This window comes from Triturus cristatus, chromosome 8 (genome assembly GCF_964204655.1).
Source record: "Triturus cristatus chromosome 8, aTriCri1.1, whole genome shotgun sequence".
In the NCBI taxonomy this organism is placed as follows: Eukaryota; Metazoa; Chordata; class Amphibia; order Caudata; family Salamandridae; genus Triturus; species Triturus cristatus.
This window is the reverse complement of record NC_140591.1, coordinates 471504782-471576870: the sequence shown is the minus strand read 5'-3', so window position 1 is coordinate 471576870 and position 72089 is coordinate 471504782. Positions and strand designations below refer to the sequence as shown.

The 72089-nt window shown below is 47.9% G+C and overlaps 1 protein-coding gene across 2 annotated transcripts; it reads left to right on the top strand.

The window, feature by feature from the left end:
* The first annotated feature begins 34504 nt into the window (after positions 1-34504).
* Positions 34505-60738, top strand: DLEU7 (deleted in lymphocytic leukemia 7). Of its 2 annotated transcripts, none has more exons than XM_085621942.1 (3): positions 34505-34612; positions 36284-37005; positions 57848-60738. In XM_085621942.1, exons 2-3 carry the CDS (start codon positions 36430-36432, stop codon positions 58052-58054), a joined length of 783 nt encoding a protein of 260 aa, XP_085478068.1. In that variant the 5' UTR covers positions 34505-34612; positions 36284-36429; the 3' UTR covers positions 58055-60738. The 2 variants fall into 2 exon arrangements, with proteins under 2 accessions (XP_085478068.1, XP_085478069.1); XM_085621943.1 differs by lacking the exon at positions 34505-34612 and adding an exon at positions 34855-34872.
* Positions 60739-72089: the final 11351 nt, after the last annotated feature.

The following is a 72089-nucleotide window of genomic DNA, read 5'->3' as shown; positions in this document are numbered from 1 at the left end:
TGAAGAAGTTGAGGCCATACTTGTTTGGCACTCACTTCAAGATTCAGACCGACCATAAGCCCCTCTTGTGGCTAAATCAGATGAAGGGTGAAAACCCCAAACTACTTAGGTGGTCCATTTCCCTACAGGGGATAGATTTTACAGTGGAGCATAGACCTGGCACTGATCATGGCAATGCAGATGGGCTCTCCAGGTATTTCCACTTAGAGCAAGAAGACTCACCCGGTCAAGGTTAGCTTATTGTCCCAAAGTTTGGGGGGGGTCATGTAGGAGAGTAGGGTCTGCAAACCTATGATCACCCCAGATTTTTGCTTTTTGCTTCATTGGTTTACGACTTCCCCTGGCTGTGGGCCTGCTAAGCAGACCCACAGCCTAGCTGTTCTCTCTCTAAATTGACACACATGTACCTTAGGTGCATTTACTAATTGGAACTGGGCCACCTTATCAGTCCCTGTATCAGCATACCTTAGGTATCCAGGGCATAGGTGTACCCAGGGCCTACCAGGGGCTGCAGCATGTATTATGCCACCCCTGGCTGGCCACCCAAATCTGACACAACTGGCTGCACGATGGCTGGGGCAAGGTGGTGTAATCACCCTTTGCTTTAGATATAGTATTCCTATATCTAACCCTAAAATGGACACATGTATTCCTATCAGTCACTCCTATGGCAGGCCTTATCAATCCTGAAGGCAGAGTGCTTGGAATTATGTGAGATGGTGCTCTGGCATGAGCTGAGCCCGTCTGCAGCTTGCGGAACCAAGTCCTAATAGCTGTTCCAGGATAACGCGTACCATATACTCTTAAGTGCATTATAATCCTCGCGGTTATTTGCTAACTTTGGTATCGCATTATCCAAACATGTCGAGGAAGGTGTCATACGAATTGGAATACTAACCCCTCGCCAATTCTGGCGACGGGGTTAGCATTCCACCCTTCTAGAGGGACACGACATGTATGTAACTGTGAACCCCGGTTGAAGTTAACTCGAGCCTCAGCATCACAAAATGGATGCTGCCACCACAGACACAAGTCTGACCTCCTGCTGCTGGGAGTCCTTCCAGCGAGGAGAGCTTGGACAAAGGGTTTCCTGTCAGGGGCGGTGCTAGCACCATCCCAGACAGGGTTTTGTGTATCCCAGGTAGGCAGGGCTGAGAGGAAGGTTACTGCAAGTGGCACCCCGGTGCTCTCACTGTGCATAGGCCGGCTCAAACCAGTTCCAGGGGCACCCCAGCCCCTGAGCTGGGGAGAGACCAGACAAAGGAGAGGGGTGTAACCACCCCCCTCCTGGTCCCACCCATAGGCAGGACCTAGTCACGGGCCAGCCCCTTTTCTTCGAATAAAGGTAGGAGCGGGCCCCCTTCCCAAATTGGATCATTCTGAATCTTGAACTACTTTCCACGAAAGGAACTCTTGACTATTTCTGAAGACTCTCCCTTGTGGCTAAGGAGTAGCCACCCTGCACCAGCAGGCACCACCTAAGCACTTGCGGTTTGCTGCACGTCCATCCTCCGGATCAAGACTGACCAGCTCGACGAGACCCGGATTCCCTGCCATCTCTGACCTCTACCTGCATCATCAGCCCAGCTGAGATTCGTGGGTGTGACGAGACCGGAGGGACCGGCCATCTTCTGAAACTGCACGACGCTTATCCAGCACGACCGCCGAGGGATCCTCGAGTGAGTGCTTTTGGGGTTTGAGAAGCCCTAACCCTGAGCAGCTCCAGCACCGAAGTCCAGCCTCCTCAGCACCCACGAGATCTGCGTGGGGGCCCTTCTGCTCTTTTCTGCTCACCGCGTTGTCCGGTCACTTGCCCGTTGGCTAGTGGCCCTCCTGACGACGCACCACGACGGTGTCACCGCTGGTCTGGTTGCTCCAGACTGGCCCTTGCTCCCCTCCAACAGAGGAGCACCCTGGACCCTCCTGGTCCACTCCAGACGCCATCTTGACTCCACCGCGTGGGCTTGCCTTTGCCAAGGCTTGTTGCCCCAATCCTGGTTCCAGCATCGCCGACAGCAGACACCTTCGTGGGACAGCTCGCCCCTCCAGTCTGGTCGCCGACAACGCCTCCTGGTCCGAGGGACAGCAGAGTCCAGCGTCGCTCACTCACCTGGACGAGGTGACTTCCTCCGGTGCCATCCTGGTGCCCACACAATCACTGGCTAGTGATTAAGAACTGAGTCCCCTCTGCTTTCAGGTCATCTCCATCATCGATCCAGGCTTGGATCCCTCCGAATATCTACACTGGGCGCCTACCAGCAACTTCTTTTTTCAGGCTCCATAGACTTCAACGAGGATTCCTGACGTCTTTTGAACCCTATGCAGCCGCAGCCCCTGGGCTAGGTAACTCGAGCATTCCGGTGCTCCAACGTAGGTTCACTATCTAAGTGTCCAGATCCTTTTTCGTTTTCAGTCTAGCTGGTCGGATTCGTCCGGAAACAGTAACTTTAGAAACGCTAGCATCCATAGACTTCTTCCCGCATCCCGCGTGAGAGTGCACACTCTGCACCCGATCTCCCTAGGCCTCCTGCTCCTAACCTTAGAGTTCAGTAGTGTAGTCCTAGCGATCCTGAAGCCTCTGGATCTGGTTACTTACCTGCTAGCATTTCGCATTCCACTTTTAGTGTATATGGTTTTTCGTGCTCCTCGGGCATTTGTGTAAATTGTGCAACTTGAAGTATTTTCTTATTTTTTTTTTTTTTTGAAACCTTTATTACAGAATGCAATAGATATACAAATATGGGCCTACAACCTTCAGGCCGGCCGCTAGCAAGCAGTGGGATCAGAAAACACAGTTATAAAACATAAGCGGCAAGTGATAAAGGTCCCAGAAGTCGAAGGATGCGTTTGCGGCCACACCGTCCAGACCCCCCAAATGGCGGTTCCATTTTTTAATGAAAAACTACAAACAAACCCACAAGGCAGCAAAAGTCTAAGCAGCATTATGTGCTCCCCTCGGGAGGACCCTACCGATCCACAGGAATAGGGGGGGGGACGGGCCGGGACAGAAACAAAGTGGGCACGATGACACCGAATCAAGGTAACAAGCAGACTAGGGAGACTGGGCTGCTACCAAGTCAGGCGTCAGTGGCGGGGTACAAATCCCGCCACGATAGGAGTTCCAGGGGCCCCACACTTTCACCCATTTCCCAGGCTTACCTCTCGCCACATACACTACCTTCTCCCGAAACATACACCAATCCATGTTGTCCTTCCATACCGAAACCGTTGGTGACCTCTGGGAGCCCCACAATTGTGCTATGTCACGCTTGGCCACCATATATCCCAGTGTCACCCACCACGTTTGCGGCACCGTGTAATCAGTTGGTTCCCACACATTCAACAGACATCTCCTAGCCTCGGGAAACAGCGTCACATGCGTGACCGCTTGCAACACCGCATGTACACCACGCCAGATTCGCGCCACCTCCGGGCATTCCCACAAAGTATGGAAGAATGTCCCTAACAAACCACACCCACGCTTACACATCCCATCCACGGCATATCCCATACGCATCAGACCCGGTCCTGTAACGTAGACCCTGTGGAGTATTTTGAGCTGGACGAAACGAAGGCGGGCCGGTATGGCCACCTCTTTCGGGGAGGCCACCGCAGATACCCAGTCCTCGTCATCCAGCTCCAATCCATCGGCAACCCATGCCTCACTCAGGACAGTCAGCAGTCCCGAGCGATCGTTAATGAGCTTTTTATAAATCAATGAGATAGTGACATCCGGTACATGCCCGTCTAGCACTCTATCTTCCAGAGGGGAGCACTCCGGGATGGACGCCACATCCGGGAATACAGAACACAGCGCGTGACGAACCTGTATATACCGGAAGTACTCCCTGTCCTGCAACTGGAATTCCGTCTGCAGCACATCAAACGTTTTAAATCCCCCCCTCGTCCAGAGATCGCCCACCCTGCTGATGCCAATCGTGTCCCACTTCTCAAAGCCTTTCGTAGTCCACAAGCAGCCCAATCGCTCAGATGCATACAATGGCGTCGCCCGGGTCAACCGATCCTTCCACCCCATCGCCAAGTTTGCCGCGTGCCACACCCGTACCGCGACCCGTGTAGGACCCGTCAAACGTGCGTCGAGCGATCTAGAGTAAAGCGCACGATTGTAGTCGCCACCCGGCAACAACAATTTGTCCATTTCAAAAGCCGGGTTAAGGGCGGGCCCATAAAGCCCGTGGTTTATCGCAGCCAGCTGGGAGGCCCAGTAATACCGCTTGATGTCTGGGAGGGCGACCCCCCCGTCATACCACGGGAGCGTCAGCTTCGCGAGGGCGATACGCGGCCTCCCATCCCAAAACAGTTGGCGCTGCAGACCCTCCACCTCCCGAAAGTAGCGCGCCGGGACGATGTCCATCGTGTTTTGTAGAGCGTATAAGAAACGTGGCAACGACATCATCTTAAACAGCGCCGCACGGCCGAGCGGCGAGAGCGGCAAGCGCCTTCAACGAGCCACATCCTCCTTCAGGCGCTGGAGGGGGGGGAGTAGGTTCTGTTTATATCGGGCCGCAGCGTCCAGGGTAATAAAGATACCCAGATATTTAAATCCCTGCGGAGCAACCTGGATAGGACAACCCCGCGGAAGGATAGGAGCCTCCCCTGAGAGGACATATACACAGGATTTAGCCCAGTTGATGACTAGGCCGGAGTTGCGGCCAAATGAACACAATACATCCACTAACACAATCAACGATTCACGCGGGGAAGCAAGGTACAAAAGAATATCGTCCGCGTAAAGGGAGACGCGATCTTCATACTCAGGAGTCCATCGGAGACCACGAATCGAAGGGTGCCACCGCAGCCACTCCGCCAGGGGCTCCAAGGCGAGCGCAAAGAGGAGCGGCGACAGCGGGCAGCCCTGCCGCGTGCCCCTGCCCAACTCAAAAGGAGCCGATACTCTACCATTCACCACCACTTGCGCCAGCGGTCCGGAATACAACAATTTCACCCAGCCAATGAATCCCGGGCCAAACCCAAACTTCGCCAGCGTCGCCCAGATATATGGCCACTCGAGCGTGTCGAACGCCACAGTGGCGTCCAAGGACGCCAAAATGGCTGGCTCACGTATGAACGGGACCCTCGCGAGCACCCCATGCAGACGCCGCAGGTTAAGCGCGGTGTTGCGATGAGGAATAAAGCCGGACTGGTCCTGATGGATCAGATCGCACACCACGCTGACCAGCCGATTACCCAGTACCTTGGCCAGAATTTTCGGCTCCGCATTCAACAGCGAAATGGGCCTGTAAGACGTGACCCGATCCCGCGGCCTCCCCTCCTTGTGAATAACCACAATAGTGGCAAGACGCTGGTCCAGCGGGCGGGAACCCGCCGAACGGGCCGCGAGGAACATATCACGGAGATGCGGAGCCAGTGTATCCGGCCGTAATTTGTACAATTCGATGGGAAGGCCATTAGGACCCATGGCCTTGCCAGAGGCGACCGAACGTATGGCGAGGGCAATCTCCTCAGATGTCAGAGCCGCGTCCATCAACAATTTATCCTCCTCCGAAAGGGAAGGCAGCGCAATATCTTTAAGCAGGTCGTGGGAATCCTCCTCAGAGTGGGAAGATACCGGGCAATACACCCCGCGGAAATACTCAGCGAAGCAATCAACAATTTCCTCCGGCTCAGTGACACACACACCATCCAGTCTCTCAACCGACGGGACAACTCGACTCGCTCTCTCCTTTTTATCCAGCCACGCAATCAGTTTACCAGCCTTATCACCCACATCATACAGTCGCCCCTGTTGCTCTCTACTCAGGCCCCTGGCCGCCTCTGTGACTAGGGCCTTGTAGTCCGCTTGTTTGAGTCTGAGAGCATGCAGTTTGTCATCCGTGACACCACAATCCAGATCACCCTCCAACTCAGTTATCTCAGATTCGATACGGGTCACCTCCTCCCGCTCGCGCCTCCTGGAATGGGAAATGAGGGATAGGGCCTCCCCCCGGATTACCGTCTTGAACGCCTCCCACAGAGAAACAGCAGACGACACAGATCCCACATTATCTTCAAAATATTGCTCAAGGGATTTAACCAAATCTGCGCGAATCGTGGGGTTACGCAGGTACCAGGGGTTGATCGGGACCACCCTCCCCTCCCCCCTCGGGACAATATCGAAGTGCAACAAGAGCGGGGAGTGGTCTGAAATACCCCGAGCTAGATGCCGCACCTCCCCAACCCTTCCCGCCTGTGCTGCTGGCATCAGAACATAGTCAAGCCTCGAAAGACTGCCATGAGCCCCGGAATGAAAGGTGTATTGTACCTGCGTAGGATGTTTCAGCCGCCAACAATCCACCAGTCCCAGGGTATCCAAGAGGCCAGACAACCAAGCTTGGGCGAGGGGGAGATCCCTGGGTGGGTGACGATCCTCAGTTCCGGAAATTACAGCGTTAAAATCCCCCCCAACCACTAGAGTCCCCTCCGGCAGTCCAAGAAGAAGGCGCCCCAAATCAGCGAAAGTAGTCGTCTGCAACCCCGGCGGGACATAAACAGAAACCAAAACAATCGCTTTACCCTCCAATCTACCCACTAGAGCCGTATACCGTCCCCTATCATCATGGAGCATCTCATCAACCTCCAACGGGAGCGAGGTTTTAACCATAATGCCCACACCCCTCAAACCAGAGGTGAAGCCCGAATGAGCTACAAGGCGATAGCCCCGCCTGTTCATGGCACGAAAGGAATTGCCAATAAGGTGTGTTTCCTGCAGAAATACAATATCAGGTGAAATCCGTTTTAATAACTGCTGGACCACCCCCCGTTTTATCCTGTCCCCCAGTCCATTAACATTCCAGGACAGAAGTCTCAGTCCCCTACCCCCCATCACAGCCAAAACCGATCAGTCTCCCCCCAGAGAGCACTTTAGATATAGCACAACAATTCTTCTGCCTTGTGGTACAAATAAACAATACCCAACCCCAACCCAACATCCCAAACAAAACACCCCCCTCCCTGCACCCCTGCATGAGCCCAGACAGCCCCCCCAACTTGCAGTGTGCCTGTCGCCCCTGTGTGAACTAAACTACAAAGACCCCCTAGAGGAGGAAAGAGAACCCCCTCGAGACACAGCACAACCTCCAATGGAGGGGGAACGAGACACAACAGTCAAGAAACCCTAAGCTTGGCCGAAAAGTGGCATCATCAGGAATGAGCCCCAGTGTCAATACCTCATACCCGGTCCGGTGGGCACTCTCCTCCCGCTGCCCCATCCCATCCCGATCATGTCCCCCAGACAAAGTGTCCAACCAGTCCCCGGCCTTCTCAGGACGGTCAAAAAAGTGAGTGCGACCCTCAGACTCCACACGCAGCCTGGCCGGGAAAAGCATGGCGTATTTTAAGTTCATATCTCGAAGCCGCCGCCTGACGCCCATGAAACTCAGTCTCTGCTTCTGGACCGCCTGCGTGAAATCAGGATAAAAGTTCACCTCCATGTTCTCCAGCTTAAGCGGCCCCCGCAGTCTGGAAGCTTGTAAAATCGCATCCCTGTCCCGAAAGTTGAAGATACGGGCAATAAGAGGCCGCGGGGGAGCTCCGACCTTCGGTTTGCCACCAGGAACTCTATGGGCCCTCTCCACCGCAAAGAATTTACTCAGTCCTCGAGGCTGGAGATGAGTAGAAATCAGATCCTCCACAAAGAGATCCGCCGCCGAATCCTCCAGTCCCTCAGGTACTCCGATAATGCGAACGTTATTCCTCCGGGCCCTGCTCTCGGAGTCCTCCAGTCGCCGATCCGTGAGCGCACTGGCCTGCCGGAGCCGGCGCACCTCCGTCTGGAGGGCCGGCACCTCATTCGTAAGGCCCGACGCGGTGTGGGCCAAAGAGTCAACCCGGTCATTTGTCTTGGATAGATCTGCTCTAACAAGGTTGACATCGATGAGGACCGCGTCGAGTTTGTGCGCCAAGGTGTCGAATTGTTGGCCCACCGAGGTCTTCATCTCAGCTATGGCGCCCATGACGTCCTGCAAAGTCAGATCCGTAGGCAAATCCGGGGCATCCGGGGGGCACTCGGAAGACTTATGCGACCCGCCGGGAGACCCCTTTGGGAGGGTGTAGCGATCCATAATGTTGACTTGAAGTGCGGCGCCACGCCGGGTCGATTTGGCCTTCAGCCGATCTCCATCCTGCTTCGTGGCCATCGTCTTGTATCTCGCACCCCCACGAGTCATGCAGTGGAGAGCGAGCAATCGAGGCCGAGGACCCCGGAGGTCACCTCAGGAAGGCGGAGCAGTTCCCCGCAGGCAGGCAGGATCCCCCAGCGAGGCAACCACCACACAAAGAAGCGATCTGTGATCCCACTCGCGATGACGGCAAGGGGACTCAAAAGCGAAAGTGAAAGTGTGGGGTACGCGACTCGCCAGGCTCGTCCCGCCGTTGTTATTCACTTCTCCACTGGATCACCCCCAAACTCGAGTCCGGGGTCAGGAGAGGAGCAGGCCGCAAACTTCAGTGGATGCTCATCACGGCACCCGGGGTCCGATTCAAAAACGGAAAACGGGTACCACCTCGGCTCAGGTTCACCGACACAGTCCCCTCAACCGATTCAGGATGAAGGCAGGATAAACGTAGGAGGTTGCGGAGGTCCTCGGGAGCCTCGCACCTACGCGGCCATCTTGGTTGCGCGCTAGGCTCCTCCCCCCTGAAGTATTTTCTTAAGAGTTTTGTATTGTGCTTAGCTCCCTGACTCATAAAGAGCCAGGGTAGTCTTGTTATAAATAAATATCCTTTATTTTCATAACAACTTGTGGGGTGTCCTTTCACTTGGTGTTCAAGGGGTAGATGTGATGGTAAAACAGCTGGCTTAACACGCCCTCTAGAGTTTAGCCTAAAGACTGCTCTTGTCCATGCTACTAGGATAGCTGGTCTATAAGGTTGACTTACAACCAATCATCACTAAGGGTCGTTTGGTATGATACACAGTGATCACTAGAATAGTGAGCACTATATATCAGGCCAACTTCTCACATTGGTGAGCAGCGGTTGGGATTTGAGCTTGCTGTTGTTTTACCACCCACGTATCCTAAGAATATCAGTTGAAAGATCACATAAGTACCCAGGTACATAACTTAACTTAGAATACTCTGAGTTCTACTGAACCAGCTGTTGTAGTGTAACAGGGCTTAGCACACCCTGACTACAACTCTTAGCAAGGGATCAGTAGGTAAACCCATAGTGTAGGTAGGTGCATCACTTACACCTCACTAGAAAGCATGTCTGACCGCGGAGAGTCTTCAGAGACTCCCCTAGTGGTCATTGACCCTCCACAGGTCGTGTCAAGATATGCAGCTCTTAGCTTCCAGGAGATGAGACAACTGTGTACCTCCAGGAAGCTAAAACAGGGTTCTAACCCTACCATCTCATTTCTGATAGGTCTCTTAGAGACTTATGATGCTAGAAGGGCTTCTAACACTGGCCCCTCTAATCCAGATGGGAACATGCCCCCCTTAGAGGGAACCCTTGGTGACCCTAACCTTGGCCTCCGTGGCGAGGAGGAAGAGGAAGAGGAGTAATCAGGGGACGAGGCAGACAAAGGTCCAGTAGTAGTCAGTAGGCTCACAAGGACCAACTTAAGCAGGCATGAGAATGGAACTGGGGGAGCCCCAGGCCCACTCTCAGGCAGGCTTAACCTTGGGAATGGACGAGTTAGGTCTCTCTCCAGAGGCTCTAACAGATCTGTTCGAACCCATGTCTCTCAGGCATCTTCTCAGGGAGGAATGACATCCCCTCAGAGAAGAGAGCATGAAGCTAAGATGAGGGAAGTCAATCTGAGGATTGAAAGGGAAGAACTTGCCCTTGCCAAAGAAAGACTTGCCTTTGCCAGAGAGCAGAAATTGAGTGGGGCAGACCCCACTGGTGGCAGCATTATCATTAGAGAGAAAGACAGGAGTTTAGACACTAGACACCTGAGTAAAATAGTGCCCCCCTTTAAACAAGGGGATGACATCCACAAATGGATGACTGCTTTGGAGAGGGCTGCACTGTCCAGTGCGTCCCCCCAAGTCAGTGGGCAGCTATACTGTGGCTCTCCTTTGAAGGTAAAGGTAGAGATAAGCTCCTCACTACTAGAGCTGAGGATGCTAACAACTACCAAGTCCTGAAGAATACACTGATTGATGGGTTTGGCTTAACAACTGAGCAGTACAGGTTGCTGTTCAGAGACACCCAGAAAATTCAGTCTCAGGATTGGGCTGACTTTGTCGATTGTGCCACTAAGGCTTTGGAAGGCTGGTTGCTGGGTAGCAAGGTTACTGATTACACAGGATTGTATAATCTTATCATGAGAGAACAGATTTTAAACAACTGTCAGAACCAATTGTTGCATCAGCACCTTGTTGACTCAGATCTGACCTCTCCCCAAGAATTGGGAAAGAAGGCAGACAGATGGGTCAGAACAAGGGTCAAGCAGAACCAGACTCAGAACCAGGGTGGTCAGAAGAAAGCAGACCAAAAGGGTAGTAACAAGAGTGAACAAAATGACCAGAAGTCTTCGACAGGTCCCCAACAAACCAAAGAGGGTGGGGGTCAGGCTTCACAGCAGAAAAAGAAGACTCAAGAAGGCCAGTCAAAAAGGTGGTGCCAATACTGTATAAGTAAGACTCACTGGTTTAGTGAGTGCACCAAGAAAGGAGGGCAAACTCCTGCCACTGCAGCCCCTAAGGCACCTGCACCCCCTAGTACAGTCAGCAGTGGTAGTGCACCTCCCAAGGGAATAGTTGGGTTAACCTTGGGAACTGAGGGGTATGACAACTTAGTTGGCACACTCACTCAGGCTGTCCTTGTCTGTACAGGGGATGTGGATATATCCCCTGATGCCAGTCCCAATACTTTGGGCAAATACAGGCAGACACCTTTAATTAATGGAAAAGTGGCTCAGGCCTACAGGGACACTTGTGCCAGTGTCACAATGGTGACACCTAACTTTGTGGACCCTGGACAGATCATGCTAGGTACAGATTACCTGGTGACCAATGCCAGCAATGTCACTACCCATCATAGTATGGCAATTGTTGATTTCTCCTGGGAGGGGTAAGTGGCCAAAAGAAAGTTGTGGTTAGTTCAGACCTCCCAGTAGAATGTTTGTTGGGCAATGATTTGGAAACATCACTATGGTCAGAAGTGGAGCAGAGGACTCACATGGAAATGTTAGGCTTGCCAGCACATGTCCTTGCTGCGACTAGGTCACAGGCCAAAAAATGCCCCACTGAACAGGTGCTGGATCCTGGAATAATGGACCAGACACCTTCCAAGAGAAGGAGCAGTAAGGGTAAGGCATCGCCTTCCCCCTTGCCGCAGGTTGTGGATCAAGTCTCTGAGGAGGCTGACCTTAAGGAACTGAGGGAAACTGAGCCTAAAGAGCTTGAACCTGAACAGGTTGAGTTTCTGGGCTCAGGGGGACCCTCCAGGGAAGACCTGGGGAAGGCACAGTTAGACTGCCCCTCACTTGAACCCCTCAGACAGCAGGCTGCTGCTGAGGCTGCAGGGAACGCCACAGGTGCCCACAGGGTATACTGGGATGATGGACTCCTGTACTCTGAATCAAGAGACCCCAAGCCTGGTGCAACCAGGAGGCTGGTCATTCCCTTGTCTCAGAGGGGTTTCCTTCTTACCTTGGCCCATGAGATTCCCCTTGCAGGACACTTAGGCCAGAATAAAACGTGGGACAGACTTGTCACACACTTTCACTGGCCTCACATGAATGAAGATACCAAGGAGTTTTGTCGCTCCTGTGTCACTTGCCAAGCCAGTGGTAAGTCAGGTGGCACAACAAAGGCCCCCCTTATACCACTACCTGTGGTGGGGGTGCCCTTTGAAAGAGTGGGGATTGACATTGTAGGTCCAATGGAACCCCAGACAGCATCAGGGCACAAGTTTATACTGGTGGTGGTGGACCATGCCACCAGGTATCCTGAAGCTATTCCCCTTAGGACCACTACAGCACCTGTTGTGGCAAGAGCCCTAGTTGGAGTGTTCTCCAGAGTGGGCTTCCCTAAGGAGGTTGTCTCTGACAGAGGTGCCAACTTCATGTCAGGATATCTGACTGCAATGTGGAAGGAATGTGGTGTCAACTACAAGTTCACCACACCCTATCACCCACAGTGCAATGGGCTTGTTGAGAGATTCAACAGGACCCTCAAAGGGATGATTCATGGACTACCTGAAAAGCTCAGGCGTAGATGGGATGTCCTGATACCCTGCCTCTTGTTTGCTTACAGAGAGGTCCCACAGAAGGGGGTTGGCTACAGCCCTTTTGAGCTTCTGTTTGGGCATCCTGTAAGAGGACCCCTTTGTTTGGTAAAGGAAGGATGGGAGAGACCTCTCAAAAAGCCTGCATCAAACATTGTGGACTATGTACTTGGTCTCCGCTCCAGGATGGCTGAGTACATGGAAAAGGCATCTAAAAACCTTGAGGCCAGCCAAGAATTACAAAAAGCTTGGCATGACCAAAAGGCTGTCCTGACTGTGTAGAAGCCTGGACAGAAGGTGTGGGTGCTGGAGCCAGTGGCCCCAGCAGCACTCAAAGACAAATGGTCTGGGCCCCACACAATCATTGAGCAAAAGGGAGAGGTCACCTACCTGGTGGACCTTGGAACTCCCAGGAGCCCCCTCAGGGTGCTCCATGCGAACAGGCTCAAGGCATATGTCGACAGGAAGGACATGGGCTTGCTCATGGACACAGATGAGGGACAGGAGGAGGAGAGTGACCCTCTCCCAGACCTGCTCACTCAGAACCCTGATGATGGGTCAGTAGATGGTGTTGTCTTTTGTGGCAGCCTCTCTGAACATCAGCAAAAGGATTGCAAACAAGTTCTTCAATCCTTTAGACATATGTTCTCTCTGACACCCAGTCAAACCAATTGGTGTACCCATGAGGTTGACACTGGAGACAGTCTGCCAGTCAAGAGTAAAATCTACAGACAGCCTGATCATGTCAGAGACTGCATCAAGACAGAAGTGCAGAAAATGTTGGAGCTGGGAGTCATTGAGCCCTCAGATAGCCCTTGGGCTAGTCCGGTAGTTCTAGTGCCAACGCCTCACACCCAGGGTGGTAAGAAAGAGATGAGGTTTTGCATAGACTACAGAGGCCTCAATGCAGTCACTAAGACTGATGCCCACCCAATACCAAGGGCAGATGAACTTATAGATAGATTGGCTTCTGTCGACTACTTAAGTACATTTGACCTGACAGCTGGGTATTGGAAAATCAGGTTAGCTGAGGAGGCCAAGCCCAAAACAGCATTTTCTACCCCTGGTGGGCATTATCAGTTTGTGGTAATGCCCTTTGGTTTGAAAAATGCACCTGCCACCTTCCAAAGGCTGGTGAATCAAGTTCTCACTGGGTTGGATGACTTCTGTGCAGCATATCTTGATGATATAGCTGTCTTTAGCTCCACCTGGGAGGATCACCTGGTCCACCCGAGGAAAGTGTTAGAGGCACTGCAGAAGGCAGGTCTCACTATCAAGGCCACTAAGTGCCAGATAGGGCAGACGCAGGTTGTATACCTGGGCCACCTTGTAGGTGGAGGCCAGGTTCAGCCATTGGAGAGCAAGATACAGGCCATCAAGGACTGGGCTCCTCCAACCACCCAGACTCAGGTTCGAGCTTTCTTGGGCCTGACTGGATATTACAGGAAATTTGTCAGAAATTATGGATCAATTGTGACTCCACTTAACGACCTGACAAGTAAAAAGATGCCAAAGAAAGTTCAGTGGACAGCAAGCTGTCAACAGGCATTCGATGACCTAAAACAGGCCATGTGCACAGCACCTATCCTAAAGAGTCCAGACTACTCCAAAACATTCATTGTCCAAACAGATGCTTCTGAGTTGGGTGTGGGAGCTGTTCTATCTCAGCTGAATTTTGATGGTCATGACCAGCCCATTGCTTTTATTAGCAGGAGGCTGACCCCCAGAGAGAAGAATTGGTCAGCTATTGAGAGGGATGCCTTTGCTGTGGTTTGGGCCCTGAAGAAGTTGAGGCCATACTTGTTTGGCACTCACTTCAAGATTCAGACCGACCATAAGCCCCTCTTGTGGCTAAATCAGATGAAGGGTGAAAACCCCAAACTACTTAGGTGGTCCATTTCCCTACAGGGGATGGATTTTACAGTGGAGCATAGACCTGGCACTGATCATGGCAATGCAGATGGGCTCTCCAGGTATTTCCACTTAGAGCAAGAAGACTCACCTGGTCAAGGTTAGCTTATTGTCTCAAAGTTTGGGGGGTCATGTAGGAGAGTAGGGTCTGCAAACCTATGATCACCCCAGATTTTTGCTTTTTGCTTCATTGGTTTACGACTTCCCCTGGCTGTGGGCCTGCTAATCAGACCCACAGCCTAGCTGTTCTCTCTCTAAATTGACACACATGTACCTTAGGTGCATTTACTAATTGGAACTGGGCCACCTTATCAGTCCCTGTATCAGCATACCTTAGGTATCCAGGGCATAGGTGTACCCAGGGCCTGCCAGGGGCTGCAGCATGTATTATGCCACCCCTGGCTGGCCACCCAAATCTGACACAACTGGCTGCACGATGGCTGGGGCAAGGTGGTGTAATCACCCTTTGCTTTAGATATAGTATTCCTATATCTAACCCTAAAATGGACACATGTATTCCTATCAGTCACTCCTATGGCAGGCCTTATCAATCCTGAAGGCAGAGTGCTTGGAATTATGTGAGATGGTGCTCTGGCATGAGCTGAGCCCGTCTGCAGCTTGCGGAACCAAGTCCTAATAGCTGTTCCAGGATAACGCGTACCATATACTCTTAAGTGCATTATATTCCTCGCGGTTATTTGCTAACTTTGGTATCGCATTATCCAAACATGTCGAGTAAGGTGTCATACGAATTGGAATACTAACCCCGCGCCAATTCTGGCGATGGGGTTAGCATTCCACCCTTCTAGAGGGACACGACATGTATGTAACTGTGAACCCCGGTTGAAGTTAACTCGAGCCTCAGCATCACAAAATGGGTGCTGCCACCACAGACACAAGTCTGACCTCCTGCTGCTGGGAGTCCTTCCAGCGAGGAGAGCTTGGACAAAGGGTTTCCTGTCAGGGGCGGTGCTAGCACCATCCCAGACAGGGTTTTGTGTATCCCAGGTAGGCAGGGCTGAGAGGAAGGTGACTGCAAGTGGCACCCCGGTGCTCACTGTGCATAGGCCGGCTCAAACCAGTTCCAGGGGCACCCCAGCCCCTGAGCTGGGGAGAGACCAGACAAAGGAGAGGGGTGTAACCACCCCCCTCCTGGTCCCACCCATAGGCAGGACCTAGTCACGGGCCAGCCCCTTTTCTTCGAATAAAGGTAGGAGCGGGCCCCCGTCCCAAATTGGATCATTCTGAATCTTGATCTACTTTCCACGAAAGGAACTCTTGACTATTTCTGAAGACTCTCCCTTGTGGCTAAGGAGTAGCCACCCTGCACCAGCAGGCACCACCTAAGCGCTTGCGGTTTGCTGCACGTCCATCCTCCGGATCAAGACTGACCAGCTCGATGAGACCCGGATTCCCTGCCATCTCTGACCTCTACCTGCATCATCAGCCCAGCTGAAATTCGTGGGTGTGACGAGACCGGAGGGACCGGCCATCTTCTGAAACTGCACGACGCTTATCCAGCACAACCGCCGAGGGATCCTCGAGTGAGTGCTTTTGGGGTTTGAGAAGCCCTAACCCTGAGCAGCTCCAGCACCGAAGTCCAGCCCCCCCAGCACCCACGAGATCTGCGTGGGGGCCCTTCTGCTCTTTGCAGCTCACCGCGTTGTCCGGTCACTTGCCCGTTGGCTAGTGGCCCTCCTGACGACGCACCATGACGGTTTCACCGCTGGTCTGGTTGCTCCAGACTGGCCCTTGCTCCCCTCCAACAGAGGAGCACCCCGGACCCTCCTGGTCCACTCCAGACGCCATCTTGACTCCACCGCGTGGGCTTGCCTTTGCCAAGGCTTGTTGCCCCAATCCTGGTTCCAGCATCGCCGACAGCAGACACCTTCCTGGGACAGCTCGCCCCTCCAGCCTGGTCACCAACAACGCCTCCTGGTCCGAGGGACAGCAGAGTCCAGCGTCGCCCACTCACCTGGACGAGGTGACTTCCTCCGGTGCCATCCTGGTGCCCACACAATCACTGGCTAGTGATTAAGAACTGAGTCCCCTCTGCTTTCAGGTCATCTCCATCATCGATCCAGGCTTGGATCCCTCCGAATATCTACACTGGTCGCCTGCCAGCAACTTCTTCTTTCAGGCTCCATAGACTTCAACGAGGATTCCCAACGTCTTTTGAACCCTATGCAGCCGCAGCCCCTGGGCTAGGTAACTCGAGCATTCCGGTGCTCCAACGTAGGTTTACTATCTAAGTGTCCAGATCCTTTTTCGTTTTCAGTCTAGCTGGTCGGATTCATCCGGAAACAGTAACTTTAGAAACGCTAGCATCCATAGACTTCTTCCCGCATCGCGCGTGAGAGTGCACACTCTGCACCCGATCTCCCTAGGCCTCCTGCTCCTAACCTTAGAGTTCAGTAGTGGAGTCCTAGCGATCCTGAAGCCTCTGGATCTGGTTCTTACCTGCTAGCATTTCGCATTCCACTTTTAGTGTATATGGTTTTTCGTGCCCCTCGGGCATTTGTGTAAATTGTGCAACTTGAAGTATTTTCTTAAGAGCTTTGTATTGTGCTTAGCTCCCTGACTCATAAAGAGCCAGGGTAGTCTTGTTATAAATAAATAGCCTTTATTTTCATAACAACTTGTGGGGTGTCCTTTCACTTGGTGTTCAAGGGGTAGATGTGATGGTAAAACAGCTGGCTTAACACGCCCTCTAGAGTTTAGCCTAAAGACTGCTCTTGTCCATGCTACTAGGATAGCTGGTCTATAAGGTTGACTTACAACCAATCATCAATAAGGGTCGTTTGGTATGATACACAGTGATCACTAGAATAGTGAGCACTATATATCAGGCCAACTTCTCACAGTCTGTATATCTTTTCCCTTTCAGAGCGGACAACAGGAGTTTTTACCTCTTCCTCCCCCCATGGGGCAAGTAGTTTTTGCAATTAGGGTAAGAATAGTGAGAATCCTCTCACTCTAACAATTTTCTGTAACTGTGTACACACATAGAGTGTCACATGTCACATGAATAGTCACTCACCTTTAAAGAACCAATGCATGTGTTGTTTCTAAATGTGTTTATACATGTTTTCTTGACCCAAGGCTATCGTTACAAGAATGTATAATTTTTACAGCACTTTTTTTAGGCTTGACATTTGGCAGCCGTTTTTGAAGTGGAGAATGGCCTTTGCCACACACGCACAGTGGTATCTTCTTGCCACCAGTTGGTAACAATGGAGCCCCCATGTTTATACTTAGGTCCTGATGAATGCCTTGGACCCACTTGGGCCGACACGGCAGAAACATGTTGACCACTCACATGACGGCTAGGGGACAATAAACTCCCCATTCACTGTCTACTGATTTTAGTATCATATAGTTATTAGCCACATTAAAATAGATTTATAATAACTCTAATGATTTTTACTCTCACTCACATTTTCACGGGCCCCCACTTAGTAGTTTAGAAGTGCATCCCTGTCATCAGGTGTATGCCCGCCCTCTATCAAACGAAGGTTTTAGAGGGCGAGGACTGGTCAATGATGAAGCATGACACCAGGTCCTGCACTGGGGGCACGTTTGCTGTCCCTGTGCATAGCCCAGTTCAAACCGGTTGCAGGGGCTACTTGCCCTTGCTCTGGCGTGAAACTGGACAAAGGAAATGGGTGTAACCACCCCTCTTTCCAGGCCCACCCATAGGTTAGATTACCCTGGACGAAACTTTGCAATGTACATCCTGGACCTATGACGTTCTATCCTGACTAGAAGAATGAAGAGATCTCCCTTGGGGTCAAGGAGTGACTCCCCTGCTTGGCAGGCACCAAAGAAGCAACTGACCGGTCTGCATCGCTGAAGCTCCCACCGGACGCCGAAGTCTTTGCATCACCAGAGGTAGATTTCCAGACTTTTCCGAAGCTACCCTGAGTCCACAGCCAAGCTGAGGCCCGTGGCTATCGTGGGTGACGTGGAACCATGACCCCTGGACACTGTGAACTTTTGCAGCAACACTATCTTCCAAATCCTCCTCGAAGTTGTGCTTTGGGCTCCAAGTAGCCCCAGCCTTGAGCACCTCCTGCACTGAAAATTGTTGGCCTCCAATCCACGAGTGACCCGTGGGCCAGCTTCAAGTGCGACTGCTTGAGGCTCCTTCGCGATCACTAGCCCGTTGGCTATCAGGTCCCCATGAAGGCAACTCCTTTTCTAATTGGACTTTCCTAGTTGCACCAGACATGCCCTGACTTACCCTTGCTGGGTGAGTCCCACAGATCTTGCTGGTCTGCACCGCAGTCCTTTCTCTAAATTCCAGTGACTTGCCATTGCCAAGACTTGTTGGGTCCATTCTGGTCGCCGACACCGCAGCACTCGACAGACTTCGGGGGACAGCTCAAATCCGGCTCGTGGACTTTGTCGACACCTCCTGGACCTCGTGGCTGAAGAGTCAAGACACCCATCAACTCACATGAAGCGCCCAACATCTGTGGGCATTGGTCCATCCTGCCCTAGGTCACTGACAAGTGACCCAGACTCTGTCCCCTCTGCTTTCAGATTCCTTCCATCCTAGATCCGGCCTTGGATCTCCACGGACACATCTCCTCTTCACGGCAGCAGCAGTTCTTTGCAGGCTCCCATTGAAATCGACTACGTGACCCGACACCAAAAGACACCTATGCACCCGGCTTCCCTGGGTGAGGTAACTCGAGTACTCCGGTGCTTTCGTGGGTGCTAGCCCTAGAACTTCTTAAGTCCAAAAGGGTTTGGTCCTGACTCGATTAGAAGTGTCCCTAATCGAGGTTGTGTTTACACACTGCATACAGTCCCCGTGGGTCCCCTGTGGCACTACCTTAGGTGGTTCCTTGGGGTCCCAGCGATTCTACAGGCTATAGGCCTAGTGTCTATCCCAGTCGTGGTTCTTATACCACTTTTTTGGTATATGGTTTGGTACGCCACTAGGGCCCAAACGTGTATTTGTGCTATTACTGATGATTGTTATCTTGTGACTTAAGCACTTCGAACTCCAGTCTCATAAAGAGATTAGAGGGGTGTGTGTTAACCTAAATACATATATTTTAAATATATACCTGGTGTGGTTGTCTTTCATTTGATCATTGAAGAGATAATAGACTGGTAAAACAAGCTGCTTTACATTCCTTCGAGGCTTAGCCTGAAGGCTGCTCTCCATAGCTACCACTAGGATAGCTTTCAAATAAGCTTGTCTTTAACTATTCACCATAAGGGGCTGTTTGGACTGATACAAGGTGCCCAATAGAACTAGTGGACGGCATATATCAGGCCACCTTCTCACACTTATCTCATGGATCTTTTTGCCTCCAGGCTAAATCGTCAACTGAAGTCATTCTTCATTTGGAGACCGGATCCTCTGGCTGATGACGGCTGATAGCCAGAAACCGGTCCTAGGATGCTTGATTCCGGTCCAGGGAAGACATGGCTTGGAAGTTCGGGCTGGACTGTTCCCATGAGGCACAGGGTCAAGACTGATTTGCATATGGCCATGTCTAAACTGGGGTGGCGTAGTGGGCAAAAGAACGATGGATTTAACCCAGATCTCTTGACTGGGTGAGAATGTCTGCATTGTCAGCATTCCGTCCATCATTTTTTTGTTGTAACGCATTTCGCCCTAAGTGGAATGGGTATTCCCAGACGTGGGACCCGTGCTCACTATGCCACTGGAGTCAAGCTATCCTGGCTGATGACGGCTGATAGCCAGAAACCGGTCCTAGGATGCTTGATTCCGGTCCAGGGAAGACATGGCTTGGCAGTTCGGGCTGGACTGTTCCCATGAGGCACAGGGTCAAGACTGATTTGCATATGGCCATGTCTAAACTGGGGTGGCGTAGTGGGCAAAAGACAGATGGATTTAACCCAGATCTCTTGACTGAGGGAGAATGTCTGCATTGTCAGCATTCCGTCCATCATTTGTTTGTTGTAACGCTTTTCGCCCTAAGTGGAATGGGTATTCCCAGACGTTGGACCCGTGCTCACTATGCCACTGGAGTCAAGCTATCCTGGCTGATGACGGCTGATAGCCAGAAACCGGTCCTAGGATGCTTGATTCCGGTCCAGGGAAGACATGGCTTGGCAGTTCGGGCTGGACTGTTCCCATGAGGCACAGGGTCAAGACTGATTTGCATATGGCCATGTCTAAACTGGGGTGGCGTAGTGGGCAAAAGAACGATGGATTTAACCCAGATCTCTTGACTGGGGGAGAATGTCTGCATTGTCAGCATTCTGTCCATCATTTGTTTGTTGTAACGCTTTTCGCCATAAGTGGAATGGGTATTCCCAGACGTGGGACCCGTGCTCACTATGCAACTGGAGTCAAGCTATCCTGGCTGATGACGGCTGATAGCCAGAAACCGGTCCTAGGATGCTTGATTCCGGTCCAGGGAAGACATGGCTTGGCAGTTCGGGCTGGACTGTTCCCATGAGGCACAGGGTCAAGACTGATTTGCATATGGCCATGTCTAAACTGGGGTGGCGTAGTGGGCAAAAGAACGATGGATTTAACCCAGATCTCTTGACTGGGGGAGAATGTCTGCATTGTTAGCATTTCGTCCATCATTTGTTTGTTGTAACGCTTTTCGCCCTAAGTGGAATAGGGATTCCCAGACGTGGGACCCGTGCTCACTATGCCACTGGAGTCAAGCTATCCTGGCTGATGACGGCTGATAGCCAGAAACCGGTCCTAGGATGCTTGATTCCGGTCCAGGGAAGACATGGCTTGGCAGTTCGGGCTGGACTGTTCCCATGAGGCACAGGGTCAAGACTGATTTGCATATGGCCATGTCTAAACTGGGGTGGCGTAGTGGGCAAAAGAACGATGGATTTAACCCAGACCTCTTGACTGGGGGAGAATGTCTGCATTGTCAGCATTCCGTCCATCATTTGTTTGTTGTAACGCTTTTCGCCCTAAGTGGAATGGGTATTCCCAGACGTGGGACCCGTGCTCACTATGCTACTGGAGTCAAGCTATCCTGGCTGATGACGGCTGATAGCCAGAAACCGGTCCTAGGATGCTTGATTCCGGTCCAGGGAAGACATGACTTGGCAGTTCGGGCTGGACTGTTCCCATGAGGCACAGGGTCAAGACTGATTTGCATATGGCCATGTCTAAACTGGGGTGGCGTAGTGGGCAAAAGAACGATGGATTTAACCCAGATCTCTTGACTGGGGGAGAATGTCTGCATTGTCAGCATTCCGTCCATCATTTGTTTGTTGTAACGCTTTTCGCCCTAAGTGGAATGGGTATTCCCAGACGTGGGACCCGTGCTCACTATGCCACTGGAGTCAAGCTATCCTGGCTGATGACGGCTGATAGCCAGAAACCGGTCCTAGGATGCTTGATTCCGGTCCAGGGAAGACATGGCTTGGCAGTTCGGGCTGGACTGTTCCCATGAGGCACAGGGTCAAGACTGATTTGCATATGGCCATGTCTAAACTGGGGTGGCGTAGTGGGCAAAAGAACGATGGATTTAACCCAGATCTCTTGACTGGGGGAGAATGTCTGCATTGTCAGCATTCCGTCCATCATTTGTTTGTTGTAAAACTTTGGAATGGCTGCATCAAAACATGTGTTTGGTGTCAAACGCTTTGGAATACTACTCCCCCCCGCCAATCCTGGCGGCGGGGGTAGCATTCCAGCCTTCTAGAGGGATAGACATGTTCACACTGGCTAAACCCGGTAGGACTTTCCTGAGCCCTGGCATCACAAAATGGATGCCTTTACCACAGACACGGGTCTAGCCTCCTGCTGCTGACCGAAACTCCGGCAGGGGAGGCCTGGACAAGGGAGGTGTGACCACCTCCCCAGATAGGCAGATGTGTATTGGGGCTGGGCGGGAGCACTCTCTGGTGCTTTGAAGTCCTGCACTGGGGGCACGTTTGCTGTCCCTGTGCATAGCCCAGTTCAAACCAGTTGCAGGGGCTACCTGCCCCTGCTCTTGCGCGAAACTGGACAAAGGAAATGGGTGTAACCACCCCTCTTTCCAGGCCCACCTATAGGAGGGGCCTTAGAGTTAGTCCATCCCCTAAACTTACTATAAGTATAGGAATCCAGTCCCTAGGACTTTAGATTACCCTGGACGAAACTCTGCAACGTACATCCTGGACCTTCGACGTTCTATCCTGACTAGAAGACTGAAGAGATCTCCTGCTTGTCAGGCACCAAAGAAGCAACTGACCGGTCTGCATCGCTGAAGCTCCCGCCGGATGCCGAAGTCTTTGCATCACCAGAGGTGGATTTCCAGACTTTCCCGAGGCTACCCTGAGTCCACAGCAAAGCTGAGGCCTGTGGCTATCTTGGGTGACGTGGAACTGTGACCCTTGGACACCTTGAATTTTTGCAGCAACTCTATCTTCCTGGTCCTCCTCAAAGTTGTGCTTTGGGCTCCAAGTAGCCCCAGCCTTGAGCACCGCCTGCACTGAAGATTGTTGGCCTCCACTCCATGAGTGACTCGTGGGCCAGCTTCAAGTGCGACCACTTGAGGCTCCTTTGCGATCACTAGCCCGTTGGCTAGCAGGTCCCCACGAAGGCAAATCCTTTTCTAATTGGACTTTCCTAGTTGCACCAGACATGCCCTGACTTACCCTTGCTGGGTGAGTCCCACAGATCTTGCTGGTCTGCACCGCAGTCCTTTCTCTAAATTCCAGTGACTTGCCATTGCCAAGGCTTGTTGGGTCCATTCTGGTCGCTGACACCGCAGCACTCGACAGACTTCGTGGGACAGCTCAAATCCGGCTCGTGGACTTTGTCGACACCTCCTGGACCTCGTGGCTGAAGAGTCAAGACACCCATCAACTCACATGAAGCGCCCAACATCTGTGGGCATTGGTCCATCCTGCCCTAGGTCACTGACAAGTGACCCAGACTCTGTCCCCTCTGCTTTCAGGTTCCTTCCATCCTAGATCCGGCCTTGGATCTCCACGGACACATCTCCTCTTCACGGCAGCAGCAGTTCTTTGCAGGCTCCCATTGAAATCGACTACGTGACCCGACACCAAAAGACACCTATGCACCCGGCTTCCCTGGGTGAGGTAACTCGAGTACTCCGGTGCTTTCATGGGTGCTAGCCCTAGAACTTCTTAAGTCCAAAAGGGTTTGGTCCTGACTCGATTAGAAGTGTCCCTAATCTTTAAATTTCCAACCGTGACATTGTCCATAGAAGAGAACGGGAACCCGCGGTTGTGTTTACACACTGCATACAGTCCCTGTGGGTCCCCGGTGGCACTACCTTGGGTGGTTCCTTGGGGTCCCAGCGATTCTACAGGCTATAGGCCTAGTGTCTATCCCAGTCGTGGTTCTTATACCACTTTTTTGGTAAATATTTTGGTACGCCCCTAGGGCCCAAACGTGTATTTGTGCTATTACTGATGATTGTTATCTTGTGACTTAAGCACTTCGAACTCCAGTCTCATAAAGAGATTAGAGGGGTGTGTGTTAACCTAAATACATATATTTTAAATATATACCTGGTGTGGTTGTCTTTCATTTGATCATTGAAGAGATAATAGACTGGTAAAACAAGCTGCTTTACATTCGTTCAAGACTTAGCCTGAAGGCTGCTCTCCATAGCTACCACTAGGATAGCTTTCAAATAAGGTTGTCTTTAACCATTCACCATAAGGGGTTGTTTGGACTGATCCAAGGAGCCCATTAGAACTAGTGGACAGCATATATCAGGCCACCTTCTCACACTTATCTCATGGATCTTTTTGCCTCCAGGCTAAATCGTCAACTGAAGTCATTCTTCATTTGGAGACCGGATCCTCTGGCAAAAGCCACAGATGCCTTCGCGCATGATTGGTCCAGGACACTCAATTATGCATTTCTCCCATTTGTTTTGATTCCCAGAGTGGTGAACCAGATTGTTCTGCAGAGAGCGTAGATCGTACTGATCACCCCAGTATGGAAGGCCCAACCTTGGTTTCCAGTCTTGTTGGAACTGACGTGCGATTTCCCTCTTCATCTTCCGTGTTCCCCGATGATGCTCCATGGCCCTCAGGCAGTAGTGCACCCTCTAGTTTTCTCAGGCAGCTGTCGCTGATGGCCTGGAGGCTTTCAGGCAACAGTGGTCGTTGCCAGGAATTTCGAAAGAAGCTTCAAGCTTCATCCAAGAGGCCTGGGCTCCCTCTACCAGGAAACAATACTGTTCAGTATGGAGAGCATGGTTGGGTTGGTGCTTGGAGGAGCACCTGGATCCCGTAGAGGCGGGTCTCTCCCAAATTGTGAATTTTCTTTCCAAAAAGGCCGCAGACGGTTTATCATATAGATCGGTTAACAATTTCCGATTGGCCATCTCTGCTGGGCATGCGCACGTAGATGGGGAACCGGTAGGTATGCATCCAGTGGTATGTAAACTCTTAAAAGAAATACGAGTGGCGAATCCACCTACGGCTAAGTATTCTTCTTTATGGGATGTGTCTAAAGTTCTAAATGTATTTGCTAATTGACCTAGCAATGAGTTACTCTCAAGGAAACAGCTGTCTCCTAAATTAGCTATGCTTCTCTGGTTCTCTGCATGCCGACGTGTCTCTGATGTTAGAGTTTTGGATTTAGATGGTAGGATATTTTCTCCGGAGGGAGTGTCGTTTGTAATTTCTGCTCGGACAAAAACTTTCTCCAGGTCCATTGATTACAATGCTTTTCCATGGAATTATAAATTGCGTGTAATAAAATGTCTCAAAGTATATGAGGAATGTACCCAACCTATCAGACTGGTCAGTTGTTCAAGATTGCTAATTGCTTTACAAAAACCTTTTAAGCCTGTTACCTCTGCTACTATTGCCAGGTGGCTCCGGTATGTAATGACAGAGGCAGGCATTGACACTGAATTGTTTGGAGTGCACTCCGTGAGAGGCGCTATGGCTTCAAAATCCTTTATGTTAGGTACCAGCATATATGATATAATGAGAGCAGCTAATTGGTCGTCTAGCTCTACATTCAAGCAATTTTATTATAAACCTGTGGGCATGTTGCTTCTGTGGTTCTAGATAAGCGGTAAACTAGCATAATCCGAAGCCTACGGTGCTGTGATAGAATAAAAGATTTGCTAGCATTCGCGCCAAGAATTTTCAATTCTATTAAGGACACAAAGGCCAGGATTATCCCACCCAAGGTACATTTATTGTTGATGACGGTCATGTTTTCCCAGCATGAGACAAGTGTTTATAACAGTTATTACGAGTATGAATTCTATTACAGGTGCAGAACAGAAAGGTGAGCAGACAATCGCTTTGGTCTTCTTGGAAGGTGTATTCTACGGTCTTCGTCATAGAAGCCTGAAGTTCAGTCTATGACGTTATTGGTTGCTGTTTTGATAAGTTTTGCTTAAACAATGGACAATTAATTTGTGGACAATGCTCATTGGGCAAAGAAAGAGGACGTGTTTGTGAGAAGAGCATCATTTATAGGGCTAGTTTCTAAGGTTGTGGATGCTGTACTAAGGCATTTTGGGAAATGTAGTTTTTCATTATATGGTAAAAACTTTCTTATTGGCTGCTGTTAATGTTCAGTAAAGAAAGAGAAAGCATAATCCTCGCCTCTGTGTCCTAATAGAATTGAAAATTCGTGGTGCGAATGCTTGCAATTTTTTTTTTCTTGTACACGCACGCTGACATACCGCCACAGAAAAACACTACAACATGTGCCGCCTACGACACCCTGTACACCTATTGGTTAACACAGTGAAAAGGCTACAACATGTGTAGTCCTCATCCTCGGTGATTTGCACACCATTTGGTTTGCGCATGTGCAGGCTCTCGACAGTTTACTCAGAGTGTTATTATCTTCACAAAGGTGCCGATGCGAGTTGTGGATCGGTGATTCACACACCTTGTGGTACAGTGTTCTTCTCTGCTCTATCATTAAAGTAGTAGTGTCCCACGACGTGTCCACGAGTGCAGTGCCAACGGTGATCTCACACCACTTATTATTTGCAATATATCATCACAATTTCCCACAGTATTTGTTTTTGTTAGTTTGCTTGACAATTTTTCTATCTCCAGGAACAGTAATTCTTTACAAAGGACAACATGGCTACGCAAAGTGATATTATCATGCCACCTTCATTTTTGTCTCAAACAGGAACACCAGATATATCTTGGGAGAATTGGGTGGAAATGTTAGAAGATTACATTATGGTCTTAGATGGGCAAAATGTTCCCCCTGCAAGGAAAAATGCTCTTCTATTGAGTGAGTTAGGTAGTGAAGGCCAGCGCATCTTCAAGTATTTGCTGGTGGCAGTAGGGGCCAATGGTCAACCTATGGATAATGTCTTTAAAGAAGCACTTAAGCATTTGGAAACAAGATTTGGTAAGGAATTTAACTTGTTGATGGCAAGATATACATTTTATACGCAACCCCAAGTGGAACATGATTCCATAGATGAATTTGTGGCAAGATTGAGAGTACTATGTGTCAAATGTTACTTTGGGACAATTACAAAGGAACTAATTTGAGACCAACTAATTGTTCAATGTAGGAAGAAAAAAATACAAGACAGGTTATGGGCCACAAAGCATCCTTCCCTTAAGGAGGCTGTAGACACAGCTAAAGTTATTGAAGAATCTCAAAGCTGTATGAAGGAATTTGGCAAAAGAGAGAGAATCAGTGGTGAGGTAGCTAGTGTAGAGAGTGGAATGTGTGATGATGAAGGTGAGGCAAATGTTGTATTGAAAAAAAGTGGTAAGGGAAGTGTAGCTACACCTTCAAGAGGCAAGGTGAAAGAATGTGCGTGATGTGGGAGCACATATCATTTAGCTGATTCTAAGTGTTGTTTTGCTGTTAATCAAAAGTGTGGGAAATTTGGACATAAGGGTCATTATGCACACATGTGCAGACAGGGGAGTAATGTGGACAAGGAGAGGAGAGAATTCAGAGTGAACGTCGTCCAGGTGGTAGAAGAACACAAAAATGGGGACATGATATTGGTGGTGGATGGGTATGCAGAAAGGAAAAACGAGACAGGAAGAACGAGAAGGCCTGCAGCAATATTTGAGGTGTGTGGATGTAGTATCGAGCTAATGATAGACTTGGGATCAATGTATACAATAATTCATGAAGAATTGTTTCAAATGCACTAGAAGTGTGTCTCACTACAACCCAGAGATATTAATCCTGGGGGTTACCAGGGCGAATCCATAGATACTTTAGGATACATTTGGACCCATACAGGATGGGGCAAAGTTTGTTGATGGCAAGTTAAATGTGTCAAGTGATGGTCCTCCCATACTAGGATGGATGTACCAATATGACCATAACATATAAATCAATCCAAAAGCACCCAATCGTTTCATGGTTGTGGAGGACATTAATTTGAAAGATATTCTGCATGGTGCACACAGAGTTTTTTATGAAAATCTTGAATGCTTGAAAGGATATGTGCCCAAGATTATTTTAAAGCAAAATGCCATTCCTATACAACACAAACTTAGGAGGGTGCTGCTTTCAGTGAGAGATGGAGTTAAAGAACTACTGAGCGAAATGCTGATGGGAGGAATAATAGAACCTGTGGTGGCCTCGCCTTGGTTTTCTCCGGTTGTAATTACTTAAAAAGCTAATAGCCGCCATAGATTCTGGGTTGATTTAAGGACTTTGAATCAAGATATTGTAACGGATACGCTCCCTCTCCCTAACATTAATGTACTGCTGTTACCTGTCAGAGGTGGTAAGTACTTTTCTAAACTAGATTTTAGAAGTGCTTATCATCAAATCAGGTTGCATAAAGATTCAAAGGTACTAACAGCATTCATTACCACAGAGGGTACGTTTCAATTCACTCGCATGCCATTTGGCTCAGCATCGGCAGCGGGTGTGTTTCAGCATATGATGGCAAGTATATTTGAAGGACTAGAGAATGCAGTCTGCTTTCAAAATGGCATTCTGATTGTGGGGAAAATGGTGGAACAACACAATACTATTCTGAGACAGGTGTTAAGAAGGTTAGAATAATCTGGTATGACTTTGAGCCAACATAAATGCACTTTGTTAACTCAGCAAATTGAGTATCTAGGCTACACTATATCTAGTGGTGGGATCAAGCCCAAGCGATGTTTGTTAAAGGCCATAAAATTAGCTCCTTGCCCTTATGATAAAGACCAGTAGAGATCATTTTTTGACCTCATAGATTATTACAATAAATTTGTGAAAAATTTGCAGACAAGACAGAAAGTTTGAAGAAACTTTTGCATAAAGGGAGCAAGTTTGATTGGGAGAAAGAACAACAGAGTTGGTTAGATTGTATCAAAAGAGAAATATGTAAAGCAGGGATTCTTACTATATTTGACATCCAAATAAAGTGTCAATTGTCACACTAGATGCCAGCATGGCTGGCATTGGTGTTTTATTATCTCAAAAGCATGATAAAATGAAAAAAACTGTGGCATTTGCCTCACACACCCTGACACAAGCAGAGAGGAACTACTCTGTAGTCAAGAGTGAGGCCCTAGCTGCAGCCTGAGGTGCAGAATATTTTTGAGTGTATTTGTGGGAATTTCATTTGTATTAAGTTTAAGTCATAAGTCATTAATGAAGATTTTGTCAGCCGGTGGAGCTGGTAAAGGGTCGGCAAGACTGGCCAGGTTATCAGCAAGGCTGCAAGCTGCAGAATTTGCACATGGATGGAAGAATTTGCAGGCTGATTGTCTATCAAGGATGTCATTGGATCCGGGAACAGTGGATGGTCCTGCTGTGAAACGTTTGGCTACAGAGGGAGCAGTAGCATCTGTACAAGATGTGGTACAGTGTGGTTTAGGCACTTTTACTAGGTTGGAATGCATGGAGAAAATGAAATTTGATGTAGTGTTAAGGGAGGTGCCAGCCCAATAAAATTAAACATTGGAAAAGGGACCTCAGGAATATTGACACGGACTGTCTAGCTACCGACTGTAAAAAAGCCCTGTCTCCCCCAAGTTGACATGACTGATGTTCATGACCTCACAGACTTCTACAACTCAACTATCTCTGATATCATGGACTCAATAGCACCTTTACAACTAAAAAACTCTGCATCCAAATTCTCCAAACCATGGTTCAAAGACAACCTAAACTCAGATTGTTGCATCTTAAGAGCAGCTGAACACCTATGGAGATCAAAACCATCTTCCTTTAACCTAAAAGCCCTTAGAACGGTCAGAAGCTCCTACAAGAAAAAAATTAAGACGACTAAGGCAGACTACTTCAGATTGCAGCTTAGACAAGCCTCGAATCGCCCCAAAAAACTTTTGGAAATTGTCAAACAGCAATCAGGGATAGCTTCCAATCACATTGACTCAGATTTGGCTATCTTCCTTATCGATAAAACTAAAGCCATCAGCCTTGACCTCGAAGCAAAGAGGGCCCGTCTTACTTCACTTGAGATGATGGTTCAGCTTGTCCTCTCTGCGATGTACAAGCTGCTCAGTATCAGCACTAAGAACAGGGCCACTTGAAACTCCTTCTCGCCCCTCAGTGAAGATGACATCTACAAAACCCTGCTTAGCATTAACCCCTCCAATCACTTTAGCGACCCTCTGCCACCAGTTATCTTCTAAGAAATCAAGGAGGCCCTCCTCCCCCTATGGACTAAAATTGTTAACACTTCTTTAACTTAAGGTAAGATCCCTGAATGTCTAAAAAGCAGCCCAGGTCTCACCTATTCTAAAAAAAACCTCATGCTGACAGATCTAATCTCAACAACTTTTGTCCCATCTCCAACATCCCTACTCTGGCTAAGCTATTAGAGAAATAATAATAATAATGATAATGCGTCCAATCGCAACTGTGCTCGCACATCTAGACCTTCAACTCCTGGATCAATATCAATCTGGATTCAGGAGTGGTCAAGGTATTGAATCTGCACTCCTCCACATCATTGATGATATCTTAATCATGCTATATCATAATGAATCCTGCCTCCTAATCCTTTGTGATCTCTCTTCTGCATTTGACACGGTTAATCACGTTAAAACTTCTAGCTATTCTGGAACATAGGATGGGCCTCTCCGGCTTTGTACTGCAATGGTTCTCTTCCTTCCTTCACAATATATCCCAAAGAGTTAAGTTGAACCATACCTTATCCCATCCGTCTGCAGTTTCCATGGGGGTCCCGCAAGGTTCGGCCCTTTCTACTATACTCTTTAATCTTTTCCTGGAACCACTAGCGAATCTTCTATCTTCCTTGAACACGCTCTTCCATATGTATGCAGACGACACGCAATTCTCCCTGAAAATCAATTCATCTGAAGACTTATTCTTGCTCAAGTCATCCTTGACGATTATCCAAAACTGGCTAACTGAACCATCTTCAGCTTAACACCTCTAAAACTGAATTCCTTCTCATCTCCCCCCTAAACACACTCTCACGATTGACACCTGGATGAAACACCTCACCACCTTCAACTGCTCCCCGGTTATCATCAACTCAGCAAAATCTCTTGGAATCACCCTGGACTCACACCTGAACATGAAGAAAAATATTAGTATGATGTGTAAGGGTACGAATCACCAAATAAGAACTCTTAGGAACCTAAAACCATTCCTCCCTCAAGAAGACTTCAAGCAGGTGGTACAAGCACTTGTCCTACCTAGGCTAGACTATGGAAGTGCAACGCTCAGTGGCCTGCCCAAATATGCCTTAGCCCCGCTTAGGGCCCCCCTGAAGGCCGCGGCCAGACTGATTAGCGACACTAAAAGAAATGAGCATATCTTCCCAGCCTTAAGATCTCTAAAGTGGCTACCCTACGAAGCTAGAATACAATTAAAGATTGCCGTTCTGACACACAAAGCCATTCACCACAAATCACCCGGATATCTGGCACAAAAACTTGAATTTTCCGGGGGTGGCAGATCTTCCAGAAGTGCTACCTCATTGCTACTCAAACCGCAGACATTTTGACTCATTGCTTACCTATTATGTAACATAGGGCCATATGTAGAAAGCTAAATAGCGATCGCAAACGCCGAAATTCGCAGAATTTCGGCGTTTGCGATCGCAATTTTGCTAAGTGGTATGTAGGAAGGCAAATCTGCGTGCAAAATAAGGAATCGCTAAATTTGCGATTCCTTATTTTGTAATTGCATTTAAGGAATCACAAATTTTGCGATTCCTTAAATGCAATGTAAGAAGCACCAAAAAAGTGCAATTTGGCCTTAAGGAATCGCAAATTACCACCAACTGCAGGTTGGTGGTAATTTGCGATTTCTTTCACAAATGCATATTTTTGCATTTTTCAAAGTGGCATGTGGTGCACACACATGTCCTTAGGGCATGTATGTGTGCCACATGTGCACCCATGCTCATTTCAGGGGTGCAACAGGGTGTCCTTTTGACACCCAGGCACACTTGAAATTGCATTCTCAATTTGCGATTCTCTAATTAAGAATCGCAAATTGAGAATGTCTTCCCATTCATTCATATGGGCCTCTAGGCCCATAGGAATGAATGGGGAGGTATTCCTTAATTGCGAATTGCAATTTGCAATTCGCAATTAAGGAATATGTAGGATTCGCAAAATTATTTGCTAATCCTACTTACATTCCGTTTTGCAATTCTCTAATTGCGATTCCCTAAAAGTTGCAATTAGAGAATCGCAAAACACGTTCTACCTACATATGGCCCATTGTGCCTTATAGTTTTGTATATAATTTTAAAAAAATTCTTAAAAAAGTTTAGCTCACATTTATGTACAATTGTACTAGCTTAACATGTTAGCCTCCCTTACCTCAACGTTCCCCTACTTTGTTTACCCTTCCCATTAATGTGAAGTGCTCTGATACCCTTCGGGGTCTTGTTCGCGCTATACAAAACTTTTTAAATAAATAAATATGATTCGAAAGGGAGCTGTGGGGGAGAGTACCATTTCAACTTCAGGTAGGCCGTTCTTTAAGGTGTTGGAGGAATTGTCTGGAGGTCGTCAGTACATAGTCAAGAGGGGTGATCACTTTGTACCACCTATATGGTTGAGATTTTGTTTATTCAAATTGGTACATGAGGGCAACTTAATTCAGGGTTTGACGAGTAGAAGACATAAAAGTGAATTTTAGTGGCCGGGTCTTGATGATCAAGTCAAGAGATGGGTAGAGAACTGTAACGTGCAAAGAAAGTGAAAAAAGATTGAGAGTTGGCAGTCAGAGTGTAGGAGGTCATATTGAAGATCCTAGTGTGCCAAAGCACACCATATGTTTGGATTTTATTGGCCCCATGTCAGAATTGCCTTTGGAGAGGAGGTTTGGTGTGGTGGAGGTGGATGTCAGTTCCAGGTGGCTAATTGTAAAATGTATGAAAGATGTAACCAGCAAGATCATCACAGCAATATTAAAGGAAATATTTAGAGAAGAGGCGGTTCCCTATGTATTGTTTTCAGACAACGGCACACAATTGACCTCCATTGAGATGGTGACGTTTTTAGAGCAATGTGGTATCAGACATTCTCGGGCATCTCTTTATAATCCGAAAGGCAATGGTGTTGCTGAGAGAGCCAACAGATTAGTTAAAGGTACTATTCAGCTATCACTGACCAACAGGGAACAGGGGTTGTGTCAGAAAACTCATGGCTGATATCGTATGGGCGTATTGTACCGCTGTTCACAGTGTCAAGCAGAGATGTCCTTTCCAGCAAATGTGAGGACGTTTCCCAGGAACAAAGTTGGTACCTGCCTGGTTAAAGGAGTGGGCTGCATCAGGAGGTAGGAGACAAGTGAAACTAAAGGATCTTACACTTCAAGTGGGCGATTGGGTCAAGATAAAATCTGTAAGAGTGAAGGGAGGGCTGTCCAAATTCAGAGGACCTTTTCGTGTTGTGGGAGTTGGGAAGTTTTTTGTGGTAGTGGAAGGAGGACAAAGGTGGAATTTGAGGAATGTGGGATTGTACCAGAGGGGTGGTGAGTGTGTGAGAACTGAGGAAGAAGAAGGATGTTCTGGTATCATGTTGATGCGAGATGAAGAGATCAATGGCAATCAGAGTGAAGTGGGTAACAATTTCGCACATGATGAGGTTAGGTGTTCAAGAGTCTCTGGTGAGGTTAGAGTTTGAAGGCCTCCTTCTTACTTGGAGGATTATGTGAGAACATGAGCTCTGAGTGAGACACTTGATTCCACTATATTTGGTCTGTTTATTTGTTTTCTGCATACATCCATCCTCTGTGCTTTTATCTTTTAATTTTGGTGTTAGGTTTTTTTAGAGTAAACTTTTGAAAGTGTCCATGTTTTATTAATTGTTAGGGAAGGGACGTGAATGTGTTATGATGTAACTTATTAAGGCTTCCAGAAAGGAAGGTTGAGAGTGCTCCAAGGAAGTCAGTTGCTCCTGGCTCCTTGGAGTGGATCCACGCCAGGTTCTGTGCTGCAATGAATCATCTTGAAACTACAACCTTGATGGTGCAGTGGTGTCTTCCTCACAACACAAACATTTGGAAATCAGGCCAGTTTTGAACTTGTGAAGACACACATTATGCAAAGTATGGAGGCTGCATGCATTTGTGTTTGCTGCAGGCAACGTTTGTGGCAATATCGGGTAAATCAATGGTAAAACCTGGCACACCTGGACATAAAACCAGCCCACAAACTGTTAAAAAACCAGGCCACACCCTAATCTGTCAGACCAGCCAATGGGCACTGCTTAATTGCCCTATAGGCCTGTCCGACCCTGCCCACTACTACAAAGACTCCATCGTCTCGGAAATCGTGGAAACACTCAAAACTATTTGATCATTTCAAACATTTGTTTCAAGCAAGATGTTCAATTTGTTCCTTTTGTGGTGCTTGATCCTTCGATTTCTTAAAATCAACTATTTCGTTGAAAAAACAAATAGCCTTTGTATAATAGACATGAGAATGATTGCAACAGCTTTAGTCAAAGTATTTCGAGCAGATAATGCACTTTCCCAGGAGAATAACATTCAAAACGTTTAATCTGTGGAAAAGAGAGCCCCTCACTCATGTAGGTAACCGTTTCAGAGACTCAGAGATAGTAAGCGCTAGATAAATGTTCCAATACCATATTGCATATTGCTGCGGGGAACGGGAGGTTATTTTTTGCAGTCAAGTCGGCTAAATCTGCGCACTGCAGACGAGGCAGTCAATTTTAATTTATTAATGTGCATTTATTGATTATGACCGATTGATAAGACGCCCGATACAAAAAACAATCTGCTGTAGAAGTGACACACTTTAATGACCCGTAGGACTTCAAACTTGCGACAGAACAGATTCATGAATTTCCAACTGCGGCCTGGCAGGAAGATCGGGATATTAAGACCTGTGACAAAGAGAATTCGTTGAGCCCCGCCCTTCGCTTCCAGCCGTATGATGCTTTTATATTTCCTAAACTGACTGGTGTGTAATAATTGACAGTTGCGCCTGCCTCCTCCCGCAACCTGTTTTTTAAGTTTACATCACAACTCCAGCCGGCTTAAAGGCAGTGGATCAAAATTTCATCTGTCAAATGTGCTGTTCCCGGAGCCAATGAGAGGGTTCCTTCCTGTGCTGCGCATCTGCTGGTACCCGAGGTAATGTATCCAACCAGGGAGTCTGAGCCACGGGAGGAAGTGGGGGGGGGGGGGGGGGGTCACTGGGGGGCGGTGCGCTGTCATTGTCTGCAAGCTGCATATACACATAGCCTAATGCCAGGCGTTTATCGTCTCCCACCGTTCTCAATAATAAGCCGGGGGAAAACGAGGCCAACAGAGCGGATGACGATATTGGACAAGATCACACAGTGCGTCAACTAGAGAAAGCGTATCGGCCAAGTCTGTTGAACTACTAACCCGTATGTCTAATTCAACCCTCTGCCCTTCCTGCTCTAATACCGCTATTGAAACACCGACAGCCCTCCATTCTTTCCACGTGTATATGTGTGTTTATTGCTAACATTTATAATGTTATATTGTTTAGTCATTTATGATTTGTAAGTAATATGTATAAGGGAGTCGCGAGTTTTTTTATTCAGCACTAAAGCCCTTTGGGGCTGGTCGTCTCGTCGCTTTGTGTGTTTTGCTGCGCTGGCAGGGCTGGTGTTGTTGACCCCTCACACGTGGAAGCGCACACTGCACAAAGATGAAACTATTCGCTGGCTGTTTTCATTCAACCGCTCCCTCCCGGAACCGCCTCCATTAGGAATGCGCACGAGCACATGGGTCCAACTAGGGAAACAAGCGCCGTCCGATCACAGATGTATCATGTTTGAAACTCTAGAATGTAAGCAGGGGGCTCGATACATACTCTCGCTCGACAATTTTGCATATGCGTTTGCACTGACCGCCCACCGGAAAAGCACACGCCACCGGTGCAAAATCACAGTTTTGAACCTGTCAGTAGGTGCAAATGTGGTTCCAAATTCGATGTTTAGTGTAAATGTATGCAAAGTGACCAATTGTATTTCCGATACAGACGTGAACAATACAGTGCTAACAATCCCTTCATCCACTTGAGAAAAAAACCCTGCACGTGACAGTTTTGCTGTAGAGGAAAAAGTTTTTTTTTTTTTTAAATCCATGAACTGTAACTGTTACAGAGTGAATTTGACTTTTCTAGAAACGTGTAGAAGAATATCTTATCATAAAACGTGATTAATTAAAAGATGAAATGTTGTTAGCCTTTGTAAGTACATTGGAGCTACTAAAAACCTAAACACTGACTCAACCAATTCACTCAGACTTGTGAAATAATTAAACAGTTTATGAAGCTGCTCTACAACATTCCATTTAAATATCCCACTTGATAAAATGCTTCAGGTATGTAGAGGGATTAATATCTGGGTTAGACACGGGGAGAGTGTTTAACTACCGGACCAATCATGCCCCCCCATCATGCATACCCCCTTTCTCTTTTAGCGGTACGGTATTTATTTTATTTTACTTTAGTATTTCTCATTATTTTACGGCACATCAATTTCCAAATACGTTTCCTACACATTCATTAACTTTACTTGCAGCCCTGAGCGTTAGCGTAAAACATCCTGAAACATTCCAACGTTCTAGGCCTGGCACGAGACTCAGGGGCGTTGCATCTCCACAGCTTCAGGTCATGTATGTGCTTAGGAGAACATTGTGCTACACCCAGGGCTGGGTGGGTTGAGGGTTCTTGGGTCCACTCGCCCACAGCCCACCAGGTGGCTTTCTGTGACCCATATGACACTATGCGGAAGAAGATTAACTTCTGTTTTTTTTTTATTTTGTCAGGAAAACGCCACAGGCTCGATTCTCACCCCGTCCAGAAGAGTGCTGACAGGAGAGTTTTGAGAACGGCGGCTGACCCCGAGTCCTATTTGCACACTTCACACAGCCACGCCAGGCCAGCTGGGGAGGGGCCGGCCACACACTCAGAAATGACCACGATGGACTGCTTCACACAAACCAGCCTGCAGCAGTGGAAGAAGAACCTGGCCTTAGACGCACATGACAACCACCACATGGCCAGACAGGGGCCTCTGCTCGCCTCTATCTCACACCAAACGGTGGCCCTTAAAACTCTCCGGCATCTGCAGCAGACGAAGGGCCTGTGCCCGGAAGGCTCCATGGCTCTGGATGGTGGAGGTACACCTCATACGGATCAAGGTGGCGGTAGCACGTCACGTGTGGCCTGTGGCACGGGCTGCAGGGATGCCAGGGCAGAGAGTGACCCAGAGAACCAGTGCAGCTCCAGGACAACCGAGAGGAGCGCAGAGGGGGGTCTGCGGCCTACCGCGCACTCCAGCCACCAGAGGGCGCTCGGTACCCGGCGCTCGGCTCAGCCGACTGCATCTCACCTGACCGGCTCCGGCCGTGTGACCCGGACCCTGGCAGAGAGGGCCTCGGACAACAGACTGTCCAGGGTGACGGACTTAACCTCCCAGCTTCTGTCAGTGGAGCACTGCTTGCTGACCCCACTGGCGGAGAACCAGCCCCTCTGCGTTCATCTGAAGGTAGGTGCCGTTGTAACCTTGTTTCTTGGTTTGTGAAGTTTGCCACTTAAGCACTACGCAGCCTGTAAGGCGCTAGCTTGCAACCAATGTGCGGGCATTGCAGCGCACCCTCTTTGAACTCCGTGCTTTCTTTGCAGCGCACTACATCCCAGAGCACAACACACTATGTCACAGTTTGGTGATAGGGTTATATTTTTGAAACTAGGGTAGGATTTCAGAATGCGTTAATCATTTAACACGTTTTTGAGATATTTCTTAATACTTCGCGATATTTTCGTGTGGGTTCTACTTAACAAACTATTGTCAAACACACTCATCACTATGGATTCTGTCTTTCTTTGGGCAGGCGTGTTTTAATTCATTTTTAGAACACTCGCAGGGATCTGGGTGTTGTCAACTGGAAACTAGTAAACACTCTTGGGACAGTATTGCCTCCTGCATGATTTACGGGCATGTTCTGCTGCCGCAGTGCACCTTTGCATACATTTCCGATATTCGACTAATATTTTGGCTGTGGTGTTACGCTCATCTAAGCGTGTATTCAGAGTACAGAGGTCTAGGCCTACCCTGATGTGAGGAACTGAATCTGTCCTACGACCATGAGGGATGCACAAGGGTGCCCTCATTATGGGCAGTGGACGACTCTCTCTGCCCTGGGCATCAGGCAAAAAGCGGTGGTGGCAGTACCATGTTTACAGAAAAGATCAGTAGGGTGGCCAGACTTTTTTGTCTGTGTCACAGGAAATGAGACCTTTTGTCCTATTTCGTTCTGGTATTATGTGTATGTATACTCAGAACCTCACACTGGAATCCGTTGTATATGTTGAGCGTGTATGCATGCGTAGTGTGTGTAACGCATGTGTAGTGTATGTGAGCGTGAGCATGAGTAATGGTGGCCAGTGGTATCCATTTTGGATGCCCCTGGCCTGGCATAGCACAAGATGGTGGGTGAGGACTGTTCGCCCAGACAGTGGGAGTGTGTTGCCTGCATTCCTGTAGCTGGAGAATCAGTCACTAAAGTGAGGAGGATGGAGGCTACCTTTAGAAATTTCATGAGGCCTTCTGTTAGCACAGAGCTTCTGATTAGTCTCCCTAAGCACTGTCATTTGGTGGATGGGAGAGGTGAGACAGGGGGACTACAGGTTCTCCCGTGTGAGATGATGACGTTTCTAGGTGAGAAGAAAAACAAGGGGGGGAGTAGAGAGGTTCCACTCAACGAGTGGTGGAGGTGGATACTTCCTCCCAACAAAGCGTACTTAAACAAAGGGATCCACCCGCATGTATAATATATCAAGAGACTCCCGTTCATACCATGTGTGTCCCACGGTCGTGGAGAATACACATCAGTTGTTAAAATACCCCTCACACACCAAAAGGGCCCTTGGTGTCATGCTTCATCATAGGGGTCTTCCCGCCCCTCTACGGGACGGGGCGTGCTACGACCAGCGTATACGTGGGAGCACTGTTCTTGGTAGGACTACTATGTGTAGTGCAGGGGTGTGCAAGGAAGGGTCAGGAGTGAGTGGAGAGTGATTTTAAAAAATACCTGGCTCACTGGACTAGGAAAAATTTTTTATTCTGCCATCTAAGCTGGTATTAGTAAAAATGTGGGGGATGGAGGGTGTATGCCTCAATGAGCTTAACCTCCTGGTGTCGACATGTTTCGAAGCTTACCCCAAGCTTCTTCGTCAGGACCTAAGAAGATCCCTTCCAACGATGCACTGTGATGTGGTGAAAAATAGTGGGTGAAAAAATAATAAACATCGGAGGTAAATAGCCTCCAAAAGTTGGTACCGCCCCAATGGGTCTTACATACTCCTTGTAACTTGCTGCAAAGAGGATAATTTCCTCATGAGCTCTTTTACCGGGTGGTTGGAGTGCCAAATAGGCTACGCCTCCTAGGATCAGTGTCCTGCTCAAAAAACCACCCGGTCGGCCAGTGGTATCCATTTTGGATGCCCCTGGCCTGGCATAGCACAAGATGGTGGGTGAGGACTGTTCGCCCAGACAGTGGGAGTGTGTTGCCTGCATTCCTGTAGCTGGAGAATCAGTCACTAAAGTGAGGAGGATGGAGGCTACCTTTAGAAATTTCATGAGGCCTTCTGTTAGCACAGAGCTTCCGATTAGTCTCCCTAAGCACTGTCATTTGGTGGATGGGAGAGGTGAGACAGGGGGACTGCAGGTTCTCCCGTGTGAGATGATGACGTTTCTAGGTGAGAACTGCTCTTTTGTCAGTCTCTGATTCCTCCTTCAGTTGAAGGTGCAGAGATCTTAGCCTCATCATGCCTCTGAAGTGGGTGCTTCTAGATGGAGGCAGTCCCAGTGCTACCCGCTATGAGAAGCATTAGTCCACTCAAAGGCTGTGTCTGGAGAGCAGTCTGAAATGGACACTTCAAAGAAGAAGCGACCCAAACGGATTCTGCAGTTTGAGACAGTGGATCCACACCCCCTGTCTGGAAGTTGCGTATAAAAGTGGGACCCAAACCACCCCACTATTTACCAGTTCCGAGTCATTTATGACCAATACAAGGAAGTGCCCCATAGAGTTCTCAAAGGACGGGTGTGCAACCACGGCTGGTATCTGTCTGACTGCCCGTCTCCCAGAGGTTAGGGGCTATCACCTGAAGTTTGCTCTTTCTGCTGGAGGCAGTGCGGATCTGCCCGAAGCACCTAGAAGTCTTCCTGCCTGCTGAGAGAGGGACGGAGAACATGTCAAAGAGACTCCTCCTGTCTCTCACCCCGGTACCTGGCGGGAGCTACAGCTTGCTTGATCATAGTAGCGCTGTATCGGATCTCCACCTGTCATGATCCTCGTAGGCTTGGAATGGGCCTGCAACTACTATGATCATCAAAAGCCCAAATGGGGACTGCAACTACTGTGACCATCTTAGGCGTGGGCTGCAACTACTGTGACCATCTTAGGCGTGGGCTGCAACTGTTGTGATCATCTTAGGCGTGGGCTGCAACTACTGTGATCATCTTAGGCGTGGGCTGCAACTACTGTGACCATCTTAGGCGTGGGCTGCAACTCTTGTGATCATCTTAGGCGTGGGCTGCAACTGTTGTGATCATCTTAGGCGTGGGCTGCAACTACTGTGACCATCTTAGGCGTGGGCTGCAACTGTTGTGATCATCTTAGGCGTGGGCTGCAACTACTGTGATCATCTTAGGCGTGGGCTGCAACTGTTGTGATCATCTTAGGCGTGGGCTGCAACTACTGTGATCATCTTAGGGGTGGGCTGCAACTGTTGTGATCATCTTAGGCGTGGGCTGCAACTGTTGTGATCATCTTAGGCGCAATCATGAACACAACTGCTATGACCACTGTCGGCCCAGTCTGGGCTGCGACTGTACTGGACCTAGGCAGGTCCACATAGCCGCAACCACCTGAGACTTCTGCGGCCGCATCTGCACATCTGCTCTCAAGACTCTGAGGCCAGGCATGCTCGCACACGGATGAGGCTCACATCCGGCTTCCTTCATCCCCAAGCAAAGTTGCTGCTCACCATGGTCTCCACATGAGATGCGCAGGAGGGTCGTTCAAACCATAAATACATAAATAGACAATGAGGACTGAATCATGCCTACCTAATACACCGAGGAGGTAAGACTTGAAACTGAGGGCCTCATGTGACTGTGAGCGATAAAAGGCTGCACTTGTGTTCAATTCACACACTTACCACATTTCCCAGAAAGGGGGTGGGGGACCCACGGTTAGAAGGCCACCCAAGAGGGATTAGTAAAGGGATCTGGTAGGGTGTTGCGCCTCGAAGAAAACGTGCACCCATGGACTGCTACTTGTATAGCAAACTGAATTGTGTAATATTTAGTGAAACTGTATATTTAAAAGTACTTTATTTTCTTAAAAGACAAGCACTGGGCTGTACAATGGAGTTATTGTGTTGGTGAATTGTTAAGTGCTGAGCTTTATCACCCCCCACAACCTCTCTGAGAAGATTGTGACTGCTCATCCCTGCTACTCTGAGAGTCAAGGGTGGAAGAGATTGTACTTGGTCCAGTGTGCAGAGTCATAGTAGGATGGTGTCAGATTTATCAGTAGCAAGCAACTTCAACCAACATGGCTGAGGCCCAGCAGCCCCTGGCTGCCTTGTAGGCCCTCAAACGGGGGTCTGACAATAAATGCTTTTTATGGTTTTATGTTTAATAGCTTATTGTCTCAATAAACATATCTTTGAACTGAACTGACAATTCCCAACATCATTTTGCACATATGTTGTTTCCCCATAAACAGGAAGCAACTCAATGAACATTTTGGCGTATTTTCTTCGCTCTGTAGACCTTCTTACAGGGGGACTGACTCCCTTAAAGAGAAGATAGTAGAAACTTCCCTACAAGTCACAATATTGCTTGAACTTTCTACTGAGGCAGACATTCTCTTTTTAGGTGTTTCAAATTGGTGTGGCAGATTTTGTGATGGGGAGTGTACTGTATTCAAACAGGTACACCGTGCACACCTGGATCATAGCTGAGGACATCTACTGTCATATCTGTAAACAATATAATTGATGACAGCGGTCAGTCTCACACCTGCATGTATAGAGCAAATGGTCTCACAAAACCAGACTAGTTCAAGTTGAGCCATGTGGTTCCATGTAGATGTAGTTTTGCAGATGATGCAATAAGCTGCATATTGCCAAAAAAGGAATTAAAAGTCAGATTACCATTCTCAACGATTTATCATGACACAATAATGATCCTTAAAAGGATGAATTGCCAAATTGACCATATCGACATGTGTCTGTAACCCACCGCCCACATACAGATATCAATAGAAAGCTGTACGCCATTGAGCAGTCTTGTTGACAGAAAAACAATATTTTGAAGCTTCAATCAAGCTCACGTCACAAAATATTAACCCCTACAACGTATAAAGCAACTTGAATGGAGTATTGGTCATTAAATACGTGCCATGCGTAATGAAAATGACCTGGAATAAAAGCACAGGAAGTGATAGATGGAACAATTGCACTAACCTGAGCTTCAAGCAGCATTTCATTCCATTGTTTTCTGGTTCGTCTGTACCATTACATATAAGGTCCCACCATATGCAAAGCAGTTTTGGGTCTATCCTGCACAGGATGCTTCTCAATGACTTCCCAAACCAGATCCTCTCTAAATAGGAATGCAAGCAATCCAAGACCGGTGCTGGCCTTGTTGGGCCACATCACCGAGGTGCAGTTTGAGTCCTATGGCACAGCGAGTTTGGGACCCACATCTTAGCATTCCTATCCTATTTAGGGAGACTAACAGGAAGCACAACACCTGATTGAAGGAATACTTGAATTCATCTCTGCCACTGATAATTACTATGGCCACATTTCAGTCCATCATTTTGCAGCTTGTTGGTGCCTTTGCAGACATGGACCAATCATATGAGAATCATTTGTGGTTCCAGCCCACTTTGGACTGTTTGGAGCAAGCTACCAGACAAGGTTTCTTCTGATTGGTTACGCGCACAAACCCAAACAATTTATGGCCTTGTTGGGTCTCATTAGTGAGGTGCAGCTTGAGTATTAATGCTCAGCGAGCTCAGGACCCTCGTGCAGGTATTGCTTGTGTTCCCATTCCTTTTAGTATACTGATAAACATCAGTGTATCTGAATTATGACATGCATCCTATCTGTGCTGCTGCCAAAGAAAACACCCAAAATTATCTAGTTATCCAAGACACTTTAATAGCATTACAGTGGCATGTGTGCGCCCCTAAAACTTCAAGCTTAGGCAGCTGGATAAATAAACAACATTATCACAGGTATGTGGAGGACAAGCACTTGTATGTGGAAACAAAACACTTCTGCCCACTCAAAATATGTATAGCTACTTCCCAACAGTTGGGCGGAGCCAAACCCCTCTCCTGGTGGTTCTCACATAATTGTCGGACCACAGCTGCGCTGTCAAGCCAGACCATGAAAAAGAATAAACATGACATTTTATTATTAGCAAGACAAGAAGATAAATGCTTTGGATTATCCCAACAATTTACCTGTCCAACACCCTAAAGTTTGGAAGGAGGAGTTCGCAATTTCCTGCCAAAGAATATAAAACTAAGATTAGACAAATTTGAAACGGCGAAATTCAAATTTTTTTACACTCACCATTCCTGTAAGGAAATTCAAACTTTCAATCATTTGTGTTATTTTATTATCATTTGTATAGTAACATCTACCATTAGTTTGGCGCCATTGCTTTAAGTTTGGAAGGAGTTCGCAATTTCCTGCCAAAAATTATAAAACTAAGATTAGACAAATTAGAAACAGAGAATTTCACATTTTTTACACTCCCCATTCCTGTCAGGAAGTAGACACTTTCAATCACTTATGTTATTTTATTTATATTTATATTTGTGTAGCAACATATACTATTAGTTTTGCGCCTCTCACACCGCAGTGCTTTCTTAGTCTAGGCACCTTTTTTTTATACAGTTCTAGGATTTCCAGCTGTTAGTGCTGAATTACTCTTTAATATGTTGTGTGTAACAAGCCAATTGAACAAAATGGTACACCGATAGAGAAAAAACACACACTCAAGATGTAGTGTGAAGGAAAATTATAGTGTATTTCAGTAATAAATTGAAATTCCAAAATCAAAATTGTAAAAGCTTCCCTGAAACAGGAAATAGAGCCGGCGCGTTTATGAGCAATAGCAGGCGGTATCTGTGTACAAATTATGATAAGTGTTTCAAATATTGTCAGGAATGCTCATTATGCCTTCAGAGGTTGTTGTTCCATGGGGTGGGTGTGGTGGATTCTAAATGCGGCCGCGCCTGAAGGGTGGAAGGCACGTGGCCTCAGAAGAAAGCACTTTGGGCGCTCATTAGCACGTGTCTCGCTCGCGCTTCCATTTGTTTTTGCTGAGTCATACAACCAGTTTTGAAGTTACGTTTGTATTTTGTTTAATGGGCGGTGTGCTTGACATCAATGACATGTACCGGAAGCGATGCTAGATCACATTGATACAGCTGGTTAATCAGTGCTTAATTTGTAAAAACATCTTAAGTGCCCGGGCCCTCGTCAGGAGGCCACCGCAGTTTGCACCACACATTGCCACTGTACTTGCACAACCACTGACTATCACACTGTTACAAATATGGCAATTCAGGCTGTTCGAGGCAGCCAAAGCATTAAGAAAGACTTGGATGGCAGGTATTAGTTGTTTTCAATGTATATTGAATTAACAAACAACAGTTTTCTGCTCATCTTTCTGCTCATCTTTAAATTGCACAAACAGCGCCACCATGTGGCAGCTTTCATAAGTGCAGGTTCCGACAAATTAAGTGCCAGAGCTAGCAATTATGTGTTGGTGGGCACAGGAGACCACCAGCTAAAATTAAGCTCTGTGGTTAGTTCACAGGCTGTAGGCAGTATGTGTTATTTTTAGGTCTTCATGTACAAGCACAGTTGCTTTTCAGTTATTTCTGTATTGAGCGAGTCGAGGTGAGCCCTGGGTACACTCAGTGGGGGACTGAAGGATAATGGACGGAGAATGAGAGAAACTATGGTAACGCTGGCACTTAGTATCAATCAATCAATCAATTACTGCATTTGTAAAGCGCGCTACATACCAGAGAGGTTCTCAAGGCGCTGGGGAGGGGAGGCTGCTACTGGTCGAAGAGCCAGGTCTTGAGGAGTCTTCTGAAGGCCAGCAGGTCCTGGGTCTGTCGTAGGATGGTGGGGAGAGTGTTCCAGGTCTTGGCGGCGAGGTAGGAGAAGGATCTGCCGCCGGCGGTGGTTTTTCGGATGCGGGGGACTGTGGCGAGGGCGAGGTTGGCTGAGCGGAGGCTTCGGGTGGGGGTGTGGAAGCTGAGTCGGTTGTTGAGGTAGGTTGGTCCGGTGTTGTACAGTGCTTTGTGTGCGTGGATCAGGAGCTTGAAGGTAATCCTTTTGTTGACGGGGAGCCAGTGCAGGCCTCTCAGGTGGAGTGTGATGTGGCTGCGGCGGGGGACGTCGAGGATGAGTCAGGCCGAGGCGTTCTGGATGCGTTGGAGTCGTCTCAGGAGCTTGTTTGTAGTTCCTGAGTAGAGGGCGTTCCCGTAGTCGAGTCTGTTGGTGATGAGGGCCTGGGGACGGTTTTTCTCGTGTCGAGGGGGATCCATTTGAAGATCCTGCGGAGCATACGGACGGTGTTGAAACAGGACGCGTATACGGCGTTGACTTGCCTGGTCATGGAGAGAGTGGAGTCGAGGATGACCCCCAGGTTGCGTGCGTGGTCCATGGGTTCCGGGGCTGTGCCAAGTGACTTGGGCCATCAAGAGTCGTCCCAGGCTGATGGGGTGGGTCCGAGAATGAGGACCTCCATCTTGTCTGAGTTCAGCTTCAGTCTGCCGTCCTTCATCCAGTCGGCTACGACCTTCATTCCTCTGTGGAGGTTAGCTTTGGGGGTGTGGGGATCTTCGGTGAGGGATATGATCAGCTGGGTGTCGTCGGCGTAGGAGATGATGTTGAGGTTGTGTTGTCGTGCGACGTGGGCGAGGGGGGCCATGTAGATATTGAACAGCGTCGGGCTGAGGGAGGATCCCTGTGGGACGCCACAGATGATCTCGGTGGTTTTGGAGCGGAAGGGTGGGAGGCGGACGCTCTGTCTTCTGCCGGAGAGGAAGGATGTGGTCCAGGCCAGGGCCTTCTCTTGCATACCGGCGTCATGGAGGCATGCTGATAGGGTGCGGTGGCAGACCGTATCAAAGGCTGCTGATAGGTCCAGGAGGATGAGGGCGGCTGTTTCTCCTTTGTCCATCAGGGTCCGGATGTCGTCAGTGGCGGCGATGAGGGTAGTCTCAGTGCTGTGGTTGCTGCGAAAACCGGATTGGGAAGGGTCCAGGATGTTGTTAACTTCGAGGTAGCGGGTCAGCTGTTTGTTGACAATCTTCTCGGTCACTTTTGCCGGGAAAGGGAGCAGGGAGATGGGCCGGAAGTTCTTGAGGTCCTTGGGGTCCGCCTTGGGCTTCTTCAGAAGGGCGTTGATCTCGGCGTGCTTCCAGCTTTCTGGGAAGGTTGCTGTCTCGAAGGAACAGTTGATTGTTTTCCGGAGGTGGGGCGCGATGGTTGCGCTGGCTTTGTTGGAGACGTGGTGAGGGCAGGGGTCCGATGGGGATCCGGAGTGGATGGAGTTCATGGTTTTGATGGTGTCTTCGTCGCTGATGCTGGACCAGACGGTCAGGCGACTGGTGCGAGTGGTAGTCGCAGGGGTCGTGGACTTGGTGGTGGATGCGGGGGGGTCGAAGTTGAAGCTGTGGTGGATGTCGGTGATCTTGCGGTGGAAGAAGGTGGCCAGGGAGTCGCACAGGTCTTGAGAGGGCGGGATGTCGTTGGTGTTGGAGCTGGGGTTGGAGAGTTCTTTCACGATGCTGAAGAGCTCTTTGGTGTTGGGTGCGTTGTTGTCTAGGCGGTCCTTGAAGGCGGTCTTCTTGCCGGTCCTGATGAGTTGGTGGTGTCTGCGGGTGGCGCTCTTGAGGGCTGTGTGGTTGTCTGGTGTTCGGTCGTGGAGCCATTTCTTCTCCAGCTTCCGACAGGTGTGCTTGGAGATCCGGAGGTCCTCGGTGAACCAGGCAGCTTTCTTGTTGGTGTGGTTGGTTGTAGAGGTCTTGAGAGGGGCGAGGGTGTTGGCGCAGTCGTTGATCCACTGTGTGAGGTTGGTCACGGCGGTGTCTGGGTCGGTGGGGTCAGTGGGTGGTCTCAGGGCGAGGGCGGTAGTCAGTTGGTCCTCGGTGACCTTGCCCCAGCAGCGGCGTGGTAGCTGTTGGGTGCGGTGGTGTGTGGTGGGTTTTCTGAAGGTGAAGTGGACCCATCTGTGGTCGGTCCAGTGTGGTTCGGTGGTGTGGTTGAAGGAGACGTGGGGGCTTGCGGAGAAGATGGGGTCGAGCGTGTGTCCAGCGGCATGAGTAGATGTTGTTACGAGATGTTTGAGTCCGAGGTTGGCGAGGTTGTCGATCAGGGCGGTGGAGTTGGCGTCATTGTTGTTCTCGAGGTGGAAGTTCAGGTCGGCGATGGTGTCACTGAACTGTGGGTGGGGTCCGGGAGGTCTGTAGATGAGAGTTCCTCTGAGGGTGGTGTTGGGGTCGGTGTGGATCTGGAAGTGCATGTGCTCGGCGGTGGTGAGGGTGTCATCGGTGTTTGTTGAGATTTTTATGGAGTCTTTGTGGATAATGGCGATTCCTCCTCCCACTCCGTTGGTGCGGTCTATTCGGGAGATCTTGTAGCCCTGTGGGATGGCTATGGCGATGTCTGGTGCTGAGGTGGCGTTCAGCCAGGTCTCCGTCAGGAAGGCGACGTCGGGGGCGGTGGAGTCTAGGAGGTCCCAGAGTTCGATGGCGTGCTTGCGAGCGGAGCGGGTGTTGAGGAGGATGCAGCGGAGGTGGTTGAGTTCTCTGGCTGGTGGTGTGGATTGTTGGATGCTGATGAATCTGCAGTTCCAGCAGGTGAAAGTCCCCTGGGTGTGTTTCGGGGTGGCCCGGTAGCAGAGGTGGTCTCGTCTTTTGTTGAGTGCGTGGAGGGTGCTTGCATCGTAGTGCAGTCTGGCGTTGCGGGGGGTGCGGGGTCCAGGGGTTCTGGCACTGGGTGCGGTCCAGCCGCGGACAGGCTTGCCTTAGGCGCGCCAGCGGCGCGCCCGCTGCGCGCGGCAGCTGCGCGGCCGCTTCGTGGCCTCCATATGAGGGCAGAGGGAGGGAGGAGCAGCTGGGAGCGGGGCGGCCAATGGGAGTGAAGGGGGCGGGGCCGCAGGGGCTCAGCGGCAGGGGAAAACCCGGGGGGAAAAACGGTGGGAAAAGACAGCGGGAGAGGGACAACAGAGCACAGGGGTACAGAAAGCAAAACACAGGGGCACAGAATGAAAAAACAAAGTGGTGGCACAGAAAGCCAAGCGCAGGGGTACAGAATAAAAAAGGGAGCGAGCAGTCAGGCGGCAAAAGCGGCAACGGAGGTTCAACCCACAGGGGGATGCGTGGCGGATGGGGGGAGCGACCTGCCTGGTGACAGGGTCAAAGGTCGCTCTCTACCACCGCTTCGCGGCCTCCATATGAGGGCAGAGGGAGGGAGGAGCAGCTGGGAGGTGGGAGCAGGGCGGCCAATGGGAGTGAAGGGGGCGGGGCCGCAGGGGCTCAGCGGCGGGGGAAAACCCGGGGGGAAAAACGGTGGGAAAAGACCGCGGGAGAGGGACAACAGAGCACAGGGGTACAGAAAGCAAAACACAGGGGCACAGAATGAAAAAACAAAGTGGCACAGAAAGCCAAGCGCAGGGGTACAGAATAAAAAAGGGAGCGAGCAGTCAGGCGGCAAAAGCGGCAACGGAGGTTCAACCCACAGGGGGATGCGTGGCGGATGGGGGGAGCGACCTGCCTGGTGACAGGGTCAAAGGTCGCTCTCTACCACCGCTTCGCGGCCTCCATATGAGGGCAGAGGGAGGGAGGAGCAGCTGGGAGGTGGGAGCGGGGCGGCCAATGGGAGTGAAGGGGGCGGGGCCACAGGGGCTCAGCGGCGGGGGAAAACTCAGGGGAAAAAATGGTGGGAAAAGACGGCGGGAGAGGGACAACAGAGCACAGGAGAACAGAAAGGAAAACACAGGGGCACAGAATTAAAAAACAAAGTGGCACAGAAAGCCAAGTGCAGGGGTACAGAATACAAAAGGGAGCGAGCAGTCAGGCGGCAAAAGCGGCAACGGAGGTTCAACCCACAGGGGGATTGCGTGGCGGATGGGGGGAGCGGCCTGCCTGGTGACAGGGTCTAAGGTCGCTCTCTACCACCGCTTCGCGGCCTCCATATGAGGGCAGAGGGAGGGAGGAGCAGCTGGGAGGTGGGAGCGGGGCGGCCAATGGGAGTGAAGGGGGCGGGGCCACAGGGGCTCAGCGGCGGGGGAAAAAATGGTGGGAAAAGACGGCGGGAGAGGAACAACAGAGCACAGGAGTACAGAAAGGAAAACACAGGGGCACAGAATGAAAAAACAAAGTGGCACAGAAAGCCAAGTGCAGGGGTACAGAATACAAAAGGGAGCGAGCAGTCAGGCGACAAAAGCGGCAACGGAGGTTCAACCCACAGGGGGATTGCGTGGCGGATGGGGGGAGCGGCCTGCCTGGTGACAGGGTCAAAGGTCGCTCTCTACCACCGCTTCGCGGTCTCTATATGAGGGCAGAGGGAGGGAGGAGCAGCTGGGAGGTGGGAGCGGGGCGGCCAATGGGAGTGAAGGGGGCGGGGCCGCAGGGGCTCAGCGGCCGGGGAAAACCCGGGGAAAAAACAGCAGGAAAAGACGGCGGGAGAGGGACAACAGAGCACAGGGGTACAGAAAGCAAAACACAGGGGCACAGAATGAAAAAACAAAGTGGTACAGAAAGCCAAGCGCAGGGGTACAGAATAAAAAAGGGAGCGAGCAGTCAGGCGGCAAAAGCGGCAACGGAGGTTCAACCCACAGGGGGCTGCGTGGCGGATGGGGGGAGCGACCTGCCTGGTGATAGGCTACTCCGAGTAGAGAAGCTCATCAGCTACTTGTAGTTAGCTTTTCAGCTACCTGTAAGTGGCTCTCCTGTGCACAGCCCAGCCAACTACATTTTTGCTTGGCTGAAATATTATATAGGTACCAAAAAATGAAAAGCTTGTATGTTTTTCGAACTCATAAGATGATGTTTGGAAATAAATGGCTGTTTTTCCAGAATATGTTTAAAGTTTATATTTGATTGATAAGTCATGTAACTGTGCCAGATGTGGGCACTATTACAACACTAATAATATTAGAAGCTCAGGATGATTTTCATTGAACATAAGTAGCTCTTGTAGAAAAAAAGGTTGCAGACCCCTGGTATAAACTCACAGGGCTGAGTGATGTCAGTCAGGATCGGGGTAGCTGGTTTGGGAGCAGAAGAGGGTAATAAATGAATGTCATTGTCAGCAAAAGCGAATTCTATTGGAATCACAGTCACATTTAAAACATGATCGATATTAGAGTCAATGAGTCCCATTGAGATGCACCTTTAGTGTGGATTGAACTCGACTGATAAAGATGGAAGGTGTACCGCTGTGTACCTCGTTTATAGGTCTGGCTTGACCATTTCTGTCAGCCGTTGTTAATGCCAGCAAAACGCAGAGAACGGATCTTTGGCTTCTTTTGGTCAGTCACCTTCAGGCCTTAGCTCAGTGGGGTGTCCATCTTATTTTGGTATTAACCATTAACCACGGCATTTTGCGGATTTTTACGTTTGTTATCATTTGTTTGCTTTGATGTTGAAAAGTAGCGTGCACCCAAGCTTGAAGCTATTCATCTCCTTAGCGCAGAAACACACATTGATTTTATTAGTAGCAGCATGGAGATGCAATGAAAAATGTAGAACATTTGTGAAAAACAGATAAGTGAAAGCTGGTTGAGTTGCATACATGGTTGTCAATTCATAGTTTTGTGGTTCGCGTCTTGCTAGTTACAATAAGGTTAGTTACCGAACCTACTGCCCCTGAAGGCTGTGTCCAACTGCATGCACCTCGGCTCCACTGTAGGAAGAAGCATGGGGAAGCAGTAGGAATGCTTTCACTGGGGTGGGAGTATGGACCTGTGGGATCCAGAGGGGTGTAGAGTAATGGCTGCAGCAGGAAGCCCAGCACATCGCTCTGCGATGTGATCAATGTAGGCCACACACTAGGTTCTTCTGAAGAATATGTATCTTCACATCGCATGCGGCTACATCGCATGCCATTACAACGCGGTCGTTACAACAACCGCGTTGTAACAATGCGAACCAGTTGAAACGGCTTGCTGTAGGGGGCGCTCTGGACTTAGGAATAGTATTATTTACTATTCCTACTCCAGTTTGCGCAACAGCAGGGAAGGTGTTGGTTTGTAAATCCAACACCAGCGCTCCGTTGAAATGACTTGCGATGTAATGGCACGCGTGGTAACAACTCGGTCTTTGTAACGGCCACGTTGTAATGATACCACGTTTTGGAGACAGCGTTGTAAATGCTCTTTCCTCCTTCTGCAGTGTCTGGAGGTCATACAGCCTTGGTATCACACTTCGATCACTGTTCCCAGAGAGGTCAGCCTGAAGCTCAGTGGGTGGGTGTGTCCTGGTTGGCCCGTAGTTTGAGCTCGCTTAGCTGGGTTGCTTGGCGGAAGGTCCTGCCACTGGTCCCATTATGGGCCACCTCTACACATTGCAAAAGATTTCTGCCAGTTCTAGCTGGATTTCACCCACCAAAAAAGAATGAGCCTGGAAGCGCTGGAGAATGTTTGAGATGTGGGTGATGGGAAGCTTCACAGACTTGTCTTCCATTAAATTGGGCAGATAAGGGGATGCAGAATGATCTGTTGGTCTTTCTACACAACACCGAGCTAAAAACTGCCCATATCCAGAAGCATTGGCAATGTAGAATCTTTTTCAAGAGTTTGCAAGGACGGTGAAATATGCATTTCTTTCATTATGACTCGTCATGGCCACACTCACATTTGCAGACAAACCACCATGTTGACAGTGATTACTTCCTTTTGCCTGTCCTACTCTTGGCTTCTAGGCCTTTTGGAAGTTTCCACAGATGTCCTAATTATTCTCTTTGAGTTGACACTTCTTTAGGTCTCCTGTTACCCAAAACCCTTTGAGTTATACATATAAAATATTTAATATGCTGACTGGGGCCAACACTCTTTATCTATTGGTCTGCTAGTGTGTCATTCACATTTTCTTCCGGCTTCTGTTTGGAGCAGTGGTTTTAAAGCATTCTTTTCTTTCACAAGGAGCACATCCACAAACAAAGTAGTTCCCTTAAATGCCAATGACTACTTTGGCAACGTGTAATTTTTAAGACTAAAATAATATATTTGCTTTTAGCCAATTGTTTTTTTTAAGATTGATGAGGGCTCGACAGCTTCCCCCAAAATAATGTTTTGCCAAAAACACGACAAAACAAGAATTGACAGATCCAAGAGAATGTCAGCCAATGCTAGACCTAGTGGCTTTACCAATAGAATGTTTGAGGGATGCATTCTACATTCAATTTGATGTACCATTGACCAGACACTTAAATTAATGGCTTAAAAGGTTTTAGAACATTCTGTAAGATGCCTAGCATCCTGAAAGAAGCTTGCACATTCATCCAGTCTTCCTAGGCCCCCTGGAACCTACACGTCGAATAGATGTCCCTGGTCACATTTGGTTTCTCGGTGTTAAGATAGGGGTTTAATTCCAGTTTAACGGATGTTGTAAATGCACTGATTGTTCTAACTTTACTGATGAGTAGGCAAAGTCCTACCACAGTCAAAATAGATTCTTAACCGTTTCTTGCAGCATGCTTCTTCAGGACACAACCTTTATTTATGAGCATCTGCAAGCTTCACAAGACTTTATGGTGTAAGTGGTCCTAATTAATCTCAGTAAAATACAGTTCAAGCATTTGAGGCATGGGAGGCCTCGTGCTTCACGACAATATTAACATTTTTTGGGGTCCTAACACTGCTCAGTCAATACCGCAAATTCATTCATACTAATAGAAATAATATTATGCACATTTCATGCTTATTAGCAATGTTCGGAAATGTTGGATACCTTTACAGGGTTGTTTATTAAGTCAGTTGTGGTCAAATATAATCAAGGCCCAGACAACCCAATCCTTGTTTTATGTTAATTGATTCCAGCAGCACACCCAACAAATACAGGTCCATTCTTGTGCACAGTTGCAACGTTCTCCAGGCGTTATAGCGAATGTGGTCATCATTATTCTCAGGGAAATATTGTTCAAGCTACTGAGGAAGGGTATGTGCCGTACAGTCATTGTTTCCCAACCTGTTCTAAATATCTATTGCAGTCCCAATACTGCTCAGTCAATACTGGAAATGTAATATTATTAATGTTAGTTCTTTTTTGCATATTTCATGCTTTTCACCAATATTCAGACAGAATTATTGCATACCTTTTCAGGATGATGTGCTGTTCTTCAATTCAATTTTGGTGAAATACCATCTTGGAAACAAAGTTCGATCCATCTATGGCTATGAGCTGTGAGCGGTGTTTTCATTTTCCAGCTAGTGTTGCATAAATCTCATTGCTCAAGCTCCATCCCTCTAAATCCACCATTTACGAACTGCATTTCTGATACTGATCCAAGAACACTTTGGACTAGAATCATTTCAAGCTTGTGATTTAATGGGAGCAGCCTGCACGTGAATCCCGCCTAAACCAGCAGTCTGCCGAACACACCTTATTTAGTAAATACTGAGCAAGCAGCTCCTGGGCAAGAGCTGACAAAGGGACACTGAGGAGCAAATCCTGCAGTGAAAGTTGTAATCTTCTGTTCTGTTGCCGAAGAAAATTGGGACCACCTAAGGTATACAATTTTAGCGGTGGATTGACTGGCGATAGAGGAAAATGAATTGATAAGTTTGAGGAGATAAAGGACATTGATTGTTATGATTCAATTTTACTGTGTGTGTCTGTAGAACAGAAGAAGAGTAACCAATTACTTTAATGATGCAGTTGATCATACAAAGTATGTTTAATAAAGTTACCTCTTAACTTTTTTCATAAGTAGATTGGTCTGAAACCACACAGTCATATTATGCTGGCCCTCAAAGCCCTTTACTGAATTTTAAGATCGACCTTTAAAACTCTTTTCTTTGTACACAAGATTCTCTATTGTTATTCACTGAACCACCTTAAAAATATGATTAACTTGTATCTACTGAGCCCAATCTTTAGGTCTTCCAATCTCATACTAGAAATTCGGGAGGGTATTTTTGAGAGTCTTGTGTCACTTTTACACCACGTAAAGTGGTACATGCGTGACACAGAGATCTGAATCAGATTTATGAAGTCACGCAAAGCCACCCTGCATGGCTTTGAGTGGCCTCATAAATCTTGAATAAGGCGTTGCAGTGCAAATTGCTTCTACCCCTTACTCTACACCCGGCAGGCATCCTATGGGCGTTACAGTGGGTGTTTTCAAACAACACCCATGGATTTTGACATTGGCCCTGATTTTCAAAATCACGTGAACCTGGGGAGGAGCCAAATTCTTACATTTCCTGCGGTGAGGCTAACAAGGAGAAATATCTTTATTTCTCCTCGTTTTTGTGGAAAATGCTGAAAATGCCGCTTAGGATTGTTTCTGTGCATGAAGGCGCCCCTTCCTGCACAAAAACTGGCCTATAGGGCAATCATGCAGTGCCTGTTGGTATCAGTGTGTGGGTTGATTTTTTATAAGTTGTGAGAAGGTTTTATGGCCAGGTGGGTCGTTTTTTTCTGTTGATTTCCCTGCCATTACCATACTTTTAGGTTTTTGCTTCACTAATGGGGACCACTTTTGTTTGGTGCCTTGGGCCTAGTTTTTGTCCCAGCTTGACCCTGCTTGCACTCCCTGTCCATGCTGTATTTGTCACCAATGTAAACTAGAGCCCCTTGCTGGTGAACTCTAGTTCTTGACCCAGTGGGGGGTAAGAGGGGCGAAGAAAACAAAAAAAACCACTTACCTGAAATGGCCACCGCTTCTCCTTTGTCCTCCGTCCCTCTGACATCTTCCTGCTCTCCCGGCCAGCAGAAGGAAGCAACCACCCTCCTAGCCTCCCAATAGCCAAACACAATGCTGCAATGCAGCGTTGTGATTGGTCTGAGTGCCGTGGATCAGCACTCAGACAGGGAGTGAGAGGGTTTGCATGGTCCTCACCAGGCTGTGTAATGCAGCCTGGTGGGATATGCAAAGTGCAAAGGACTGCTTGGACGGCCCGAGAGGGGCAAGCAGTCGTGCGCCCTTCAGGAGTCAAAACCACTCCTCTCCCTACTCCGACAGCCCCGCCCCACCTGAGAGCCACTGAAGTATATAGGAAAAATAAAATGATAAAAGCAATAGTTATTATCATTTTCTTTTTCCTTTTGTTCAGTGGGGCGCCACCTCCACCTTAGCCGATGAGCCACCACTGTCTTGACTTTAGAACGGCCTTGGGTTAGAACCGGCAAGATGGCGATGTGTAGAAAGAGGGTGATTTGGCAAGTTCTCTGAGAGGTGAGTCCTGCAGTCATTGGCGAGAGTCTGACTAAGAAGGTGGTCAGTAAGGGGTACACTTGTTAAGGTAAGACGTGCTAGGCGCAAGAATTGAGATTTAAGCTGGAGCTAATACATGTCAGACAGCTGAGAAATAATACCACCAGTGGGGGAGTGCTTGCATTTGCACCCTACTTTTAAATATGGCGCCTGAAAGGATTAGTCAGCTTGAATTGCACTGGACATTTTGCGGAACAAAAATGTTTCAAATATAACTATTGTCCTAGATATCTGTTTCACAAATATGTCTTGCTGAGTAGCATGTGACAGAGTAAATAAGGACACATGCCAAAATACTGACTATGTGTTGCATAATCATGTTTAATAGCTTCACCATAACCTATGAGTTATTTTTAAAGTGCAGCAAGGTGGATTGAGGTTGTTGCTGTACGACCATTGCTAAAGCATTATGTAAACTTGAGGGCAGTGTAATATATGGCTCATATATCTACGAACATACTTCATTGCATTGTATTGTTAATCCTGGAAGTGCTGGACTGAAATGTCAGCATTTCTCAGAGTGAATGAACATGCTTTGAAATGTTGAAGCTTGTTCATAACTGGTGATTACCTTGGGTGAAGAGACTTTATCTCTGGTAGGACAGATGTCATTGTAGAAGATTAGAAGAGGGTTCTATGTGGTGACAGAAGGCCAAAGTTAGTCATTAAGTGCAAGATATAGCCATACATTAAATAGATCAATTGATTGGTTGTGGATTAATTGTATTCATTGGTGGTTGAGCGCGTGACCTTCTGTGAATGACTGCAGTTGGTGTTCCCATCATTCTCTTGGGAAGTATAACAGAACCCATCTTATGCTTCTAGATAGGACCAGACCCCCTGCTTCTCTCTTTGTCTGAGGATAGAGAACCAAGCATGCATGGAAGGTTGCTGCTGCTCCTGCAGAGCAACGGCTGAGGATGGGACTAGAATGTCCATTGACTCTGGTCCATTAAAATTCTGCATGTAGTTGTCTCTCAGAATGCCTTCTCCTCTTGTGCACACTCAAGCTGGGGCTGTGAACACAGACAGAAAAATAAAAACTGCAGAACAGGCAGTGCCTACGTACAGGGGTATGAAACTGCAGGAAGAGCGCTAGCAGCGCTGAGGCTTGAGGTAACCCCTGGATGATGTTGGCTGCTTTCTGGAGAAATGGGCTTAATTTATCTAGGTGATTGAAGCTTTGGCAGAAGAATTCTTACCATGGCAGGGTTGTATGAATGCGGCACACTAATGTTGCCAGATGATCAAGGAATACGTTGTGATCAACCATGCCAACTGCGGCTGAGAGATCTAATAGGGCACAGTTGCTGCCTAAGTCGCTAGTGTTGAGTCGTTTTTTTCTCCAGTGTTCAAAAGCATGATTTAATTCCCTCAGTGACATCTAAATCTAGAAAGGAAATTATTGAACAAGACATTGGCCTGAAGATGTAGGCTGAATTTGTGGGTGAAAATTGATTCTAGTGCGTTCAAAAACAAGGTCTGCTGAAGATTGGCCAATCATTTGCAACAGAGGTTTTTAAACTGGACATCTACTCAGGAGGTTCATATCTGTTTAGAAACTAAGTAATCTTAGCAGATTAATAAAGTATGTGTACATGAAAAATCAAAACCTAACATTTTAAAACCCTCTGTCAGTGTGAAGGAATTTGAAATTGGAGGCTATTCTTACCTTGACTCGTGGGAGCAGGAAAAGTACAGCAAACAGAATCTAGCATGGATGATTAGTGGCCCAAAAAAGCAACAACAACAAATTAAGAGCATACATTAGGAGGAAAAAGGCAAACTGTTATGCTAGAGTCTAGTATATTGCTTTGCTTTTACAGAATTAACCTCATTTTGAGAAGCTTCAGCCTTCCCATTGAAATCAACATTTTAAAATTTGTATTTTTGTGTTTGTGAATTACATTGAAATATTTCATAATTTGTGTCTTTCGTTGATGTGTACTTGTTTTTGTATTTTTGTGTGTTCTTTTGAGGTTCAAATTCCAGAAATTGCTTCCAATAAGGTTTCATAAGGGGCAATCGAAACGAAAAGGTTAAGAACTGCTGATTTTTTATAATATTGTCAGGACCAGTAGAAGGTTTCTTTGATGATTACCTGTTTTAGAGCTTTGAGAGTGTCCACTGGGGAATGGAAGGTATTAATTAGGTTGATGACAATTTGTGCAAGCCGGCAAGACCTAAGTCGATGACTTTATTATTGCATCTTTTTTAAAGAAAGGCAGGGATTTCCTCATGTCCAGTTCATTGATAGGGATGAGCTCACAGTGCATGAGAGTATAGAAACTATACTGTGGGTAAGAGGAGGAAGCGGGTTGATTTGAGAGGCATCTAACTTCTTCTGGATCATAGACTCAGTAGAGAAGGTGAGCACATTTATTTGAGGCTGGGGCACTCATTATTTGGAGCGTATTTGAAGCAGCATCTATTAAGCTTGGTTATGTTCCATCCTTACTCATGCTTGCCCCAAACTCCTACAATGGTGTTGCACAGAAACGCTTCAAAGTAGGTCACATTCAACCTAAAAGTGGCCAAGACCCAAATGCATCAGTTACAATGAGATACACCTGGAAGGCATTGGTTGAGCCTTTCAGAGTTTTTAAAGTTGAAAATAAAGCTGATGTGCACTACTATTTGAATGGAAGATCACAAGCTGTTTATGTTTTCTTTTTATTACACTTTATTAGTTGCATGTTGTGACAAAATGAAGTGCATGTATTTACAGAAGTGCAGTGCATTTTAACAACTGTGATTCAATGAGTATTTTCAGTTAATGAAAGAAATAGTATGTCATTGTCTAACAGAATTTGTTTTGTATTCTGTAGGATAGCATTGAATTTCGAAACATTTGCAGCCATATGGCTCTGCAGGTGGAAGGACAGCACTTCGACAGGGATCTTATAGCTGCACACCACTGCTTGAAGGCCATAGTCATGAAGTTGATCCAGTCCCTGGCAACATTTCCTCCAGACTCCCATGACGATGCACGCTCAGCTCTGAGAGAGATCCTGCAGAACATCCCCGACATCTGACACAGCACCAAGCCCTACAGATGAGAAGATCTGACCATCAGCATTAATGGCTGATGCAAAATTGACCAAGGAGCATCATTTCAATGCATTTATTGTGTGCTGAGGAGACCTCCTCTACTCTTCTGACTCAGTATTATGTTTCCCAGGAGATCTGAATGAGACCCCGAAGATAAGTTTGTTGAGTGGTGGATAGATTTTAGGCTTCTGCATACAAATTTGCCATGCACATGATTTCGGGATCTCTGCTGAAGTTGTCTGGGTGAGGCCAGTGGAAGCTGATTTCAGAAAAGAACATACAACACATGCATGTAAACAGTGCATTGATTTATAAACAATATGTAGATCCACACAAACTTTATTTTGAAGCTTTGCCACATTTCCTTCTGGTGGCAAGTGGGCAATCGATTCCTTTTGTGTTAATCAATGTGCAATACTTAGACACATCGTTATTCGTTGAAGCACATCCAATTCTTCTCTGTGACCCCAATGTGAATTTTCTCTCATTATGAAAAGTGACATCACTGTAATAATTTCCACCATAAACAGCTCTCTTGTAGCAGAAGTGATCATACCTTCTTTTGACTTCTGATCTAGACTTCTGAATTCCTGCTTCCTGTTTCCTGTGCTGTACGTTCTATACTTCTACAGAGCTCATTCTGCTTGATTTCTTAGTTTGTTCTTCTACATTTACAAATAGTGGCCAGGCAATGACTTTTCATTCCTTTTGAGGAGCCAAGCTTGAGTTTGTATGTTGGATCTTGCCCACAGAGTACTGCTGCGTGAGCAGTGCTTAATTAACAATAAGTGCCATGGCTCTTTTGGGGAGGCCACTGCAGCTTGCACCACACATTGCGCCTGCCAGCTGCCAAGACAGTACAAACACAGCTTCTAACCATCACACTCTTACAAGTGTGACAATTCATACTATGCCAGGCTTCCAAAGCTATAAGAATGGCTTAGAAGGCAGGTATTGCTTCTTGTATATGTAAATTGAACTAATAAATGGCTGTTGTTGTGCTCATACCTAAATTAGCCAGACAGCGCCACCATGTGGCAGACTGTCATAAGCCCCGGTGCTGGCAATTAGGGGCCATTGCAGAGCCCCAGAAACCACCAGCTCAAATAAAGTACTGCTGCGTGAGGTATCGTAGGCAATTACGTGAGTGCTCTTTCTTACCTGCGTGCAGGAATTCTTTTTTTCCTACGTGTGTTCGAAAGTGACCTGCTGCAAACAAAGAAATTACGTCTTACCGCCAAGACACAATGGCCTCCTCTCACTCTGCTTTCTTGCGTGTTGCCATGCACACGGAGGAGGCTCTAATGTTGCAGATTAAAGTTCCATGCATTCTAGCACACTGACAAACTCCCACAAAGGGCAAAATGCTGTGAAATTATATTGAACTGTTTTTGTGCATCACAGTTTGTCACCACAGCTACACAATGTTCTTAAAAGTTGTCTCTTGTAGATCCCAATTGAATATATTGGTAGTGCTAACACCACCACAACCTATCAGAGGGAAGTGAAAAGTTTCTCTTTCATTGTATTTGCCTAAATATTACAACAGCTTTTCAGATGTATTATCTAGGTTTAAAGGAAGATGTTCATTTGTGCCATATTTATTTTTAAAAAGGCAGAATTTTGTCTGTTTCAATATTTGTTATTAGGCATATTCTCATTGTTTCAGGTAATGAAGGATGGATCAAAGACTATCCTTTGTAAGCATCCCCTCTTTTAAATTAATATAAAAATCTAAGCTTAACACCCCTCATTGCTAGCCCAAATCTAAGCTTAACACCCCTCATTGCTAGCCCAAATCTAAGCTTAACACCCCTCATTGCTAGCCCAAATCTAAGCTTATCACCCCTCATTGCTAGCCCAAATCTAAGCTTAACACCCCTCATTGCTAGCCCAAATCTAAGCTTAACACCCCTCATTGCTAGCCCAAATCTAAGCTTAACACCCCTCATTGCTAGCCCAAATCTAAGCTTAACACCCCTCATTGCTAGCCCAAATCTAAGCTTATCACCCCTCATTGCTAGCCCAAATCTAAGCTTAACACCCCTCATTGCTAGCCCAAATCTAAGCTTAACACCCCTCATTGCTAGCCCAAATCTAAGCTTAACACCCCTCATTGCTAGCCCAAATGGCGCTTCGACTTCTACCAGTAGGCTCGAGTCACATGCAAAAATGTGAGGAAAAGACCTACATAGTGAGGGAATCTCAAACACTACAGCATTTCTGTAAGTGAAGACAAATCCATTTGTGTTTATGAGACGTCTATTTTGTGAGGTCAGAGGGCATGTTGGGAGCCTTAAAGAATGTCTGCACGACTGGTTGCTTTAAATCACTTTCATGGTTATTGCCTTGCTGGTTGGAACCGTTGATGAGCCAATATTTATTCATGTTTTCATGTTTACACATACTAAAAGTAATTTTTATGTCTGCTTTGTTTGCATGTGGTCTCGTTAAGCTATTATCCGTTATGCTACAGGCCAACTGTTTAGTTGCATGAATAAAAGAACTAAAAAGGGTTGCGGCTTGTCGTCTCAAGCGGAGGTGTTTGAAACTTACTACAGTTTTGTTCTTTTAGTATTTAATTGGAGCCATATTTATTGTGCAAGTTGTAACTATTTTAATGTTTAAATATTCCTTGGTTTTAATAATAAACAACATATTTACTCCATTTGTATTGAAAGGCATAAATCTGTAACTAAATACTTTTACTTCACTGATGATCCAAATACTTTTTACCAAGGTAGGAATTCACAATCATGTATAAGTTAGGAACGCTGATATGGCAACATTAGGCATTATAGAATATACTGACATATTCAAAACAGCACAAAGACATTTCTCCACTTTGGTCAAATGTCTAGATAGTTCATGCAGCTTAGAAATCAGCCACAAGGTTATGAAACACAGGGTGGTTCTAGGTATTATAATGCTGGCTTCGAGATTGAGGAAACACCTTTCCACTGGCCTGAATGGTTTTTGTAGACCTGTTGACTCTTATTAACTTGCTTGCTGATATCTGTGTTAAATTATCTTCCAATCTGCAGGGCGACTTTTGCCTTCACAACTCTCAGATCTGGCACAGTGGGTGTTTTGCTTGCTGAGTTGCTGGGGCCCTCTGTGGCTGCCTAGCTCACTGGTTCTGTGTACAGTGAGATATGGGGCTTGGACTGGGGTGTCATCAACAACATGTAGAGTGCATTAATTTCTGAACTATTACAACTCTCTGAGTCTATGTTTTACGTCATATACATATAGGTTATTTTCACGTGGGTCGCACTCCGCTGGTCTTTAGCAAGTAGCCCCATAGGATTCTGGATGATAGAGTAGCAGCGGCGAGTACACCTATGCTACAAAGTGTAATAATAAATGCCATCCCTGGACACGTGTTTCGAGGTAGTTGCCTCTCGTCAGCAGGGAGCAGGACTGTGTGGGGGGTGCCGTAGACTGCCAAAAAATATGAGGTTTAAGTACCTTTCGTGGCGGCGCGCGGGTGCAGACTCCAGGCTCGTCAGCCAATCGCTCAGGGAGCTTCAAACATTATTTTCACGTGGGTCGCACTCCGCTGGTCTTTAGCAAGTAGCCCCATAGGATTCTGGATGATAGAGTAGCAGCGGCGAGTACACCTATGCTACAAAGTGTAATAATAAATGCCATCCCTGGACACGTGTTTCGAGGTAGTTGCCTCTCGTCAGCAGGGAGCAGGACTGTGTGGGGGGTGCCGTAGACTGCCAAAAAATATGAGGTTTAAGTACCTTTCGTGGCGGCGCGCGGGTGCAGACTCCAGGCTCGTCAGCCAATCGCTCAGGGAGCTTCAAACATTATTTTCACGTGGGTCGCACTCCGCTGGTCTTTAGCAAGTAGCCCCATAGGATTCTGGATGATAGAGTAGCAGCGGCGAGTACACCTATGCTACAAAGTGTAATAATAAATGCCATCCCTGGACACGTGTTTCGAGGTAGTTGCCTCTCGTCAGCAGGGAGCAGGACTGTGTGGGGGGTGCCGTAGACTGCCAAAAAATATGAGGTTTAAGTACCTTTCGTGGCGGCGCGCGGGTGCAGACTCCAGGCTCGTCAGCCAATCGCTCAGGGAGCTTCAAACATTATTTTCACGTGGGTCGCACTCCGCTGGTCTTTAGCAAGTAGCCCCATAGGATTCTGGATGATAGAGTAGCAGCGGCGAGTACACCTATGCTACAAAGTGTAATAATAAATGCCATCCCTGGACACGTGTTTCGAGGTAGTTGCCTCTCGTCAGCAGGGAGCAGGACTGTGTGGGGGGTGCCGTAGACTGCCAAAAAATATGAGGTTTAAGTACCTTTCGTGGCGGCGCGCGGGTGCAGACTCCAGGCTCGTCAGCCAATCGCTCAGGGAGCTTCAAACATTATTTTCACGTGGGTCGCACTCCGCTGGTCTTTAGCAAGTAGCCCCATAGGATTCTGGATGATAGAGTAGCAGCGGCGAGTACACCTATGCTACAAAGTGTAATAATAAATGCCATCCCTGGACACGTGTTTCGAGGTAGTTGCCTCTCGTCAGCAGGGAGCAGGACTGTGTGGGGGGTGCCGTAGACTGCCAAAAAATATGAGGTTTAAGTACCTTTCGTGGCGGCGCGCGGGTGCAGACTCCAGGCTCGTCAGCCAATCGCTCAGGGAGCTTCAAACATTATTTTCACGTGGGTCGCACTCCGCTGGTCTTTAGCAAGTAGCCCCATAGGATTCTGGATGATAGAGTAGCAGCGGCGAGTACACCTATGCTACAAAGTGTAATAATAAATGCCATCCCTGGACACGTGTTTCGAGGTAGTTGCCTCTCGTCAGCAGGGAGCAGGACTGTGTGGGGGGTGCCGTAGACTGCCAAAAAATATGAGGTTTAAGTACCTTTCGTGGCGGCGCGCGGGTGCAGACTCCAGGCTCGTCAGCCAATCGCTCAGGGAGCTTCAAACATTATTTTCACGTGGGTCGCACTCCGCTGGTCTTTAGCAAGTAGCCCCATAGGATTCTGGATGATAGAGTAGCAGCGGCGAGTACACCTATGCTACAAAGTGTAATAATAAATGCCATCCCTGGACACGTGTTTCGAGGTAGTTGCCTCTCGTCAGCAGGGAGCAGGACTGTGTGGGGGGTGCCGTAGCGACCCACTTAATGATTGACTTTAAGGCTCCCTCGAGCTAAACGGCTGACGAGTCAGGATCCCGCACCCGCGCGCCGTGAAAGGTATTTAACCTTGTATATTTGGCAGTCTACCGGCACCCCACATACAGACCTGCTCCCTGCTGACGAGAGGCAACTACCTCGAAACACGTGTCCAGGGATGGCATTTATTTAACACTTGTAGCATAGGTGTACTCGCCGCTGCTACTTCATTGTCCAGAATCCTATGGGGCTACTTGCTAGTATGACGAGCGGTGTGCGACCCACTTAATGATTGACTTTAAGGCTCCCTCGAGCTAAACGGCTGACGAGTCAGGATCCCGCACCCGCGCGCCGTGAAAGGTATTTAACCTTGTATATTTGGCAGTCTACCGGCACCCCACATACAGACCTGCTCCCTGCTGACGAGAGGCAACTACCTCGAAACACGTGTCCAGGGATGGCATTTATTTAACACTTGTAGCATAGGTGTACTCGCCGCTGCTACTTCATTGTCCAGAATCCTATGGGGCTACTTGCTAGTATGACGAGCGGTGTGCGACCCACTTAATGATTGACTTTAAGGCTCCCTCGAGCTAAACGGCTGACGAGTCAGGATCCCGCACCCGCGCGCCGTGAAAGGTATTTAACCTTGTATATTTGGCAGTCTACCGGCACCCCACATACAGACCTGCTCCCTGCTGACGAGAGGCAACTACCTCGAAACACGTGTCCAGGGATGGCATTTATTTAACACTTGTAGCATAGGTGTACTCGCCGCTGCTACTTCATTGTCCAGAATCCTATGGGGCTACTTGCTAGTATGACGAGCGGTGTGCGACCCACTTAATGATTGACTTTAAGGCTCCCTCGAGCTAAACGGCTGACGAGTCAGGATCCCGCACCCGCGCGCCGTGAAAGGTATTTAACCTTGTATATTTGGCAGTCTACCGGCACCCCACATACAGACCTGCTCCCTGCTGACGAGAGGCAACTACCTCGAAACACGTGTCCAGGGATGGCATTTATTTAACACTTGTAGCATAGGTGTACTCGCCGCTGCTACTTCATTGTCCAGAATCCTATGGGGCTACTTGCTAGTATGACGAGCGGTGTGCGACCCACTTAATGATTGACTTTAAGGCTCCCTCGAGCTAAACGGCTGACGAGTCAGGATCCCGCACCCGCGCGCCGTGAAAGGTATTTAACCTTGTATATTTGGCAGTCTACCGGCACCCCACATACAGACCTGCTCCCTGCTGACGAGAGGCAACTACCTCGAAACACGTGTCCAGGGATGGCATTTATTTAACACTTGTAGCATAGGTGTACTCGCCGCTGCTACTTCATTGTCCAGAATCCTATGGGGCTACTTGCTAGTATGACGAGCGGTGTGCGACCCACTTAATGATTGACTTTAAGGCTCCCTCGAGCTAAACGGCTGACGAGTCAGGATCCCGCACCCGCGCGCCGTGAAAGGTATTTAACCTTGTATATTTGGCAGTCTACCGGCACCCCACATACAGACCTGCTCCCTGCTGACGAGAGGCAACTACCTCGAAACACGTGTCCAGGGATGGCATTTATTTAACACTTGTAGCATAGGTGTACTCGCCGCTGCTACTTCATTGTCCAGAATCCTATGGGGCTACTTGCTAGTATGACGAGCGGTGTGCGACCCACTTAATGATTGACTTTAAGGCTCCCTCGAGCTAAACGGCTGACGAGTCAGGATCCCGCACCCGCGCGCCGTGAAAGGTATTTAACCTTGTATATTTGGCAGTCTACCGGCACCCCACATACAGACCTGCTCCCTGCTGACGAGAGGCAACTACCTCGAAACACGTGTCCAGGGATGGCATTTATTTAACACTTGTAGCATAGGTGTACTCGCCGCTGCTACTTCATTGTCCAGAATCCTATGGGGCTACTTGCTAGTATGACGAGCGGTGTGCGACCCACTTAATGATTGACTTTAAGGCTCCCTCGAGCTAAACGGCTGACGAGTCAGGATCCCGCACCCGCGCGCCGTGAAAGGTATTTAACCTTGTATATTTGGCAGTCTACCGGCACCCCACATACAGACCTGCTCCCTGCTGACGAGAGGCAACTACCTCGAAACACGTGTCCAGGGATGGCATTTATTTAACACTTGTAGCATAGGTGTACTCGCCGCTGCTACTTCATTGTCCAGAATCCTATGGGGCTACTTGCTAGTATGACGAGCGGTGTGCGACCCACTTAATGATTGACTTTAAGGCTCCCTCGAGCTAAACGGCTGACGAGTCAGGATCCCGCACCCGCGCGCCGTGAAAGGTATTTAACCTTGTATATTTGGCAGTCTACCGGCACCCCACATACAGACCTGCTCCCTGCTGACGAGAGGCAACTACCTCGAAACACGTGTCCAGGGATGGCATTTATTTAACACTTGTAGCATAGGTGTACTCGCCGCTGCTACTTCATTGTCCAGAATCCTATGGGGCTACTTGCTAGTATGACGAGCGGTGTGCGACCCACTTAATGATTGACTTTAAGGCTCCCTCGAGCTAAACGGCTGACGAGTCAGGATCCCGCACCCGCGCGCCGTGAAAGGTATTTAACCTTGTATATTTGGCAGTCTACCGGCACCCCACATACAGACCTGCTCCCTGCTGACGAGAGGCAACTACCTCGAAACACGTGTCCAGGGATGGCATTTATTTAACACTTGTAGCATAGGTGTACTCGCCGCTGCTACTTCATTGTCCAGAATCCTATGGGGCTACTTGCTAGTATGACGAGCGGTGTGCGACCCACTTAATGATTGACTTTAAGGCTCCCTCGAGCTAAACGGCTGACGAGTCAGGATCCCGCACCCGCGCGCCGTGAAAGGTATTTAACCTTGTATATTTGGCAGTCTACCGGCACCCCACATACAGACCTGCTCCCTGCTGACGAGAGGCAACTACCTCGAAACACGTGTCCAGGGATGGCATTTATTTAACACTTGTAGCATAGGTGTACTCGCCGCTGCTACTTCATTGTCCAGAATCCTATGGGGCTACTTGCTAGTATGACGAGCGGTGTGCGACCCACTTAATGATTGACTTTAAGGCTCCCTCGAGCTAAACGGCTGACGAGTCAGGATCCCGCACCCGCGCGCCGTGAAAGGTATTTAACCTTGTATATTTGGCAGTCTACCGGCACCCCACATACAGACCTGCTCCCTGCTGACGAGAGGCAACTACCTCGAAACACGTGTCCAGGGATGGCATTTATTTAACACTTGTAGCATAGGTGTACTCGCCGCTGCTACTTCATTGTCCAGAATCCTATGGGGCTACTTGCTAGTATGACGAGCGGTGTGCGACCCACTTAATGATATACATATAGGTTGTCAACATTGTATGGCCTTATAAAAACATTTTTTGTTGAGGTTTTAGTATAATCTTAACAAGATTACTTAAATGATTTTTACATAGGTCTCAATCACCTAATTTTACATTTAATTCCTGTTTTTATGTCACAATTTACATCGCCTTTTGTAAATGATTTTAGGTTAAAAACAAAAACTCTCTGAGGGAAGTACTTGTATGGTTTGGCAATCACATTCAGAAGGCGACTGGCCCTCTGTCCAGGATACTCATGACAAGGGCTTAAGGGAGGCCGGACTGAAATGTAAGATCTTGAACATCAGGGCGGGACTGGGAACCGAAACCGTCCCTGGCAAAGAGCTTGGCCGACCCGGGGGAAGGGGGGGGTGGAAAGCTTTGTGCCGCTTTTCACTTTTGTTGCAGGGGGCTGATATTGCCGCCCCCGGTAACAAAAATGGCACCTCCAGGGGTCTAAAACTGGCCCCCACACTAGCGGCCCACCGGGGAAGCATCCGGTGCCCGCTACGGCCAGTTCGGCCCCGTTGAACATGCAGTCCTGAGCCCCTCACAAAGTCATTCGGTCAATCTCTCTAATGATGTCTAATGCTGGAGATAAATTCAGCACATTGTGTCCTAACATGTCCTGTGGTCATGCCCTTCTTTGGCCCTCTATTGTTCTGATATTTGACAGAGGTTTTTAATGCAAAAGGGACTGTGACTGAATCCTGGCGTGCTCCCTGGTATTAGCAACTATGCCTACAATTGATGTGAGCCATCCCAGCGGGTACCTCCCGGAGGAAGGCGAATGGATAAGGAGACACACACACACAGCACTCTTCTCTAGGATACTCTGGCAAATAAATGTAAGTTTGGATATAGTGGTGTTACACGATACGCTCAGGAATTTGGTTATGTATATTGTTATAAAATGATCAGTACCATTAACTAAATACAATCTATGTCGCAGTAATGCTTGGTTCAATACAAATGGACTTAGAAAAGTGTACTTACAGGTTTCCATTTGGAAGGGCACGATGAACCTACGTCTGCAGCGGACAGGAAGCTGCAGAAATCTTGTCAGGAGCAGATTTGTTCTATGAATATACTCTGGAGCTGTAAGGTTTGAAGTAGGAGTTAAGAGAATGGGAATAAGCAGGAAGCAATCCTGAAAATAAACTCAAGGAAAGGTAAAAAAAATGTGGGGACATAAACTACGGACAAGCCGCAACCTGTGCAGGGGTGTAGCTTAGTCAATATGTTTAGGGGGTGTGATTCTGAAGTTTCCCTACAAGCAATGAGGTGTACCAAGCTACCGAGAACAGAGTTGGCTAGGGCTACTGGATGGTGGTAATGGCCAGGGTTAGGGGAATTAATTTTAAATTCTTTGGAAAAGTAAGGCCAATCAGCTTAGGGCCTCAGTGAGATAGTCTGGACTCTGAACCAATGTTGTCCACTCTTGTCATTGTCTTCTTCACAGCAATGTAGGGCAGAGAGGACAAAGAGAGCAGGTTAGCATACATTCCTACCTAACATCAGCAAACCAGGCTTAGGATAGGCATTGAGAGCAGACCTTTTAATGACCCAGGCCCAGCAGCAGACCACAAATGGGAGAAGAGAGGAATCAGGAAGGGCAGGCTAGGTGAAAACTGCAAAAAAGTAGAAAATGCTGCAAAATACCCAACAATCTGTAATGAGGTAAGGCCCCTAAAACTCCAGAAAAGGAAAGTTTGAAACCAACTGGACCATAACACCCTTGTACACTGTGGTGATCTACACAGCAAGAAACTATTTATCCTCATGTCTTTCTCACTTTTATAAGAATAGATATATATTGATATCACAAATTTTAAGATATGAAGATTATGTGCATTGATCCTTGTGCTGAAGGACATTGTAATTTCTTTCTTTCTGCAGGGGTTTACTATTGTCTTTTGCTCACCTTTAAGTGGATGATAAAGTTTGAGCTACCTTTCCTAATTATGTGGCTTTGACGCCATTCTAAGTGTTTGCAGATATAGCAAGTTTAATCTACCTTTTCACAATAGCTATGTTGATTAATGATAGAATATAAATTGCCAGTGCAGCTTGAAAGGATGTACCACTTATGAAGCAAAAGCATAGACTTGCATTGTGCATATGATGGCTTCAGGAATTGTGCGTGCTGTTGGTGGCCGATGTGTTAGTGTGGTTTGATGCACATCAGGCTGCCGAACTAAACGCATTCACTTTTACACTATATTGCAAATTGTCTGTGTTATGTTTGGCATAGGTTTTGTACTGGCAGGGTCGCCTACCTGTACAAGATTTTATGTTTAGACTAACTTTAAAGCTTTTTTCCACTTTGGATGTGGGCTGTACAGTGCAATGTGGGAAAGTTAGTACAAAAAAACTAATTTCTCCTTTTTTACGGCAGCTTCAAAGAGGTGTTAATTTTTTGGTTCTCAGCCCTGCCTGCTATTGTTAGTCGATAGGACTTTGTATCAAAACTGTGGGTTGTTGCATGGAAAAGCCTATGTACTACAGATGGAACGCCCCCTTGATGCAAAGTAACACAAATCGGAGAAAACCACTGCTTTGCGCTATTTTCAGGCAATTTAACAATGTAAAACATGTTTTGCACAGGAAAGTAAATCCAAAAAAGCATTTTACCCAGGTTTGCGATGAATTAGTGATGCAAACCCAGCGCAACCTTTGTGCTGCAAACCTTCCCTAGAGAGTTTTACACAAACTGCTGTTAAGATCCTTCCATAACTTCAGCATACACATAAAAGTTGAGCATTTTTCTTTGAGAAATGTGGCAACCATTCTTGCAAGTCTTCATAGAAGACAAGAAATCATGGTTATAACTCAAAGCTAGATGCACCCCTATGGCATCAACAGACATGTACAAAACAATGTGTGTAATTGGTGCCAGTAGCGGCTTGTGTAAGGGAAATGTGGTGAGGCAGCGCGGTAAGGCAGCGTGGGGAGGGGTGCCAGCACGAGGGTGCTGAAACAATAAAAAAAAACCTTACCCGCCAATCTTCTGCATGCCGGTCTTCTCCTCTGGGCACAGGCTTAAGCTCACAGCTTCCCCTGTGGCCAATCCTGAGGCTGCACTCACCATGAGAGCTGTGTTGGGATTTGGGCGGAGTTGGCTTGTTTTGCACTCCATCGGGAGCTGGGAGCCTGTCCCTGCAGATCTCTCCGTGCGCATGACGGTTTGACCGTCCTAAGGCAGCCAGCCAAACCGTCATGCGCACTGACAGCAGGGCCCACCACTCCTCCTCCCTCTGCTGCAGTGCTGTGGCCCAGCCCTCAAGACTCGGACACAGGACGAAAAATAAAATGATCTGCATAAAGATCATTTTATTTTTCGCTTGCCTCGCCGGGCAGGGGGGCGACGCGCCTTCGCCTTAGCGGAGGATCTGCCCTTGATTAATGCTTCTGAAATATGAAAGTACAAGCTTTCTTCCTTCACAAAAAGGTCTAGCATACCATCTGCAGTTCAAGTGTCACTTGCAGAACAGGCACAGCCAGGCACTGGCAGTGCAAGATTCCCTCAACACAGAACAGATACCATGTGCAGCAGGTGACAAGCTTCCCATCTTCACAGAAAATGTACACCAAAACATCCCACACACAAAAGGGTCCAGTTTGGTATCAACAGTCCATGCTTCCATTCCTCATGGAACAGGCACAGCATGGATAGAAGTGCAAGCTTCTCTTTCAGGGAACACCTCCATCATGGTAACAGCAGTCCAAGCTTCTCTCCCTGACAGAGCACCAGGACAAGCTTCCTGCTGTTACAGAATAGGTAAAGTTCAGGAAGTATCAGTGAAACTTCTTCTCTCGAAGAACAGGTACAGCACAGTCTACAGCAAAACCCCTTGTCTATCTCATCTATATGTTTCATTATTGTTGTGTGGATTGGTAAGAGTATGGATGGTTGAGTAAGTTAAACTGTTAAGTATGGATGGCTACATACAAATATCTATTATTTCAGCACCAAGATGGTTCAAGGGGTGAACATCCACTTACAAGTACACGTCATGTCACTTCATGTCCTGATTATGCTGTGTTTTGTTATGCTATGTTATGTTATGTTATGTTAGGAAGGGTATAGGTTGTAATGATACATGAGTACATGGATGGTGAAGAGGATGGTGGTGTCAGTTGATGAGCAATTGGATGAATGGAAGGTTGAATTTATTTTTTGTTGAATGCTGAATTTGTGCTGACAGATGAATGCTTAGCTTAATGGAGACTGTGGTTGGAGATTGTGTGTGAAAGGAAAAGGTATATGGATTTATGGGTATTTGTTTAAGGATGTTTGATGGTCAGTTGTGTCGGTGGATTAAAGGCCACGTTGTATTTATGTGTATGCCTATGGTGGTTGTGTGGATGTGGGTATGCATGTATGGGTCTTGAGTGTGTTAGTGTGTGCTCAGATGGATGTATACGTGAATGGAGGTGTGTAAATTACCATGCTGTTGCTGGATTTGGAGCAGGACCCCCTGTGCAAATGCTGAGCTGTAAAAAGGGGCTAGTGACTTTGAAGGGCATGTGCATCCACCTGCTGGATAAAAAGCACAAGAAATCTATGTAATGGGGAAGCACTCTTACCAAATCTCATCAATAATCATGATACTTCACAGTTACTCAAAGTTGTCTTATGTGCACATAGGAATAAATCCCCACAAATGTAAAATTGTGCAATGACAAACAAGTTGTTTTTGATATGACACTGTGACTTGGTCAGTGCTGGCTGTGAGAGGAGCCTATAACAGAAAGAATAGCAGCAAGCCAGAATGATGTACATCATGTTATTGATATGTAGGATCCCATTCAAAAGTCACACATGCAACTGTGACTCCAGCATTTGTGTGTACCACGTGCTCCAATTTATAAGAACATTCATTGTTTACAGCACTTCAGAATGGCACAACATGAAGAGCTATAACAACTAATATTTGGAATGATAATGTACTATCAGTAAAGCTTACTTGATTTATCTGCTATTCTCTGACTAGATATGGAACCATCACAAACACTGGTGCTGTGACCCACAGTCATGCTGCAGAGGCAGATGGGTGGCAGTCCAGGCAGAGCCAAATGGAAGTAGGTGGTGCTGTGCTGGGGGGCTTTGAAGATCTGAATTGAATCTGGTGAAAGTGAACAAGGCTGGATTTGGCAGGACCTGACAGTGCCAAATAAAATCACTGGAATGCAAATCCTATGTCTGATACTTCTCATATACACCGATGGATCCATACAGAGGAAATCCGATGCTGCAGTGGAGAACACATGATTTAAGAACCAACTTCAATTGCTGAAGGAGTGTGTCCCAAGTGTGCAAACACACACACGGTCCGACAGGGGTATCAAGCTACAACACTGTGCGCTGATGCTTTTGGTAACATCTAGGGTACCCAGTGCTTTATGTGGGTGGAAAAAATTTGTGAATGTTTAAAAAGGACATTGGCAATCAAGTGTAACTAGGAATCCTTTCCAAGAGGCATGGTCTACATAATTAAGGATATGGAAGATGAATAT

Bases quoted from the DNA above. Each gene is read 5' to 3' on its own strand.
- DLEU7 (XM_085621942.1), top strand. From the start codon at position 36,430: ATGACCACGATGGACTGCTTCACACAAACCAGCCTGCAGCAGTGGAAG. The intron at 37,006-57,847 runs GTAGGTGCCGTT...TGTATTCTGTAG, and splicing joins CCCTCTGCGTTCATCTGAAG to GATAGCATTGAATTTCGAAA.